The 72,089-nt window shown below is 48.7% G+C and overlaps 1 protein-coding gene across 1 annotated transcript; it reads right to left on the bottom strand.

Annotated features, from left to right (window-relative positions):
- Positions 1-16,704: 16,704 nt before the first annotated feature.
- Positions 16,705-44,857, bottom strand: LOC137427189 (sulfotransferase 2B1-like). Its single transcript, XM_068116445.2, has 6 exons — positions 44,600-44,857; positions 29,042-29,244; positions 28,437-28,563; positions 25,997-26,088; positions 17,400-17,574; positions 16,705-17,255 (listed from the first exon to the last, which is right to left on the bottom strand). The coding sequence occupies exons 1-6, from the start codon at positions 44,769-44,771 to the stop codon at positions 17,122-17,124; spliced, it is 903 nt and encodes a 300-aa protein (XP_067972546.2). The 5' UTR covers positions 44,772-44,857; the 3' UTR covers positions 16,705-17,121.
- Between the last annotated feature and the right edge of the window lie 27,232 nt (positions 44,858-72,089).

The following is a 72,089-nucleotide window of genomic DNA, read 5'->3' as shown; positions in this document are numbered from 1 at the left end:
ACGACCACAGAACCCCCCCCCCCTCTATTTACATGAATGGTTTGGTCCATTCGCAACGACCACAGAACCCCCCCCCCCCCCCCTCTATTTACATGCAATGGTTTGGTCCATTCGCAACGCCAAAGCGAACGGCGAACGGCTAAATCGCCATAGCTCGGTAAGTACTTGTCCGATTAATTTCAAACCTTGAAAAGGCACATCCTCGGGTCCCCAGCAATATACCTGGCAAGTTGCAAGTATATCGGACCCGTGGTTGTCGAGAAACAGCGGTCACAGACAAACAAACAAACGTACAAACAAACAAACACACAGAGATTACTGGAATTATAGATAGACTAGGGCATGCCCGTACTATATCTATATCTAAAATTATATCCCCCCCTCTATTTACATGAAATGGTTTGGTCCATGAAATGTTTTGGTCCATTCGCAACGCCAAAGCGAACGGCGAACGCTTTACATGAAATGGTTTGGTGCATGAAATGTTTTGGTCCATTCGCAACGCCAAAGCGAACGGCGAACGGCTTGCGAGTACAGTGACAATCCCCCCGGGTTTTTATTAGTTTTAAAACATAGTTTAACGCCAACATAGCGCCAACATAGTTTGCAAACGTGAAATAAATGAATACGCTCTCAAATGTGCCATCCGAGGCAGAGTGTGTTCGCCACGTTCGGCACACGCGATAGCTCGCTGCTCTCTGATTGGTTGAATCGTTTTTTGGACATAGCTCGGTAAGTAATTGTCCGATTAATATGAAACCTTGAAAAGGCACATCCTCGGGTCCCCAGCAATATACCTGGCAAGTTTCAAGTATATCGGACCCGTGGTTGTCGAGAAACAGCGGTCACAGACAAACAAACGTACAAACAAACAAACGTACAAACAAACAAACACACAGAGATTACTGGAATTATAGATAGATTATATCACCTTTATCTATCAATATTGTTGAAATGAAGATCAAATAGCTGTATGTTGAAATATGTTGAAAAGGTCAAAACTTTACATGGGGTGCACTTACTTTTTCACATGACTGTATATATACAGACTTGGCATTTAATATGGAATTTTTTTTTGTGGGGGTGAACTTACTTTTCAAGATGACTTAGAACCAAAAGTTCATTGGAATTATGTTGAAATTATTCTAGATTTTGTTAATGTGACCTTTAAAAGAAACAAAAACCACATTTGACATTTCGAAGCAAGTAAATTGATCCTTGAAAGTGATGTAAACTGATATGGAACTCAATTCACGGACAGTACTGTGTTAAACTTCTGTGTGTTTTCCAGAAGTATCTCTTTATTTTGCACAGTAGCCAAAAAATTTTTTTAACCAAAACAAAAGTAAAATTACGACTGGGATTACGGACAGTAAAATTACAGTTCAGTACTTCGTGTAACCCCCACGAGCATTCAGGAGAGCACGTACATGTTGAGGCATGCTGTTCATGAGATTTGCCAAGGTTTGGACAGGAATCGCTTGCCATGCAGTAACAATAGCCTGCTGCAATTCACGCACAGAGGTCGGCTGCTGGTCCAAGTGGTCAATTTGACGCGTTAATTCTGCCCACAAGTTCTCTACCGGATTCATATCCGGGGACATGGCAGGCCACTCCATATGCTCGACACCATGGTCAGCAAGAAAGTGTTGGATCATGCGAGCACGATGAGGCCGTGCATTGTCATCTTGGAAGACAAAGTTTCCTCGAAAGGCTGCACGAGCAAATGGAAGCAATGTTTCTTCCAGAATGGCCCTGTACTTGAACTGGTTCAGGTTTCCATTCAGAACAACCAGGTCAGTTTTGCCCCCTGCATAAAAAGCAGCCCAAACGGTCACCCCACCACCTCCAGCTTGGACTCTTGGCACTATACAATCTTTGTTGTAGGCTTCATGCACTTGTCTGCGCACTCGGACGTGGCCATCTTGACGATAGACCAGAAATCTAGACTCGTCACTGATGATCACGTGATTCCAGTGTCATGGCTGCCATTGACGGTGCTCTCTGGCCCACTGCAATCGGCGCTGGCGGTGTTGTCTGGTCAGGCGTGGCTTTCTCAGGGGACGCCTGGCACGATAGCCTGTTTGAACCAGTCGTTGGTTGACTAGCCTTCTGGATACAGGCACATTTGTCAGTGGCTGCCACTCAGCCCTCAGCCGATTAGCTGACTTGGTACGGCCATTGCGGACTAACCGGTGCAGCTGGCGATCATCCCTCCTTGTGGTTCTGCGGGGACGTCCTGGCCTCGGTATTGGAGTAGAGACACCCCTCTGAGCATTTCGTTTCAGGATCTTTGACACCTGACCTTGAGTGATGCCATACTGCCGAGCAATAGCACGCTGTTTCATGCCATAATTTCGTAAAGCCACCACTCCATGACAAACAGCATTGCCAAGTTGACGGATCATCTCCAGAGGAAGCGGCAATAACTTTTGGAGACGTGCAGCAGTTGTTTTCCACGAATACAGAACGCAACAACCCTTGTATACCTGACTGTGAAGCCAATCATCAAATGCACCTGTCCGTACATTTTGCCACGCCACCTGTGATATAATCCTGTTGTTGACTTCTTGCTGCGACAGACAATCAGTGACATGGTTCTTTTAACAAATAAATCACCAAAGTGTAAAAGAAACTCACCAGATTGATATACTGAGTTAAGAAAGTAAACCCAAGTCATGAAAAAAAATATATTCCATATTAAATGCCAAGTCTGTGTGTATATTTATATATATATATATATATATATATATATATGTATATATGTATATATGTATATATATATATATATATATATATATATATATATATATATATATATATATATATATATATATATGTATATATATATTTATATATATATGTATATATATATTTATATATATATGTATATATATATTTATATATATATGTATATATATATTTATATATATATATGTATATATATATGTATATATATATATGTATGTATGTATGTATGTATGTATGTATATATATATATATATATATATATATATATATATATATATATATATATATATATATATATATATATATATATTGTCGCGTAACCGTGATTAACACCACAGAGTACGGATGACCGATTTGCGAGACTTTAACTCCCGAGGCGAACACTCAATGGCGGACTCACGTTCAACACCAACGCGCGAAATGGCGGGACGCAGCGAAGGCTCCGCAGCCTTATCTATTAAAATGAAACACCCAGGAAACTGCGTTCAAATATGTACAGAAAATAATATAAGGATTTATTATTAAAAGTAAAGCCAGTGAAAAAGCACGCGCCGGTAATACTAATAACTAAATCGGGACGTCCCCACACGACTGATATCAAACACAAACGAGGGAGATTAATACGAAAATAACAAGTCACGTCGTGTACAGTGTACGCGGATTCGGGCTTATCTGTCTTTGTCGTCCTTGTGGCTGCCGTCCAACACCGCTCCTTTCGGCCCGATCGCACACCTCGCTCCAAGTTCCACGGCCCTCTGCCTCCGCCTCCAAGCGCCACCAGGCCTCGTCGGTCCAACGCAGGGCTGCACGAAGCAACCAAAAACCAAGTGCCAACTGCCAACTGCTGAGTGCCGAGTGCCAACTGCCAACTGCAACGAGCTGTGGTCACGAACTGTAGAAAATGGCACGAACCGTCAACTGCCACGAGCTCTCACTTCTCTCAACTGCCACTCCGGTACCGAACTGGGACGCTCTACTCAACTGTTCAACGAACTGGGACGACTCGAGATCAGATCGCAACTCAACTCAACTGGCGAACTCAGAGAGACTCAACTCAACTCAACTCAACTGGCGAACATGGCGTCCGACCGTCGCATATATCTCTCCCCGATGACGTCACATTCGCGCACTCCTCAGCCAATCATATGGTCCCAGCTCGCCGGTCACGCCCTCTACGGCATGCGACTCCTAACATCTCCCCCGTTACGCGACCCTGCGGTCCTGGCATAACACGTGCCGGCCCGGTTTGTAGGCCTTGGGAGGTGTACACGGTGGCGGCCAATTGTGGTGGTGTTTTTGGCCTGGTTTCCTGTCAAGTTAATACGAAGTCCTTGTCAGGGAAAGGGGATTATTTAATGTTGCGCTAAGGACCTAACTAATGTTTATGTGGTTTGCAGTGCCATAAAGGACAAAGGTTTGATTACTAGGTGATACTCACAGGGGCGTTACCTTTAACCCCTCACTATTTAACACTCGAATCTCCAGGTAGATCCACACTCATACATCTTACCCCGACAACCGCCTAAACATCAATAACTTATTACATGTAGAGTCCCTGTCACGACAGCCGAATACCTACCTATTCAGATCTACCTAGCTCTAGATGTTGCATTACCAAATTCATAACACAGCCCCCCCCCCTGGAACCGTAGCTCCTGCAAGGTTCACCGCAGGGCTACCATTCCAGCCTTAACACTTACTGTCACACACTTAATTAACCTACGAAATAAATCAGGAAGGGCTGTGGGAAGTGAGTCGGACTACCTACCTACACTTCCTTAACATGCTGAACCCCTTAACCATCATGCAAGTATGTACATCTTCTTCCTTGTTCCTGTGGAGGGGGGAACAAACAACACACCAAAACTCCTACCTTATCCACAAACTTAACCATCTTACCAAAAACTCAAAACTCTAACCTTTGTACATACCCCGGTCTACAGACCGCGTCCCCCGGTGGATGCCACAAGACTCAACCTTACCTGCGGGGCCATCCCCAATGCATCCCACTAAATTTCCACGGGCCCCGTCCAGATGTTACAGGTGAGTGACACGGCTCGGTGGATTTCGCCCACATTCATGCAACACAGACCCCTTAACCACTCATTCTCATTCCATAGGTCATCAAGGCATTGCAAAAATCAACAAAGCACTTATTCCCAGTACACCCCCTGCAGGACCATGGCATTGATGTCATTCACGTGTGTGTGCATTCCTCAACTAGGCAGCGGGGAGGTACCGCACAAAAGATGGTGGGGGCGCATCAGGCTGTGGTGCCCGCAGTCCCAAAAACAAGTCAACCGACTTACAAATTCATTGCCCCCCCCCCTTTACCTCTTGGCCCCATGACAGCCCAACAGCCCCTTTCCGCCGTTACCTCGCCGGTGAGGGTCTCCACACACACCAGGCTCCTTTGCCTCCTGCTTTCACGCAGCAACACGGGTCACCGGGGGACTTCCTCACCCCGCGGCGCCCAACCAGACCCTCCACCGACGAGCTCCAATTTCCAGTTACCACCGGCTGCCAGGGGTAATTGCCGCAGAGGGGGGCCCGCAGGCATCGCTCCTCAGAGCTTGCTCTGTACCTGCGGACACACACACCTTCCCCACCCACAAGACCCCAAAACACACTTCCTCCCCCACTGCCATTCAATTCTCCACACAACTCAGCACAATTCAGTACAATTCCATAGATGGTGTAAAAGGTGTTACAAGGCTTGCCATGGCCTGCTACATGTGAAATTCCCCCAGTTCACATTTAAACCATCACATCTTCCCAAAAGCACATTTCCACAAGCACAATTATCACCCCTCATTATCTCCAATAATCATCACACACTCTCCAGGTTCCACTCTCACGACCACATCAAAACACGTAACCACAATACAAAAACATACGCCACCCACAAGACACTGTGGCTCCCATTCCATCCCCTCACCGGCCATGTCATCACTCTCACCCGCCTCCCAACTCCAATTTACATGTCCCCAATTTCCAAAGCAAATCCTGAAGCCTGGGACAGTACTCCTCAAAGCACTCACCTTAAGTGCAGGTAGTTGCAGGTTGGTCAGGTTCAAGGGTGTCATCCACCATACAATTCCCAAAATTTCACATTGGGCCTACCAAATCCTTCCAAATTTCTCTTTTGTCCCCACTACACTGGCAGGTATGTGGATCCGCATCCAACGGTGATCATCACTACACAACTACCTGTGGCCACGACAGCTCTGCACCTCTACCGTGCAAGGGTCACCGGGACAAGGTGAGCAGTCAAAACGCCAACATGGCCCATGAGTGTCCATAAGGGTGCGACCCACCATCCTTCCTTCGGCCCCCCTGCGAGGAACACAGCTGCAGCAGCCCCAGCTGGCCAATGTGGTGAGCACTTGCTGCCACAACACACACTACCGCACACACAACCTCGGCCCTGGGGGGCACGGTCGCAGTGCGTGGCATCCCTACAGCCACGTCCCCTGCACCTCCCCATCATCCCCCAGTCCGACTACAGAACTGCAGCCCCCCAGTGCTCACCCACACTTGACCACACCAAGGTCCAGTCAACAGCCATGCTCCACCAGGAGACCCACCCAGAAGACATGGTCCACACACCTCGGACACGCACAGCACCACGTTGACCCTCAGGCTACACAACTACATCCCCATCATCCCGCGTCCCAAATATCAGCACAGTTGCCCCCGCAACCAGTTGAAAGCTGTGTCTTGCTACCCTATTAATTTTATCACAGCCTCCAACACTTTGGTCTACACACCTGGATCAATAATGGCGTCACTGTACAGTGTCCACCATGGCATTTCAAAATCCACCCTTAAATTTCCATCTAACCCACAGATTACCCATGCCAAACATTTGTCACATTTTACTAACCTCACCAAAGAAGGATGCTTTGCCATACACATGCCAGCCGAGCATGGCCCATATGCTCGGCTCGTTACACATCTCCCGATTCACATCCCCATGGCTCTCTTCCCAACCCGAGAGTCCATAAATCACAACGGAGCATCTGTGGAAGGTCACTCACACCATCACGTTCCACAGATGCCCCAATGGTTGTCCGGCAGGCTATCTCCATCCCTGTCCATTCGGTTTGACCCGCGTCCATAGACCAACCACCATGCCAGGTCACCACATGCTGGTTGTCCCAGAGTCCCTGGAGGAGAGTGCCAGGCCGCATGCCCGGGTGGTCACCACATCAGTCCCAAGTTGGCCGTCCGCAGTGCCACCACCAAAGCGCGACCCACAACACCTCCCCCTAGTGGTCCTCAATATTTGCCATCCCAGGCTTGAGAAACCACCTCGGACCCCTCTGGAGGTCTTAACCCCCACCAGGGTCCGGTGACCCTGCCGGCCCGAGCCACCAGCTCGGACGGCGCCCCGACGGACAAGGGACGCCACACTCCACCAGACCCCCCGTGGGACCCAGGTCGTACCTCGACACCCAAGGCTGGACCCCACGTCCAAATCTCGCCATCACAGCCCCCCAGCTGGCTGGCATACCCAAATTTTGAAAGGGGCAACTTTTGCCCGAGGCCATCACCCATGACCTCTCCATATCCAGATCCCGCAGCCCGGGGACCAATCCAAACCATGGCTGCTCCAAATCAATTTCCCATTGTAATTTTATTTTACAAATTTTCATTCCCACTGCCATTCCGCAGCTGCAGGGAACAACCTCTACCACCGGTTGTTCTGCCCCTCCCTGCAGTTGATCCAAATTCCCTACAGGGACCAAATCTCCAGAAGCTCTATCTCCCGATCCTCCAAGATCCAAATCCAGCCCGGAGCCAACACACTCCCCCAACTGGTTGTCCAATTTTGGAGCCTCTGTTTCCAAATAGCAGTGTACAGTGAGCGTCCCCTCGGTCATTCCAACCACCTCCTTGGACCAACTCACCTCTTCCCCCAGACTCCTTTGGGCCTGAACAAGCTCTACCTCCATGGGACTGTCACAGGTCTCCAGCCGCTGGATCAAATCATCCTCATCATTACAAATCATTCCTGGCCCCGCCAGGCTTTGATCAATATCCCCAATAAATACCTGGTCCGGCTCCATTGCACGGACCCCCAAAAACTCTACCCCCTCTTGCTCCGCACCACCGCCCTGGTGCTGCACAATTCCAAATTCATCCCCCGGTTGGGGTGTTGTGACATCCACACGGTCCCGATAGCCTTCCAGGTCCCCATTTGCTTTATCAATTCGAGCATTTGTGGCACCAATCTGACCCTCCAACTTTTCCCCCATTTGGACAGCCTGCGTCACGCCCTCCTCTATTTTTGACATTAATTCTTCCCGTTTCAATTCAATTTCCACCCCTATGGCTTTTTCCATCTCCCCCATTTGAGTTTCTACTTTACCCTCAAATTTCCCCAGTCTGTCCGTAATTTGGTTTTGCACTCTCCCTTCTATGCCATCAATTCGTTCCCCCAGCTGCTGTGCCATTTCCCCAATTTTTCCTTCCATACTGTTTTCTAACCCCTCTAACCCATTTTTCACTCCCTCTATCTGATTCTCCTGGGCAGCCATTCTATTTTCTACCCCCATTAACCCATTTTTCACCTCTTTTATCCCGTTGTCTAACCCCTCAAAATTTTTGTCTAACTTCCCAATTTTCTTGTCTAACTTCTCACCGGTACCCCTCGCTTCGTCCCTCATTACCCCCATTTGGTTCTCCAATCGCTCACTATCGGCCCTCTGAGCATTTATTAAATTTACTATGGTCTGGAGATCTATCGGGGCCGTCCCAGCGGCGGGGAAAGTTCCAACGCTATCCTCCTTATCCCCCATTTCCGGCTCACTCCCGACGCTGACGGAGGCCTCGCTGCGTACTTCCATCTCGTCAATTTCCGACATCCGCTTTCCGGAAGATTGTTTCCCGCGCGCGTATTTATTTTAATACCAAAAACACAATTTAAATTTGACGAAGACGCGATATCGCGCTCCGTATGCCCAATTGATTATTAAATTTCTCCGCCTCGCCTATACAAATTTTGCGTTCGAACGTCGGACGCAATGTACGCCCGACCGTGTCGATGTCTCGCCGCGGACAAAAAAATTTGTCCGACGGGTTCAAATCCTACACTCCTGACACCACTTGTCGCGTAACCGTGATTAACACCACAGAGTACGGATGACCGATTTGCGAGACTTTAACTCCCGAGGCGAACACTCAATGGCGGACTCACGTTCAACACCAACGCGCGAAATGGCGGGACGCAGCGAAGGCTCCGCAGCCTTATCTATTAAAATGAAACACCCAGGAAACTGCGTTCAAATATGTACAGAAAATAATATAAGGATTTATTATTAAAAGTAAAGCCAGTGAAAAAGCACGCGCCGGTAATACTAATAACTAAATCGGGACGTCCCCACACGACTGATATCAAACACAAACGAGGGAGATTAATACGAAAATAACAAGTCACGTCGTGTACAGTGTACGCGGATTCGGGCTTATCTGTCTTTGTCGTCCTTGTGGCTGCCGTCCAACACCGCTCCTTTCGGCCCGATCGCACACCTCGCTCCAAGTTCCACGGCCCTCTGCCTCCGCCTCCAAGCGCCACCAGGCCTCGTCGGTCCAACGCAGGGCTGCACGAAGCAACCAAAAACCAAGTGCCAACTGCCAACTGCTGAGTGCCGAGTGCCAACTGCCAACTGCAACGAGCTGTGGTCACGAACTGTAGAAAATGGCACGAACCGTCAACTGCCACGAGCTCTCACTTCTCTCAACTGCCACTCCGGTACCGAACTGGGACGCTCTACTCAACTGTTCAACGAACTGGGACGACTCGAGATCAGATCGCAACTCAACTCAACTGGCGAACTCAGAGAGACTCAACTCAACTCAACTCAACTGGCGAACATGGCGTCCGACCGTCGCATATATCTCTCCCCGATGACGTCACATTCGCGCACTCCTCAGCCAATCATATGGTCCCAGCTCGCCGGTCACGCCCTCTACGGCATGCGACTCCTAACATCTCCCCCGTTACGCGACCCTGCGGTCCTGGCATAACACGTGCCGGCCCGGTTTGTAGGCCTTGGGAGGTGTACACGGTGGCGGCCAATTGTGGTGGTGTTTTTGGCCTGGTTTCCTGTCAAGTTAATACGAAGTCCTTGTCAGGGAAAGGGGATTATTTAATGTTGCGCTAAGGACCTAACTAATGTTTATGTGGTTTGCAGTGCCATAAAGGACAAAGGTTTGATTACTAGGTGATACTCACAGGGGCGTTACCTTTAACCCCTCACTATTTAACACTCGAATCTCCAGGTAGATCCACACTCATACATCTTACCCCGACAACCGCCTAAACATCAATAACTTATTACATGTAGAGTCCCTGTCACGACAGCCGAATACCTACCTATTCAGATCTACCTAGCTCTAGATGTTGCATTACCAAATTCATAACAATATATATATATAATTTCAAATTATAATTTAAGTTCTCCAGCTTAATGAGCGCTCGGGCGACGAGGCTTGCTTCGAGCTCTCCACGGCATCGAAGTTTGAGTGTTTTCCCATTCGTGTCTTTGTCGGGTTTCCGCTGGTTGTTTTGTTGTGTGTGTGCGTGTTGTTGTGTGTTTCTGTTTAGTTTTGGTTTTGTGGTTGTTGCGGATTTGTGTGTGATTGGTCGTTTCTTATTCGCGCGTCGTGCGCGGCCTGGTCTTTCCGGGCTCCCTTCCCCCCGTCGGTGTTTTGTGAGTGTAAGTTCTTTCCTTCATAGTATTTGCTTGTTTCCTTGATTTTCTTTTCTCCCCCCTGCCTCTCGCAGGCATCTTACCCTTTGTCCGGCGTTTTTAAAAACAGGACAAACGGATAGACAAAGAATTCTATATTGATTCTTTCTCTCCTCCCGGACACGTGCTTGTTCGCTCTCCTCCTCGTCTCGACTTGTGCCCCGCCCCCTGTATCTCGTTTTTCTTCCGCCTCTGCTTCTTCTTTCTCAAATCCACGTTCTCGCTTGGAGACTTTTCCCAGATTGTTTTTCATGGTTTTCATGGTTCTGTTTGGATATTGTTGGAATATGTTGAAACCGCAGCCGTGATGCTTACGCCGCCCTCCCCCCCCCCCCCCCCCCCCGAGAATTTCCATGTTTTAAACGTTTCCCAGTGTGTACCCTGTCCAGAATAGGTACACCGTATCCCTGCGTGTCGTAAGAGACGACTAAGAGGGTTGGCGTCAGGAAGGGCATCCGGCCATAAAAACATTGCCTCAAAAAGAGAACCATGACAGTTACAACTACATATGGGCAGGGTGCAGCCTGAAGTGGAGATCGGTTTCTGAGGTTTGGGAGATGGAATGTAGGGACAATGACAGGGAGATCAGGAGAAGTGGTGGAAGTATTGGTCAGAAGAAGAGTGGACATATGTTGTGTGCAAGAGACGAGATGGAAGGGAAGTGGTGTGAGAATGGTGAAGGGTAGGCAGGGACAGAAATACAAGTTTGTGTGGCAAGGGTGCCCGGAGGGCATGAAGGTGTTGGTGTCCTGTTTTCTGAGGAGTTTGTAGACAGTGTGGTGAGTGTGACTAGAGTGAGTGATAGGTTGATGATGGTGAAAATGATGATTGGAAAGCTCTTGGTGAACGTCATCTCGGGATATGCTCCGCAGGTTGGTCGAAGCGATGAAGAGAAGGACAAGTTCTGGTGTGCGATAGAGAAGCTGATGGAAAACGTGAAAGATGAGGAAGTTGTTGTGGTGGGAGGAGACCTGAATGGACATGTGGGAAGGAGGATGGATGGTTTTGAGGGAGTTCATAGGGGTTACAGATATGGTGTGAGAAATGGAGAAGGTGAAAGGATTTTGGAGTTTGCTGATGGAGCTGATTTGTTGATTTGTAATACTCAGTTCCAGAAAGAGGATAATAAGCTTGTTACATACACGTCAGGTGGGTCGACGACAACCGTTGACTACCTGATGGTGCGTAGGCGAGATCGGGGGCACCTCCGGGACACAAAGGTGATCCCGGGGGAGGAGGCTGTTTCACAGCACCACTTGGTTGTCTGCGACGTAAGGGTGAAAGGTGCGAGGAGAGCTCGGCGGGTGAAGTACCAACCGAGAATGAAGGTGTGGAGGTTGAAAGAGGTGACAGTAAGGGAGGCATTAAAAGAGAGGCTGAGTAGGGTAGATGATGAAGTGGTTGAGCTTGAAAGTGGTTGGATGTCAATGAAAGCTCGTCTGTTGGGAGCCGTTGGTGAGGTATGTGGATGGACAAAAGGACCACCGAGGCACTCGGAAACATGGTGGAGGGATGACGAAGTTGGAAAGAGGATTGACGAGAAGAGGAAGAAGTTCAAGGAGTGGCAGAAGGCGAAGGGTACGGGAGCAGAAACAGCAGAGCATGAAAGTTATAAGGCAGCCAGGAAGGCTGCAAAGAAAGAGGTAGCAAAGGCGCAGGAGGCATGTAGGAAAACGTTCGGAGAACGCTTTGATTCGGCAGAGGGTCAGAAAGCAGTATTCAGGATTGCAAAGCACATAGCGAAAGAGAGGTGTGATGTGATGGGGGTGAGTTGCTTGAAGGATGAAGTGGGACAAATCGTTGTCGACCCAGATGGAATTAAAGGAAGATGGAAAAGATATATGGAAATGCTGTTGAATACAGAGAATGAATGGGATGGCAACATCGAGAGTAACCCAGTTTTAGGACCGGCAGAGAAGATAACTGAGAAGGAAGTTGAGGAAGCGATAAAAGCAATGAAGAGTGGAAAAGCGGGAGGGCTGACGGGAGTTGTGGGAGATATGTTGAAGGCAGCAGGATGTTGGGGTGTGAAGAGAATGACAGAGATCTGTAATCTGGTGGTGAAAGAAGGCCGCATTCCAGTGGATTGGGAACTGAGTACTATATAGGGGAAATAAATAGAAATCCCTCTATACAAGGGGAAAGGTGACCCTCTGGAGTGTGGCTCGTACCGAGCGATAAAGTTATTGGAGCATGGAATGAAGGTATTGGAAAGGGTGTTGGAGAGGAGGATAAGAAAGAAAGTGAAGATAGACAAAGTGCAGTTTGGATTTATGCCAGGAAGAGGAATGACAGACGTGCTTTTCATTGTGAGGCAGTTGCAGGAGAAGTACATGGAGAAGAGGAAGAAGTTGTTTTTTGGGTTTGTTGATCTGAAGAAAGCATTCGATCGGGTTCCACGCAAAGTATTGACATGGGCATTGAGGAAGTTAGGAGTGGAGGAATGGTTGATCAGAGTAGTGATGGCAATGTACAAAAGAGCGCGCACAGCTATCAGGACGAAGGACGGGAACAGTGGTGAGTTTGAGGTGAAGGTGGGAGTGCATCAGGGGTCGGTACTAAGTCCACTACTATTTGTAGCTGTGATGGAGGTGCTGGCTCAGAACGTAAAGGAGGGTTTACCGTGGGAGTTGTTGTATGCAGATGATCTGGTGTTGATTGTGGAAAGTATGGATGGACTGAAGGAAAAGATGAACAAGTGGAAGGAATGTATGGAGACAAAAAGGTCTGAAGGTGAATATCGGAAAGACGAAGGTGATGGCAAGTGGTAAAGCATGTGGTGAGGTGGAAAGAATTGGGAAGTGTCCGTGTGCTGTGTGCAGGAAGGGTGTCGGAGTGAACTCCATTCAATGTACAATGTGCGCTGAGTGGGTTCATCAAAAATGTAGTGGTCTGAGAGGGTCATTTACCAGTGTGGCAGCTACATTCAAATGTAAGGTGTGCACAGAGGGAGCTGCAGATGGAGGAAATGTTGAGTTGGATCTTGGAGACGGCGTGAAGCTGGAAGGTGTGAAAACATTTTGCTACCTCGGAGACATGCTGAATGGAGAAGGTGGATCAGACTCGGCAACGGTTGCTCGAGTGAGATGTGCATGGAAGAAGTTTCGGGAACTGAGTGGCGTGCTGATGAGGAGGAGAGTGTCGCTGAAGCTGAAGGGAAAGGTGTATGCTGCATGTGTGAGAAGTGTTATGATTTATGGGAGCGAGACATGGGTAATGAACGTAGAGCAGCAACGAATGCTGGAAAGGGTGGAAATGCGAATGGTTCGACGGATGTGCGGAGTATCGTTGAGAGAGAGGAAGACAAATGATGAATTGCGAAAGATGATGGGAATAGAGCCTGTGATTGATGCTGTGAAGAGGAACAGGTTGAGATGGTTTGGTCATGTGTTGAGGAAGGATGAAAGTGACTGGTTGAGAAGAGTGATGGAAATTAATGTAGAAGGAAGTAGAGGACGGGGAAGACCGAGAAAGACTTGGCTAAAGATGGTGGAAGAAGAAATGCGGGCAAGGGGGTTAATAAGGAGAGATGCAGAAAATAGGGCAAAATGGAGAAGATTGTCATGGGGACCGCAAGGCTAACCCCCGCTCTAGCAGGGAAAATGGCCTTAAAATGCATGTTGTTGTTGTTGTTGTTGTTGTTGTTGTTAATGAGCGCACACTGTGATGTCACCGTCATGTACGTGCGCTGTGCCCACCAAGCTCCGGAAGAGCCATCCGACTGCGTAATTTACATCTAAATTCAGACAAGTCAGGAGACGATGATGGTTCACGAGCGAGCGGTATTCAATGACAAAGGACGGACTATAACCGAAACAGGCCCGGACAGGCCAGGCCCGGAAATGTCGAAACGAAGGTTACTGACCTTGAAATGAGATAGAAAATAATGTATGATCAGTTATGAGGTTAGTCAGCTCCACAATACCGAAAATTCGGTGAAAAATGAAATGAAAAAAAAAAAATGAGCAATCGAGCTCTGTGGGGCTAGACACATGACATTCGCCTAACCAAATATCGAAACCCCTGTCAGATTCCACCAAACCCCTCGGAGAAGATGTAGCTTGAAATCGATTACCCCCTAAAAAGACATCTTTTTCAGGCATGGCTCTGCCCACAATGGGCGCAATACGCCCACTCTCGGCAGGATACAACTAGATCATCACATCAACCTCCCACCCAAGTTTCATCAAGATCGGATGACATCATCGGGCAGTTATGCTGCGGACAGACAGACACAGACAGCCACACACACATGACGAATATAGTGGTCACTTAAAAAAAAAAACACCTTTAGAGGCCATTTTTCCCCGCAAGCGGGGGTTGGCCTTTTTCGGGGACCGTGGTTGTTGTTTTTTGGTCCCTTGATAACTTGGTCACTTGATAACTCGTAAACCAATAATGTTATAAGTGCATACAAAACTCAGTTACCGACCTGGTTTCGCCCTTGTTGGGGCTTCATCAAGGCAACGCAGTGAGACCTGCATACACTTATGACACTTGCTATAAATTAAAAATGATAATTTGATTGGTTACTCTCGGCCGCATTCAGGCGACTCCATATAGTGAGTGGATACCAGAGATAATGTACAGTGTGGCAGGCGGTGCTTATCGCTCCCATTAAAGTACAGCATAGCTGGATGGGATACCTTAATGGTGGTTCACCACTCATGGTATGAAGTCACATAATGACATACATACATATATACATGCATATAGATGTGTCACTCACTCTCATTGAGGAAGACCAAGAAAAAGGCCTATTTCGCCGAATATTGTCTAAATAAAGATCCTGAAGCTGCATCCATAGATCATTGAATTTCGTCCAGTTATGTATTTTATACAAATGAGGCACCCTACCTGTAGTTTCTGCTTTTTCTCAGTTAAATATTTTATATCTAAGCCAGTGAGTTGTGAATGTAGCATGGTGGTCCAAATGGCCTTCTGTTTTTGAGGTTCATCTTACTATAATTCACCAAATGTCTGTCCGTCTGTTCCCAGGGCCCGCAAAAACTGCTGAACCGATCGCAACGATATTTTGGGTGGGTAATCCTGGGACCCCCTGGAGTAAAATAGGCTATATTGTTTTTCCAATTTCAGGTATGGTCTCAAGCATTTTCAGGTTTGGACTCCCGCATAACGTTATTGTCCCGGGTACCGCAACGAATCTGCCGCAATTGCGGAAGTGGACAGATTACGGCAATGAGCTGGTTTGAGTTGTTAATATCCCAATACAACCGTCATTTAAAACACTATTTTATTAAAGTATCAATTGATGATTGGAATTGAGTGAATACAATTACGATTTTTAATTCTTAATTGTATTCAACCAACCGTACGGAACTTCACATCAGGATTTAAATATTTGTTTATGTCACGAATGTTGTTAAAAGTTCATTTTTTATATTAATGTTATTTAATTTGTGATTGGAGTTATGCTTTTTGGAATGAAAAAAGAGATATCGAGTTCAGGTGAATGATGAAATGCCGCGAGGGTTTCTACTTTCTAAACGTGAAATTCGTGGATTGCCATATGCAGATTCGCCATTGACTGGGTATAGAACAAATGTACCCGTTTGTTAGCGAACGGGTATGTTTTTCATGCAAGTCCTTCACGAACTTGCTGTCCATGTATGACGTGCGACTGAAGGTGCCACAGGAATTTGGAATTTATTGGTTTCATGCTTTAGCATTCGCCGTTTCTGCATTGTCTGTTTGCTTCTGGCCTCCCAACCGTGCGTAGCACAGGCACCTCACTAGTTGTATTAACACACTCTCCATGTTCCAGCATGGAGAAGGACAGCCAGGAGGTGCACCAAGAGTTGAGCAGATTGAAGACTCGGATCGGGGAGGTCCGTACCACGGTGGCCTCCATGCCCGGCATCGACACAAATCCTGAGGAGCAGCGGAAGCTCTTGAAGCATCTTGAGGATCAGGTTCAAAGCAAACAGCAGTTGCTTCACAAGTACAAGATGCTCGGTGTCTTCGAGATCCCCAAGTGAGCGTGTGTGCACTTCACTCCTGGACACGTCCAACCGGAAATTGTCCGATTAACTCGGCACGTTGTTGAGGATCACGAGGTCCTTTTTGTTCCTGATCGTGATGCAAAAGGAAAAGCATTTCTGGTGTATTTAAAAAGATTGATGATGTCACGCATTTGTTACATTATGGTTCAGATAGTAAATGCAAACGAAGCAAGTTTTGTTTTGTGGATCTTTAATGGAGGGAACGTGTTGGTGGAACTGAGATCTCAACAGAACCAATGAACCCCCAGTGACCGCTGAGTGTGGCTGTTCAAGTGGATATTTGTTCAGTGATTTTAAAACATTTCAAATTTAAAGATATTGTATTAAAATACTTCCTAATTTTTTTTTCCCCTTTTAATCTGAATAAATCTATTATTGTGTAAAATGGTTGTTTCCAGATAATGTCACTTCCCACTGATGCATGTGAGCAAGTTCATCAGAAATGGAAACAAACTTTAAATTTTCACCCTCAAAAATCACGATTTAAGAAAAATCGAAGAAAATCTTCACGCACTGGATTGTGGCAAACAATTTTTTTAAATTAAGTTGTTTCTGATGAAAATGGTGATCATTAGTGTCGAGGTGATGACCTATGAGGATGGTTTTTCTGCGGGAAGGTCCCAGGTGAAGTCAAGACCGAGTCCCGCCATGCGCTCCTGATAAACAGCGTCAAACCACTCGCTTTGTGCCACAGTGAAGTGGTTCTTCCAGTCTCCCACTTTCCCTGCCGTGGTCACATTTGATGGTTAGCGGATTGTTATTTTTTTCCCCTTTTTAATGTAAAATGACCAACGGAAGTGAAAAGGTGATTGACACGATCTTTCACACACAAAATGTTAACTCGGTCATCAACGCAACGTGGCCTTACCCTTTCTGAAAAATTTAGTGGCCTCTTCAAAAAGCTTTTCTGCTTTGCTGTAGTTGGTCATTGGGTTTTTCTTCATGGCCGTGAAGGAGGAATGCTTCACCACAGATTCTATCTGAACCTCCGTCAAGGTCTTGCCGAGGAACGTGCATATTCGACGTACAACTGAACGCAGATCCTGGATACACAGACACAGCCGGCCTGTACATATGGCATGAAATGCATTTGCACGTTGAACCGTGTTTACTGCAGGGTGCTCCAAAAAGACCTGGACAACTTTGGTTATTAATATATTTACTACCACAAATGACACAACGATACACTTTGTTTTATATGATACAGAAACTCCATTTACCCTTTAACGTTTCAGAGTAATTTAACGTATCAACGATAACTAAAATGATTGAAATGCAATGGAATTATAACCAGGTTTTCTGTTTCAGTGTCATCACTCCCAACAAGATCAAGATAGAGAATAGCAAGATGATTGACTGCATATTTTGCCAAAAGTCATTGTCCAATGGAGAGCCTGCTGCTACATTGATGCAAAAGGGTTGTGACGGTATCCTGAAGGCCAGTGAAGTTAGACGCAGTAATGTAACTGTTGCTCTTGGCCAGGTTGTACTTGTGAAGTGCAGAAGTGAATTTACCAAATCTAGATCGATCCAGTTTCACATCAAACTCCAACTTTCTGATGAACAGGAACAACATCTGCAGCACACACCTAGATCCAAGGAATCCACCTTCAGCTCTAAAGATGACCATCTACTGTTGTCCAGATGTTTACAGAGGCAAAAAGCCAGAACATAAACTTATTCCAGTTAGAACGATGGATTGATTTCCAGAACCAAATATTGAAGGCTTGTGATGAGTTCAAAGGAGAATGAGAATGGGCTGATATTGTAAGAGGTAAAGTGTTTTTTTGTCCCAGATCTGCCAGCTGCAGATGACGTGTACCACGATATATTTGCAGCATCAACTTCAGAACAGGAAAACAAGTGCCACACATATTTCAGGAAACCACAGAGCAGAGAGCTGCAAAATGCAAGAAAATCCATGGAAGTGGCAGGCCCAAAGATTCACCAAAAACTGAAGCCTTCCAAAGCAGTCGCCGAACATCTTGAAAATAATGAGGATGAACAGGTGACCATCACTGACCTGATGAAGATGAAAAAATATCTCAAAGATTCTCACAAAAAACCATTCAGCTTTCCACACATGGAGAGTGAGCTAAGAAAGCATTTAAAGGACAGAGTAATCATCATAGCCATCAATGGAAAACAAAATGTAGTTACCTTCATTACCACCACTTCCAAAATATTACACACTTTTCGTCGGCAAATTATGCAAAAAGAAAGTGATAAGGTGAACCACATAATAGAAGCAGCAGCATCAACCATATAAAACGCAATTTGTTTTTCGAAAAAAACATTTTCCATGGAGTAATTATGTCTCTTGCATTGGAATTGTAGACGGTGGTTTGCATACCAGGCCTCAAGGGTGGTGTACAGAAGCGTTTTTTTAAATCGCAATAAATACAAGTGTCAGGGAGGTGAAATTCACTGCATGTGATGTGCAATTTGTGCAGAGTAAAACGAGTGTCCATTTACATCCGTATACAACAACAACAGGCATTTTAAGGCAATTTTCCCTGCCAGAGCGGGGGTTCGCCTTGCGGTCCCCCATGACAATCTTCTCCATTTTGCCCTATTTTCTGCATCTCCCCTTGTTAACCCCCTTGCCCGCATTTCTTCTTCCACCATCTTTAGCCAAGTCTTTCTCGGTCTTCCCCGTCCTCTACTTCCTTCTACATTCATTTCCATCATTCATTCTCAACCGCACAACATTCATTCTCAACTTCTTCCACCACACAACAACAATTCATTCTCAATTCAATTCAAAGGACTTCCGGTCCCTCGAGCGACGGGGCTTACTTCGATCTCTCCACGGCATCAAAGTTTGAGTGTTTTCCCGTTCGTTTCTTTGTCAAATTTCCGCTGCGTATTTTGTTGTGTATGTGTTATTGTGTGTTTCTATTTGGTTTTGGTTTTGTAGTTGTTGCAAATTTGTGTGTAATTAGTCGTTTCTTTGTTCGCGCCTCGTGCGCCTCGTGCGGCCTGGTGTCTCGTGCGGCCTCCTCGTCTCGACTTGTGCCCCGCCCCCTATATCTCGTTTTTCTTCCACCTCTGCTCCTGCTTTCTCAAATCCACGTTCTCACTTAGAGACTTTTCCCAGATTGTTTTTCATGGTTTTGTTTAAATATTTATTTAAATATGTTTAAACCGCAGCCGTGATGCTGACGCCGCCCCTCCCCCCACTCCCCACCCCCCAGAATTTCCATGTTTTAAACGTTTCCCAGTGTATACCCTGGATAAGAATAGGTACGCCGTATCCCTGCGTGTCGTAAGAGGCGACTAAGAGGGTTGGCGTCAGGAAGGGCATCCGGCCATAAAAACATTGCCTCAAAAAGAGAACCATGACAATTGCAACTACATGTGGGCAGGGTACAGCCCGAAGTGGAGATCAGTTTCTGAGGTTTGGGACATGGAATGTAGGGACAATGACAGGGAGATCAGGAGAAGTGGTGGAAGTATTGGTCAGAAGAAGAGTGGACATATGTTGTGTGCAAGAGACGAGATGGAAGGGAAGTGGTGTGAGAATGGTGAAGGGTAGGCAGGGACAGAAATACAAGTTTGTGTGGCAAGGGTGCCCGGAGGGCGTGAATGGTGTTGGTGTCCTGTTTTCTGAGGAGTTTGCAGACAGTGTGGTGAGTGTGACTAGAGTGAGTGATAGGTTGATGATGGTGAAAATGATGATTGGAAAGCTCTTGGTGAACGTCATCTCGGGATATGCACCGCAGGTTGGTCGAAGCGATGAAGAGAAGGACAAGTTCTGGTGTGCGATAGAGAAGCTGATGGAAAACGTGAAAGATGAGGAAGTTGTTGTGGTAGGAGGAGACCTAAATGGACATGTGGGAAGGAGTATGGATGGTTTTGACGGAGTTCATGGGGGTTACGGATATGTTGTGAGAAATGGAGAAGGTGAAAGGATTTTGGAGTTTGCTGATGGAGCTGATTTGTTGATTTGTAATACTCAGTTCCAGAAAGAGGATAATAAGCTTGCTACATACACGTCAGGTGGGTCGACGACAACCGTTGACTACCTGATGGTGCGTAGGCGAGATAGGGGGCACCTCCGGGACACAAAGGTGATCCCGGGGGAGGAGGCTGTTTCACAGCACCACTTGGTTGTCTGCGACGTAAGGGTGAAAGGTGCGAGGAGAGCTCGGCGGGTGAAGTACTAACCGAGAAAGAAGGTGTGGAGGTTGAAAGAGGTGACAGTAAGGGAGGCATTAAAAGAGAGGCTGAGTAGGGTCGAGGATGATGTGGTTGAGCTTGAAAGTGGTTGGATGTCAATGAAAGCTAGTCTGTTGGGAGCCGTTGGTGAGGTATGTGGATGGACAAAAGGACCACCGAGGCACTCGGAAACATGGTGGTGGGATGATGAAGTTGGAAAGAGGATTGACGAGAAGAGGAAGAAGTTCAAGGAGTGGCAGAAGGCGAAGGGTACGGGAGCAGAAACAGCAGAGCATGAAAGTTATAAGGCAGCCAGGAAGGCTGCAAAGAAAGAGGTAGCAAAGGCACAGGAGGCATGTAGGAAAATGTTCGGAGAACGCTTGGATTCGGAAGAGGGTCAGAAAGCAGTATTCAGGATTGCAAAGCAGATAGCGAAAGAGAGGTGTGATGTGATGGGGGTGAGTTGCTTGAAGGATGAAGTGGGACAAATCGTTGTGGACCCAGATGCAATTAAAGGAATATGGAAAAGATATATGGAAATGCTGTTGAATACAGAGAATGAATGGGATGGCAACATAGAGAGTAACCCAGTTTTAGGACCGGCAGAGAAGATAACTGAGAAGGAAGTTGAGGAAGCGATAAAAGCAATGAAGGTTAGAAAAGCGGGAGGGCCGACGGGAGTTGTGGGAGATATGTTGAGGGCAGCAGGAAGTTGGGGTGTGAAGAGAATGACAGAGATCTGTAATCTGGTGGTGAAAGAAGGCCGCATTCCAGTGGATTGGGAACTGAGTACCCTCCTCCCTCTATACAAGGGGAAAGGTGACCCTCTGGAGTGTGGCTCGTACCGAGCGATAAAGTTATTGGAGCATGGAATGAAGGTATTGGAAAGGGTGTTGGAGAGGAGGATAAGGAAGAAAGTGAAGATCGACGAAATGCAGTTTGGATTCATGCCAGGAAGAGGAACGACAGACGCACTTTTCATTGTGAGGCAGTTGCAGGAGAAGTACATGGAGAAGAGGAAGAAGTTGTTTCTTTGGTTTGTTGATCTGGAGAAAGCATTCGATCGGGTTCCACGCAAAGTATTAACATGGGCATTGAGGAAGTTAGGAGTGGAGGAATGGTTGATCAGAGTAGTTATGGCAATGTACAAAAGAGCGTGCACAGCTGTAAGGACGAAGGATGGGAACAGTGGTGAGTTTGAGGTGAAGGTGGGAGTGCATCAGGGGTCGGTACTAAGTCCACTACTATTTGTAGCTGTGATGGAGGTGCTGGCTCAGAACGTAAAGGAGGGTTTACCGTGGGAGTTGTTGTATGCAGATGATCTGGTGTTGATTGCGGAAAGTATGGATGGACTGAAGGAAAAGATGAACACGTGGAAGGAATGTATGGAGACAAAAGGTCTGAAGGTGAATATCGGAAAGACGAAGGTGATGGCAAGTGGTAAAGCATGTGGTGAGGTGGAAAGAACTGGGAAGTGGCCCTGTGCTGTGTGTAGGAAGGGTGTCGGAGTGAACTCCATTCAGTGTACAATGTGCGCTGAGTGGGTTCATCAAAAATGTAGTGGTCTGAGAGGGTCATTAACCAGTGTGGCAGCTACATTCAAATGTAAGGTGTGCACAGAGGGAGCTGCAGATGGAGGAAATGAGTTGGATCTTGGAGACGGCGTGAAGCTGGAAGGTGTGAAAACATTTTGCTACCTCGGAGACATGCTGTATGGAGAAGGTGGATCAGACTCGGCAACGGTTGCTCGAATGAGATGTGCATGGAAGAAGTTTCGGGAATTGAGTGGCGTGCTGATGATGAGGGGAGTGTCGTTGAAGCTGAAGGGAAAGGTGTATGCTGCATGTGTGAGAAGTGTTATGATTTATGGGAGCGAGACATGGGTAATGAACGTAGAGCAGCAACGAAGGTTGGAAAGGGTGGAAATGCGAATGGTTCGACGGATGTGCGGAGTATCGTTGAGAGAGAGGAAGACAAATGATGAATTGCGAAAGATGATGGGAATAGAGCCGGTGATTGATGCTGTGAAGAGGAACAGGTTGAGATGGTTTGGTCATGTGTTGAGGAAGGATGAAAGTGACTGGTTGAGAAGAGTCATGGAAATGAATGTAGAAGGAAGTGGAAGACGGGGAAGACCGAGAAAGACTTGGCTAAAGATGGTGGAAGAAGAAACGCGGCAAGGGGGTTAACAAGGAGAGATGCAGAAAATAGGGCAAAATGGAGAAGATTGTCATGGGGACCGCAAGGCTAACCTCCGCTCTAGCAGGGAAAATGGCCTTTAAAATGCATGTTGTTGTTGTTTGTATTCTCAACCAGTCACTTTCATCCTTCCTCAACACATGACCAAACCATCTCAACCTGATCCTCTTCACAGCATCAATCACAGGCTCTATTCCCATCATCTTTCGCAATTCATCATTTGTCTTCCTCTCTCTCAACCATACTCCACACATCCACCGAGCCATTCGCATTTCCACCCTTTCCAGCCTTCGTTGCTGCTTTACGTTCATTACCCATGTCTCGCTCCCATAAATCATAACACTTCTCACACATGCAGCATACACCTTTCCCTTCAGCTTCAACGACACCCCTCCTCGTCAGCATGCCACTCAGTTCCCGAAACTTCTTCCATGCACATCTCACTCCAGCAACCGTTGCCGAGTCTGATCCACCTTCTCCATTCAGCATGTCTCCTAGGTCGCAAAATGTTTTCACACCTTCCAGCTTCACGCCGTCTCCAAGATCCAACTCAACATTTCCTCCATCTGCAGCTCCCTCTGTGCACACCTTACACTTGAATGTAGCTGCCACACTGGTTAATGACCCTCTCAGACCGCTACATTTTTGATGAACCCACTCAGCGCACCTTGTACATTCAATGGAGTTCACTCCGACACCCTTCCTGCACACGGCCACTTCCCAGTTCTTTCCACCTCACCACATGATTTACCACTTGCCATCACCTTTGTTTTTCCGATATTCACCTTCAGACCTTTTGTCTCCGTACATTCCTGCCACTTGTTCATCTTGTCCTTCAGTCCATCCATACTTTCTGCAATCAACACCAGATCATCTGCACACAACAACTCCCACGGCAAACCCTCCTTTACGTTCCGAGCCAGCACGTCCATCACAGCTACAAATAGTCGTGCACTTGGTACCGACCCCATTTACATGCATATGATGTCTAATAAATAAAGATATAAGCACACCTGACACTAGGCCGATGCTTCAGACTTTGGCACAGTCACGAGGCTGCGCCGTCTAATAAACTGTCCCAACCCGTCATTTTTGACGGTCTTTTTACGAGTATTTCATAAAGCAGGACATCAGAGTAATTGATCAGACAAGGGACACCTATCCCACTGATGAGGATTTATCAACAGAAACAACACTGGAGTTCTTGCCGCCATTTTGCAGCAGTTGTTGACAATACTGTTCTGTGGAAAAAATGCAAGGAGCAAAATTGTTTCATTGGGCCAAACAAATGATGCAGGCAGCACGCCCTCATATCCTTCTGGCTCCACTGCAAATTGGTTTGGGTGTTCAGATGCATCATCTGCTCCAGTCCAAGTTTTTGGTGGATTCCTTACATCTCCATGGGTTTTCGTATCCTGGCTCCACTGCAAATTGGTTTGGGTGTTCAGATGCATCATCTGCTCCAGTCCAAGTTTTTGGTGGATTCCTTACATCTCCATGGGTTTTCGTATCCTGGCTCCACTGCAAATTGCTTTGGGTGTTCAGATGCATCATCTGCTCCAGTCCAAGTTTTTGGTGGATTCCTTACATCTCCATGGGTTTTCCTGCTCATATAGTGAAATGAAAAAGTTTGAAAGGAGCTCTTCAGTAGCATCGGGTACGGACACAGAAATACCAAACCTGGCCACCAGCAATTTTCTCTCCAATATTCTTGTGATAATGTTGACCACAATGTGAGAAGTATGGATGGAAAGGGTACATTCCACGGTATGGCCATTATTGCTATGTGACGGCCGGGACCAAATCATCCAGAACTATTCCGAGAATGGAAGTCACATCTGTGGATATTGCTTCTGTTGGACGAATAAAATCCATCACTTCTTGTCAGAAAGAGATAGCGTCCAGTCTCTCTGCTACCAGCCAATAACAAGATGCCACCTTGGGAGCTCATGCCGTACTTGGTTGCAACACCAGATCAAGAATGTTTGGTGTTGGGAAAAACAAGGCAGTGACCAAAGTGAAAAGTGACGTCATCTTTGCTCGGCAAGCTTCGGCGTTTATGAAATCCAGGTCAAAAATGGAGGATGTCATCAAGGCAGGGGAATCATGTCTCCTTGTATAATGGTGATGAGGATGAAAACCTTCATGACGTGAGGCTTTACAGGTTGTGTGAAAAGAGCACATGCAGCACCTGCAGTAGTTGAGCCATGCACTCTACCTCCAACAGCAGCTGCTGCTAAATACCAAAGCTTGACAGTGCATCAACAGGTTTAACTTTGGCTGGGCCATGATCAGGAATGGTACGTCCATATCAATCGGGCTGGAAGGTCAGTCAAGGGAAAATGGTGCCCTATTTGATGGGCAATCCTCCAGCAGCACAGGAACTATTAAAAGTGATAGTGTGTGGGTGCAAAACTGGTTGCTACAATTTGAGATGCACCTGCAGAACAAACGGATTGCACTGTTCCATGGCCTGCACTAAATGGTCGTGGAGGGTGTGCACACTCTTCACTGTCTGCAGTTGATGCTGATTCAGAGGAAGCACTAACCGAGGATCAGATCCTTGTAGAAACGCTAATGGTCGTTAAGTATGTTGGTGTTTGGACATTTCACAATACATTGAGATGAAACAATCCAATATTAGCGACAGTGGAGATTACAATGGCGATGCTTCATACTTGGTGTGTAAAGATGTAATTGATGTTTGTGGTGGTATAGGTTGATGGTCATGGTGGTGCTAGCCTTTGTCTTTGAATACCTGATACACCATGGCATATAGACTCATTTTAAATCATTTGGACAAACTTCTGGTATTTTTCACTTTCGCTGGATTAGAATTGTGAAATTTAAAGGGGTAGGGGTATACAGTCCCCTTACAAATGTTCCCCGAAATAGATGTTGGTAGATTTTGGAAATGATATCACCAGATGCCTCAGGAATCAGAAAAGCAGGTTTGCAAACTTATTATTTGTTTCGGATTATCTGACGATTCAGCACAGTCTGCCTGGACTGATACAATAATTTGGTAACAAAACCAGTAAATCCTCGAGGTACCTTGGCCATGGTTACCTGACCTTAGCTCGAGGTACCTTACAACATATGTACCTTGACCATGTCCTCGTATGTCACATACAGAAGATGCGGATGCTTGCAGTCCATCCAACCTTGAATGTGTTCAAACCACGATCCCATGAGCACTGCACCGCACACACGTTCATCATGTAATTGGACGATCACGGTCAGACTGTCCATCAATATTCCAGAGATCTGTAATGTACTTGAACGAATTAGAATCTACGAGCTATGGACAGTGGAAGCTGCGAAATAAATACTTTAAACAAAGATGAAGTAGCACAAGGCCATTTGGCCCATCATGCGTGGGTCACCATGTTTTACTATAAATCCATGTACATTTGTACTTGAAAACTTTTTAGACTGTTTCTCTCCCAATGCTTGAAGGATGAAGTGGGACAAATCGTTGTGGACCCAGATGGAATTAAAGGAAGATGGAAAAGATATATGGAAATGCTGTTGAATACAGAGAATGAATGGGATGGCAACATAGAGATTAACCCAGTGTTAGGACAGGCAGAGAAGATAACTGAGAAGGAAGTTGAGGAAGCGATAAAAGCAATGAAGAGTAGAAAAGCGGGAGGGCCGACAGGAGTTGTGGGAGATATGTTGAAGGCAGCGGGAAGTTGGGGTGTGAAGAGAATGACAGAGATCTGCAATCTGGTGGTGAAAGAAGGCCGCATTCCAGTGGATTGGGAACTGAGTACCCTCGTCCCTCTATACAAGGGGAAAGGTGACCCTCTGGAGTGTGGCTCGTACCGAGCGATAAAGTTATTGGAGAATGGAATGAAGGTATTGGAAAGGGTTTTGGAGAGGAGGATAAGGAAGGAGGTGAAGATCGACAAAATGCAGTTTGTATTGATGCCAGGAAGAGGAACGGCAGACGCGCTCTTTATTGTGAGGCAGTTGCAGGAGAAGTACATGGAGAAGAGGAAGAAGTTGTTTCTTGGGTTTGTTGATCTGGAGAAAGCATTCGATAGGGTTCCACGCAAAGTATTGACATGGGCATTGAGGAAGTTAGGAGTGGAGGAATGGTTGATCAGAGTAGTGATGGCAATGTTCAAAAGAGCGCGCACAGCTGTAAGGAAGAAGGACGGGAACAGTGGTGAGTTTGAGGTGAAGGTGGGAGTGCATCAGGGGTCGGTACTAAGTCAACTACTATTTGTAGCTGTGATGGAGGTGCTGGCTCAGAACGTAAAGGAGGGTTTACTGTGGGAGCTGTTGTATGCAGATGATCTGGTGTTGATTACGGAAAGTGTGGATGGACTGAAGGAAAAGATGAACAAGTGGAAGGAATGTATGGAGACAAAAGGTCTGTAGGTGAATATCGGAAAGACGAAGGTGATGGCAAGTGGTAAAGCATGTGGTGAGGTGGAAAGAACTGGGAAGTGGCCGTGTGCTGTGTGTAGGAAGGGTGTCGGAGTGAACTCCATTCAATGTACAATGTGCGCTGAGTGGGTTCATCAAAAATGCAGTGGTCTGAGAGGGTCATTAACCAGTGTGGCAGCTACATTCAAATGTAAGGTATGCACAGAGGGAGCTGCAGATGGAGGAAATGTTGAGTTGGATCTTGGAGACGGCGTGAAGCTGGAAGGTGTGAAAACATTTTGCTACCTCGGAGACATGCTGAATGGAGAAGGTGGATGACTGGTTGAGAAGAGTGATGGAAATGAATGTAGAAGGAAGTAGAGGACGGGGAAGACCGAGAAAGATTTGGCTAAAGATATTGGAAGAAGAAATGCGGGCAAAGGGGTTAACAAGGGGAGATGCAGAAAATAGGGCAAAATGGAGAAAATTGTCATGGGGACCGCAAGGCTAACCCCCGCTCAAGCAGGGAAAATGGCCTGAAAATGCCTGTTGTTGTTGTTGTTGTCTCTCCCAATGATGAAAAATGTCTGGAAATATCTCACAGATGGAAACTGTCCAATTTGGCTGTTTGTTTGTGTGTGTGTGTGTGTGGGGGGGGGGGGGGGTGTAGGTATTGTCGACATGATCGAGGCTCATGGAAGAGCTAGAGCAGAATGGAAAGGGGGAAACACCAACAGCAGCGGAGTGAACAAGCTGCACACAAGAGCGGAATGAAACACAGGGAAAGGGGAAAGTGAGGATGAAACAGAAGATGAACAAATCAACCATCAAATGAAAAGAGGTAAGGGAGAGGGATTAAGGAGTTGGTATTGCAGGGATGAAGGTTGTCCAGTTTGGTGAATCACTGATGTCTGTAAATCTGATTGTGAAGGGGGATCGGGTGGGATATCAGGAGCTGGAAAAGGAGGATTCGTGGAATAGTACAGGACTTTGTGCGATGTTTTCCATAGGATGGATTGGGGTTGATTTTACGAAGTGATTTGAAGAAGCATGAATGTCAGGAAGTCAGTCGTTATCAAGGATGACATGGTGGGGAAGGTTATGGGACCATAAACGAGGGAGGGGAATGGATTTTGGAGACTGCACAAAGTTTCAAAGTCGTTACCTTTTCCGTCAATAAACATTTGCAGAAAACTTTGGAAATCATTCGGGTTCTCCAGAAAACGGGAGTTCTTTTGGAAGTGATAGAAAGACACGATTACATCCTTTGGGTTTCGAGCAACGTAGATCACCTGGAGAAAGCACACAGGCAATCACGGTTCCATGTTTTGGTGGATAAGTAACAACGCTCTATGAAACATTCAAATTCTCAAGAATACACCAAGATGGCCGAGCATAAAATCTGATGTCCAGTCATGCGTTCGCAGTATCAACTGTTCCTGGAATTTCTTCCACACAGAGTAATTTCTCTTCTTCACAAGTTCATGCCATCCCGGTCTTTTCCACTTCAGTCTTTCATATTTGCCGCCCATCAATTCCTCATGTGCTCAATCATGCACATCCACAATCTCGATAAATGCCCATTTCACATTTCCCATTCCGCTATTCTCAGCCATTGTTGTTCATTTTTGTATTATTCCTTGTTTACTCCTCATGAATGTTCACCACTCCCTCCCCCATGCCCTTTATTAGTCAATAACGCTGCCGCCCTTTGGCTCCTGCGTGAGCCTAGATCTGTGTATAGGAAAAAAACGAAAAAGGACGAGTCACCTTGGCAGAACCCTCCTGCAGGCCACGGGGCATAAGTCGGTGGGGAAGGTGAGAAGTTATTATCCGAGGCCTGGGTAACTGCTCCACTTTGTCTTTATCTATATCAAGCCATGGAGTTGCTTCCCAACTGACAACATCCTCCAGACACTTATGGTCCCCGTCTGCGTACACCAGCCTCATCACCACCTGCATCCAGTTGGTACCTGCAGAGAAACACAGCCGGACAAAATAAACAATCACTAATATATAAAATAATACAATCACCAACCACGTCCAATATCCATCATCATTCATCACCTTCAATGTTTATGGATTTCCGAAAACGAAATCATGTTTAACAAAGTTATTGGAATTGTACAGAGTGGTTTCTGGTTCAAGTGCAGATGACAAATGTAGCGGATATAGTATATCGAGACCTTCAGAAGGCATTTGATAAGGTACCACATCGGAGGAAGGTGAGGGCTTGTGGAGTGACTGGTAGAGCGGCAAACTGGATTAGTGACAGGAAGGAAAGAGTGTGAGCTGTGAGTGTGAGGACATCCGATCGGGAGGATGTAAGTAGTGGGGTACCTCCCATTTCATTAGTCAGACCATTATCATCCTTACTATAATTCATGGACCGGTGTGTTTGTGTGTCGCGCTACTCCTCCTGCAGCTGTGGGCCGATTACATCCAGACTTGCTACATCGGATCAACATGACTCCAATTAGTGTATAAGGGTGTTTTTATCTTTGTTGGTGGTCTTGGGGGAGGGGAGGAGGTGGGGGACGGAAAGTCTCCATTTAAATGTGTTCTGTGTGGCGCCACCTCCAGGTGGGAGAGGGTATTACAAGTCTCACCTTTTGCAGTACAGTATTCATGTCCCCACGTTTTACACTGCAGTGAGGTGTTTTGAATTGTAAGCAATAGCCATGTTTTTGCTTTGTGCTTGTAACCCTGGTTTCTTTTTTTTGATTTTCGGGAGCGATTGATGGCAGGACGGGAGCGATTTTTGGGAGCTGCCTGAGAGAGGGTTCAGTGTGGGGTGATTAGATTGATTCTGGGCCTAGCTCAACTCAGCTATGAGGAGCCAGGACTTTATACATTAGAAAGGAGGGGATTATGAGGGAATATGATGGAGATGTTTAAGATAACGAAGGGTAGGGACAAAATAATCCCAAAAGGGGTTTTCAGCAGAATGGACAGTGAGTGATAGGATCAAGGGACATAGCCTGAAAATAAAGAAAAGAGTTGGGATGGTAATAAGGCAAGGGTCTTTCACTCAGTCGTTAATGTATGGTCATTTCCTTGGGAACCAAGGTAGTGATAGAAGAAGCAATTTGTTTTTTTCCCTCTACAAGAAAGAGGCTCATGGAAGAGCAAGGTGAGAAAGGTATGAACTGGCAGTAATCAGCTGGCTGGAATCGGACGGGTGTCTCCACAGGAGCAGGTCAGCATCTCTGCAGCTGTCTGATCCTGTCTGACCGACAGCTAAAACAGCCTGAGCTGGACCGGCAAAAGGAACAGCAGCCAGGAACCCGAACCAACGGAAAGTAGAACACCGGAATGACGGAGGATTGCCAGGTGTGGCACGAGAGTCCAGGGTTGTTGTTCTCGACCTCTCGAAGGCTTTTGACAAAGTGCGGCACAAGGGCCTCATCCATAAGCTAAAATCATGTGGCATTTCTGGAAAGTTGATTGATACAATCTGACTTCCTTGCAAATCGCAAATCTCTGTGGTAAATGAGGGACAGTCGTCACCTATTCATAATATGAATGCTGGTGTTTCTCAGGGGTCTGTGTTGGGTCCAATATTGTTCATGTTATATAATCAATGATCTGTCTGATTGGATTCTTTCTCAATTAAACATTTACGCAGATGAATCAACACTGTATACAACATACCCTGTAACCTTGTCTCCTCCTACCCGTGACCATGCCAGCACCACTCTCAATCAGGACCAAGAGAGTGTGATGAACTTGGGAAAAGACTGGCGAGTTACTTTCAACCAAAAAGAGACCACCTTGTTGTCTTTGTCTAGTTCAAGATCACCTTGTTTTCAAATCTTGTCTATCGATTCTTCACCTGTGCAGGAACTTCCTGTTATCCATCTGCTTTGTCTCGCTTTGTCGCGAGCAGATGCATTTTCACTCTCGCTTGGTCCGGGTTTTGTTGCGAGCAGACGCATTTTCACTCTCTGTTGGTCCAGGCTTTGTCGCGAGCAGACGCATTTTCACTCTCTCTTGGTCCGGGCTTTGTCATAAGCAGACACATTTTCACTCTCTCTTGGTCCGGGCTTTGTCGCGAACAGACGCATTTTCACTCTCTCTTGGTCCGGGCTTTGTCGCGAGCAGACACATTTTCACTCTCTCTTGGTCCGGGCTTTGTCACTAGCAGACACATTTTCACTCTCTCTTGGTCCGGGCTTTGTCGCGAACAGACGCATTTTCACTCTCTCTTGGTCCGGGCTTTGTCGCGAACAGACGCATTTTCACTCTCTCTTGGTCCGGGTTTTGTCACGAGCAAACGCATTTTCACTCTCTCTTGATCCGGGTTTTGTCACGAACAGACGCATTTTCACTCTCTCTTGGTCCGGGTTTTGTCATGAGCAGACTCATTTTCACTCTCTCTTGGTCCGGGCTTTGTTGGGAGCAAACGCATTTTCACTCTCTCTTGGTCCGGGTTTAGTCGCGAACAGACGCATTTTCACTCTCTCTTGGTCCGGGTTTTGTCGGGAACAGACGCATTTTCACTCTCTCTTGGTCCGGGCCTTGTCGCGAACAGATGCATTTTCACTCTCTCCTGGTCCGGGCTTTGTCGCGAACAGACGCATTTTCACTCTCTCTTGGTCCAGGCTTTGTCGCGAGCAGACGCATTTTCACTCTCTCTTGGTCTGGGCCTTGTCGCGAGCAGACGCATTTTCACTCTCTATTGGTCCGGGCATTGTCGCGAGCAGACGCATTTTCACTCTCTCTTGGTCCAGGCTTTGTCGCGAGCAGACGCATTTTCACTCTCTCTTGGTCTGGGCCTTGTCGTGAACAGACGCATTTTCATTCTCTCTTGGTCCGGGCTTTGTCGCGAGCAGACGCATTTTCACTCTCTCTTGGTCCGGGCTTTGTCGCGAACAGACGCATTTTGACTCTCTCTTGGTCTGGGCTTTGTCGCGAGCAGACGCATTTTCACTCTCTCTTGGTCCGGGCTTTGTCGCGAGCAGACGCATTTTCACTCTCTATTGGTCCGGGCTTTGTCGCGAGCAGACGCATTTTCACTCTCTCTTGGTCCAGGCTTTGTCGCGAGCAGACGCATTTTCACTCTCTCTTGGTCTGGGCCTTGTCGCGAACAGACGCATTTTCACTCTCTCTTGGTCTGGGCTTTGTCGCGAACAGACGCATTTTCACTCTCTCTTGGTCCGGGTTTTGTCGCGAACAGACGCATTTTCACTCTCTCTTGGTCTGGGTTTTGTCGTGAACAGACGCATTTTCACTCTCTCTTGGTCTGGGTTTTGTCGCGAACAGACGCATTTTCACTCTCTCTTAGTCCGGGTTTTGTCACGAACAGACGCATTTTCACTCTCTCTTGGTCTGGGCTTTGTCGCGAACAGACGCATTTTCACTCTCTCTTGGTCCGGGTTTTGTCGCGAACAGACGCATTTTCACTCTCTCTTGGTCTGGGTTTTGTCGTGAACAGACGCATTTTCACTCTCTCTTGGTCCATGCTTTGTCGCGAACAGACGCATTTTCACTCTCTCTTGGTCTGGGTTTTGTCGCGAACAGACGCATTTTCACTCTCTCTTGGTCTGGGCTTTGTCGCGAACAGACGCATTTTCACTCTCTCTTGGTCCGGGTTTTGTCACAAACAGACGCATTTTCACTCTCTCTTGGTCCGGGCTTTGTTGTGAGCAGACGCATTTTCACTCTCTCTTGGTCCGGGCTTTGTCGCGAGCAGACGCATTTTCACTCTTTCTTGGTCTGGGCTTTGTCGCGAACAGACGCATTTTCACTCTCTCTTGGTCCGGGTTTTGTCATGAGCAAACGCATTTTCACTCTCTCTTGGTCCGGGCTTTTCCGCGAACAGACGCATTTTCACTCTCTCTTGGTCCGGGCTTTGTCGCGAGCAGACGCATTTTCACTCTCTCTTGGTCCGGGCTTTGTCGCGAGCAGACGCATTTTCACTCTCTCTTGGTCCGGGCTTTGTCGCGAGCAGACACATTTTCACTCTCTATTGGTCCGGGCTTTGTCGCGAGCAGACGCATTTTCACTCTCTCTTGGTCCAGGCTTTGTCGCGAGCAGACGCATTTTCACTCTCTCTTGGTCCGGGCTTTGTCGCAAGCAGACGCATTTTCACTCTCTCTTGGTCCGGGCTTTGATGCGAGCAGACGCATTTTGACTCTCTCTTGGTCCGGGCTTTGTCGCGAACAGACATATTTTCACTCTCTCTTGGTCCGGGCTTTGTCGCGAGCAGACGCATTTTCACTCTCTCTTGGTCCGGGCTTTGTCGCAAGCAGACGCGTTTTCACTCTCTCTTGGTCCGGGCTTTGTCGCGAGCAGACGCATTTTCACTCTCTCTTGGTCCGGGCTTTGTCGCGAACAGACATATTTTCACTCTCTCTTGGTCCGGGCTTTGTCGCGAACAGACGCATTTTCACTCTCTCTTAGTCCGGGTTTTGTCGCGAACAGACGCATTTTCACTCTCTCTTAGTCCGGGTTTTGTCACGAACAGACGCATTTTCACTCTCTCTTGGTCTGGGCTTTGTCGCGAACAGACGCATTTTCACTCTCTCTTGGTCCGGGTTTTGTCGCGAACAGACGCATTTTCACTCTCTCTTGGTCTGGGTTTTGTCGTGAACAGACGCATTTTCACTCTCTCTTGGTCTATGCTTTGTCGTGAACAGACGCATTTTCACTCTCTCTTGGTCCGGGTTTTGTCGCGAACAGACGCATTTTCACTCTCTCTTGGTTCGGGCTTTGTCGCGAACAGACGCATTTTCACTCTCCCTTGGTCCGGGTTTTGTCACAAACAGACGCATTTTCACTCTCTCTTGGTCCGGGCTTTGTTGTGAGCAGACGCATTTTCACTCTCTCTTGGTCCGGGCTTTGTCGCGAGCAGACGCATTTTCACTCTCTCTTGGTCCGGGCTTTGTCGCGAACAGACGCATTTTCACTCTCTCTTGGTCCGGGTTTTGTCATGAGCAAACGCATTTTCACTCTCTCTTGGTCCGGGTTTTGTCGCGAGCAAACGCATTTTCACTCTCTCTTGGTCCGGGCTTTTCCGCGAACAGACGCATTTTCACTCTCTCTTGGTCCGGGCTTTGTCGCGAGCAGACGCATTTTCACTCTCTCTTGGTCCGGGCTTTGTCGCGAGCAGACGCATTTTCACTCTCTCTTGGTCCGGGCTTTGTCGCGAGCAGACACATTTTCACTCTCTATTGGTCCGGGCTTTGCCGCGAGCAGACGCATTTTCACTCTCTCTTGGTCCAGGCTTTGTCGCGAGCAGACGCATTTTCACTCTCTCTTGGTCCGGGCTTTGTCGCAAGCAGACGCATTTTCACTCTCTCTTGGTCCGGGCTTTGATGCGAGCAGACGCATTTTGACTCTCTCTTGGTCCGGGCTTTGTCGCGAACAGACATATTTTCACTCTCTCTTGGTCCGGGCTTTGTCGCGAGCAGACGCATTTTCACTCTCTCTTGGTCCGGGCTTTGTCGCAAGCAGACGCGTTTTCACTCTCTCTTGGTCCGGGCTTTGTCGCGAGCAGACGCATTTTCACTCTCTCTTGGTCCGGGCTTTGTCGCGAACAGACATATTTTCACTCTCTCTTGGTCCGGGCTTTGTCGCGAACAGACGCATTTTCACTCTCTCTTCGTCCGGGCTTTGTCGCAAGCAGACGCATTTTCACTCTCTCTTGGTCCGGGCTTTGTCGCGAACAGACGCATTTTCACTCTCTCTTGGTCCGGGCTTTGTCGCGAACAGACATATTTTCACTCTCTCTTGGTCCGGGCTTTGTCGCAAGCAGACGCATTTTCACTCTCTCTTGGTCCGGGCTTTGTCGCGAACAGACATATTTTCACTCTCTCTTGGTCCGGGCTTTGTCGCAAGCAGACGCATTTTCACTCTCTCTTGGTCCGGGCTTTGATGCGAGCAGACGCATTTTGACTCTCTCTTGGTCCGGGCTTTGATGCGAGCAGACGCATTTTCACTCTCTCTTGGTCCGGGCTTTGATGCGAGCAGACGCATTTTCACTCTCTCTTGGTCCGGGCTTTGTCGCAAGTAGACGCATTTTCACTCTCTCTTGGTCCGGGCTTTGTCGCTAGCAGACGCATTTTCACTCTCTCTTGGTCCGGGCTTTGTCGCGAGCAGACATATTTTCACTCTCACTTGGTCCGGGCTTTGTTGCGAACAGACATATTTTCACTCTCTCTTGGTCCGGGCTGTGTCGCGATCAGACGCATTTTCACTCTCTCTTGGTCCGGGCTTTGTTGCGAACAGACATATTTTCACTCTCTCTTGGTCCGGGCTTTGTCGCGAGCAGACGCATTTTCACTCTCTCTTGGTCCGGGCTTTGTCGCGAGCAGACGCATTTTCACTCTCTCTTGGTCCGGGCTTTGTCGCGAGCAGACGCATTTTCACTCTCTCTTGGTCCGGGCTTTGTCGCAAGCAGACGCATTTTCACTCTCTCTTGGTCCGGGCTTTGTCGCAAGCAGATGCATTTTCACTCTCTCTTGGTCCGGGCTTTGTCGCGAGCAGACGCATTTTCACTCTCTCTTGGTCCGGGCTTTGTCGCGAACAGACGCATTTTCACTCTCTCTTGGTCCGGGCTTTGTCGCAAGCAGACGCATTTTCACTCTCTCTTGGTCCGGGCTTTGTCGCGAGCAGACGCATTTTCACTCTCTCTTGGTCCGGGTTTTGTCGCAAGCAGACGCATTTTCACTCTCTCTTGGTCCGGGCTTTGTCGCCAGCAGACGCATTTTCACTCTCTCTTGGTCCGGGCTTTGTCGCGAGCAGACGCATTTTCACTCTCTCTTGGTCCGGGCTTTGTCGCAAGCAGACGCATTTTCACTCTCTCTTGGTCCGGGCTTTGTCGCGAGCAGACGCATTTTCACTCTCTCTTGGTCCGGGCTTTGTCGCGAGCAGACGCATTTTCACTCTCTCTTGGTCCGGGTTTTGTCGCGAACAGACGCATTTTCACTCTCTCTTGGTCCGGGCTTTGTTGCGAGCAGACGCATTTTCACTCTCTCTTGGTCCGGGCTTTGATGCGAGCAGACGCATTTTCACTCTCTCTTGGTCCGGGCTTTGTCGCGAGTAGACGCATTTTCACTCTCTCTTGGTCCGGGCTTTGTCGCTAGCAGACGCATTTTCACTCTCTCTTGGTCCGGGCTTTGTCGCGAGCAGACATATTTTCACTCTCACTTGGTCCGGGCTTTGTTGCGAACAGACATATTTTCACTCTCTCTTGGTCCGGGCTGTGTCGCGAGCAGACGCATTTTCACTCTCTCTTGGTCCGGGCTTTGTTGCGAACAGACATATTTTCACTCTCTCTTGGTCCGGGCTTTGTCGCGAGCAGACGCATTTTCACTCTCTCTTGGTCCGGGCTTTGTCGCGAGCAGACGCATTTTCACTCTCTCTTGGTCCGGGCTTTGTCGCGAGCAGACGCATTTTCACTCTCTCTTGGTCCGGGCTTTGTCGCAAGCAGACGCATTTTCACTCTCTCTTGGTCCGGGCTTTGTCGCAAGCAGATGCATTTTCACTCTCTCTTGGTCCGGGCTTTGTCGCGAGCAGACGCATTTTCACTCTCTCTTGGTCCGGGCTTTGTCGCGAACAGACGCATTTTCACTCTCTCTTGGTCCGGGCTTTGTCGCAAGCAGACGCATTTTCACTCTCTCTTGGTCCGGGCTTTGTCGCGAGCAGACGCATTTTCACTCTCTCTTGGTCCGGGCTTTGTCGCAAGCAAATGCATTTTCACTCTCTCTTGGTCCGGGCTTTGTCGCGAGCAGACGCATTTTCACTCTCTCTTGGTCCGGGCTTTGTCGCGAACAGACGCATTTTCACTCTCTCTTGGTCCGGGCTTTGTCGCAAGCAGACGCATTTTCACTCTCTCTTGGTCCGGGCTTTGTCACCAGCAGACGCGTTTTCACTCTCTCTTGGTCCGGGCTTTGTCGCGAGCAGACGCATTTTCACTCTCTCTTGGTCCGGGCTTTGTCGCAAGCAGACACCGTTTCACTCTCTCTTGGTCCGGGCTTTGTCGCAAGCAGACACCGTTTCACTCTCTCTTGGTCCGGGCTTTGTCACGAACAGACATATTTTCACTCTCTCTTGGTCCGGGCTTTGTCGCAAGCAGACACCGTTTCACTCTCTCTTGGTCCGGGCTTTGTCACGAACAGACATATTTTCACTCTCTCTTGGTCCGGGCTTTGTCGCAAGCAGACACCGTTTCACTCTCTCTTGGTCCGGGCTTTGTCACGAACAGACATATTTTCACTCTCTCTTGGTCCGGGCTTTGTCGCAAGCAGACGCATTTTCACTATGTTCCTGGCTGGTGGAAGTGGAGACATCTCTCAAAACTTTTAATGGTTGTCTTTCTATCATCGAGGGGAGGTGATCGTAGTGACTGGGGTGGCCAAATTTCGTAGGTGATTGGTGTTGGGAAGAGCGCAAGGCAGCGATTCGCTAAATTTAAATTTTCTGAGGTAAATTACGCGCGTGCAGGAAAGCCCATCAGCACGTTATAGCGGACGCGAATGAAATGGCGGAGCAGATGGAGGGCTCTGAGGGACACGGAAGCGAGTCGGTAGTCGAGGAATTTGAGATTAGGGTTGGATCTTTCCCCATCCCGAGCGTTCGTACTCCCTGCCACATAATGTCGGAATCCGGAATGCAGGGATCGGATCCGATGGATTTCCAGGCCATGGAAATTGTTGATGGGATTGGATAAAAAATGAATGCTCAAGCCAACAAAATTGATGGAATGGAGGGTAATATGAGGGGAATGAGTGATCGATTGAAAGGGGAAATGAGGGAAATAAAAGAGGAAATCAATGCCGAAGTGAACAATTTGATGCCGAAACTGAAGAAATAAAAGCCCAAAGAGAACAAAATAATGAAATTGGGGCACAGGAGGGGAAATGTTTGTTAAATGAGGACCTGGAATGCTGTCAGACCTGTGTGGATGCTAGAATGCATCAGCAGGGAGAGGAATTGGGACTTGTGCATCACCAGGGCGGTGGTTTGGAGCAAGAAGTGGAGGAAATATTGGAGGCCCATGTAACGGAACCAGAGCGGGTGGTGATAGATAAAGACCTGTTGGAGCCACAATTGGTTGGGGATGAGATTAATGATTTGGGACCGGAGCGGCCGAGCACTTTGGACAATATCGTCAAGGAGATTGCTCGGGTCCAACAGAGTCTGGGAGATGAGGTGAGTTGGTCCGTCGAATATCCCCAGGACGAGATTAAAGTGACCAAGGCGACCCTCACCACGAACCACGATTGGGCACAAGGGGTCCGAAATTGAATACCAAGTTGGGGGGAGGGGGGAAGGGGTGTTTTGGCCCCGAGCTGGATTTGGACATGGAGTAGTTGGGAGATAGAGCCTCAGAAAAACTGGTCCACAATACAATATGGACACAGTTGTAATGCACAATACAATATGGACAGTTATAGTGCACAATACAATATGGACACAGTTATAGTGCACAATACAATATGGACACAGTTATAGGGTACAATACAATATGGACATAGTTATAGGGCACAATACAATATGGACAGTTATAGGGTACAATACAATATGGACACAGTTATTGTGCACAACATAATATGGACAAAGTTATAGGGCACAATACAATATGGACACAGTTATAGTGCACAATACAATATGGACACAGTTATAATGCACAATACAATATGGACATAGTTATAGGGCACAATACAATATGGACACAGTTATAGTGCACAATACAATATGGACACAGTTATAATGCACAATACAATATGGACACAGTTATAGTGCACAATACAATATGGACACAGTTATAGTGCACAATACAATATGGACACAGTTATAGGGTACAATACAATATGGACACAGTTATAGGGTACAATACAATATGGACACAGTTATAGGGCACAATACAATATGGACACAGTTATAGGGCACAATACAGTATGGACAGTTATAGGGCACAATACAACATGGACACAGTTAAAGGGCACAATACAATATGGACACATTTATAGGGCACAATACAATATGGACACAGTTATAGGGCACAATACAATATGGACACAATTATAGGGCACAATACAATATGGACACAATTATAGGGCACAATACAATATGGACACAGTTATAGGGCACAATACAATATGGACACAGTTATAGGGCACAATACAATATGGACACAATTATAGGGCACAATACAATATGGACACAGTTATAGGGCACAATACAATATGGACAGTTATAGGGCACAATACAACATGGACACAGTTAAAGGACACAATACAATATGGACACAGTTATAGGGCACAATACAATATGGACACAGTTATCGGGCACAATACAATATGGACACAGTTATAGGGCACAATACAATATGGACACAGTTATAGGGCACAATACAATATGGACACAGTTATCGGGCACAATACAATATGGACACTATTATAGGGTACAATACAATATGGACACAGTTATAGGGCACAATACAATATGGACACAGTTATAGGGCACAATACAATATGGACACAATTATAGGGTACAATACAATATGGACACAGTTATAGGGCACAATACAATATGGACACAGTTATAGGGCACAATACAATATGGACACAATTATAGGGTACAATACAATATGGACACAGTTTAAGGGGCATACAATTTTAAAACGAGTCCATGAGAAGTAAATCGTGCCATACCACGTTATCCAAACGTCGATAAAGAGGTATCCAAAGTACAGGTTCCCAAAGAAAATCCCATTTCATTCCAGTTAAGCAAAGATCGGTGTCATCCAGACAATTAACACCAAAGATCTCCAGATGGTCTGACGGTCTGAAAGATTATTTTCGCACATTTAACTCAATTTGGCCCTCGATGTCTGCCTTGGGGAACACTGCCTGCCTTGGGGAACTCCAGCCTGAACAGGAAGAGGAGATGAGAGAAACCCATTCAGGGCCACACGTTGACGACGACTAGAGAGGAAGTCCGCCAGCCATGCGTGGAGATTTCCATGGATACCAAAGGAGGAGAGTTTGGTGAGCAGAGCGGGGTGCCAGACCGTGTCGAAGGCACGTGATATGTCGAGGGAGACGGCTCTAATTTCCTGTTTGGCATTGAGGACCTCTATCCATTGTTGAGACAGCAGAAGCAGCATGTCCAGAGTAGAGTGACCTGGTCTGAAACCAAATTGATGATCAGAGATCAAGCCATTGGAGAAGAGGAAAGATTTCATATCCGAAGCAATGATGGATTCCATGACTTTGCTGATAATTGGGAGAAGGCTGATTGGTCTGTAGTTGCTAGGATCTGTTTTTGCACCTTTTTTGTGCAAAGCGGTGATGTTGGCTGATTTCCAAGCAGATGGCAGATGACTTTGAGCAAAAGAGAGGGTGCAGAGAACAGAGAGAGGGTGAGATAGAGCAGCAGAGCACGATTTTAGGACCCGTGGGCTGATGCCGTCGGGTCCAGTTGCAGAATCAGAGTCGAGGGTTGACAGAAACTTTTCCACCTTGTCAGGAGGAAAGGACACGGAGTCCAGGAGCAGCAGGGTACGACTGGGTATGGTGGGTACAGAGAGGGATGGCTTTGGGACACAAGATTTAGAGGCAAACACAGAGTTGAGGCATTCAGCTTTTTCACGTGCGGAGTCAGCTGTGTAGCCGTTTGAGGTAAGGGAGGGGATGGAGGGGGAACAAACACCAGAAACGGATTTGACCAGACGCCACCAGGATTTGGAAGAGGGAGACAGATAAGAGAGTTCGGTCTTGAGAACGGAGAGATATTGTTTCCTGGCTCTCCTGAGGGTGGACACACACTTGTTTCGGGCTTTGTGAAAGGAAATGAGATTTCCTTCTGTTGGATTTGCTTTCCAGGAGACGAAGGCAAGTTGTTTCTGGGCAACAGCCTCACCACAAGATTCCGTGTACCATGGACGGGAGGAAGGGTATGACAACTGAAGACGAGATGGGATAAATCTGTGCATGAGAGAGAGCAATTTACTTTGGAAGAATTCCCAGGATGAGTTGATATCAGAGGTGGTAGACATGGGAGACCAGTCCAGATGATTGATGGCTGCTTGAAGACCGTGCCAGTTGGCCTGAGTGAAATGCCAGACTCGTCGACGCTGAGCAGGCTCCCTGAGGATGGTCAGAGAGATGTCCACTTTAACAAGGACATGATCAGATGATCCGATTGGAGCAGAAGAAGAGCAGCAGGCATTTTCAGGGAAGTTAGTCATAACCAAGTCCAGAAGAGAAGATGTTCCGTTGACTGAGATCCGGGTCGGGAAATTGACAGATTGTGTCAGTCCCAGTGAGTCGCAGAAGTCCTTTGCTGAGGAGCCATGGCTGGTGAGAGAGGTACCCACACCCAGCCAACTGGCATGATGACAGTTGAAATCACCACATATGAGGAAGAGAAAGTTGGGATGAGTAGATAGAAGTTGGTCCATATTATCAGACAGCGAGATGTAGATGGAGTCATCACTGTTTGGTGGACGGTACAACACACATATGAACAAGAGGTGGGAGCGAAGGGGAAGCCGTAGCCAGAGGTATTCCTGGGGGTGAGGTGGAGAGAGTGCAGTGCAGGGCGAGTGAGGAAGAGAGTTTTTGATAAAGATAGCAACCCCGCCGCCAGGACGAGGCTCAGGTCTATCATACCGGAGGAGGGAGTAGCCCGGGAGAGATACTATGGAATCAGAGACATCATAAAGGAGGAAAGTTTCTGTTAAGCAGATCACGTCTGGTTTGACAGAAGCAACCTGTATGGAGAGATCAGTTAAGTTTGAACGAAGGCCCCGGATGTTTGAGGTCCATACCGTTAATGAAGAGGAAGGGGGAGCATCAGATACAGAACAGGGGGGAGGAGGGGTAGGGTAAGATGTGGAAGAGGTGGAAGAGGTAGGGAGAGCTGTTGAAGGTGTGTCAGAGATTTCAGAATAGCTCGGAGAAAGGGAAGGATGGGGCGGACAAAAGGTTTGATGGTGATTGGGTGAGGCACAATGAGGTGTTATTTGAGGAGGGGGAAGAGCGAGGCAGAAGGTTGGGGGAGATGGAGGTGAGAGTTGGAAGGGGGAAGAAGCGGGGAGGACGCTTTGAGGAGGGGGAGTGAGAGGGGGGAAATTGAGAAGCAATGAGGGTGGGGAGATTTGAAGGGGAGGGGTGAGGGGGGAGTTTGGGAGGGAAGGGACAAGGGGAGGGATTTGAAAGGGATGGGATATGGGGGAGATTTGGAGGGGAGGGGTGAGGCAGGAGTCTAGGAGGGGAGGGACGAGGGGGCGTCTTGGCGGGGAGGGGTGAGGGGGTAGTTTAGGAGGGAGGGGGCAAGGGGGGAGATTTGAAAGGGATGGGTGATGGGGAAGATTTGGAGGGGAGGGGTGATGGGGAAGATTTGGAGGGGAGGGGTTATGGGGAAGATTTGGAGGGGAGGGGTTATGGGGAAGATTTGGAGGGGAGGGGTGAGATTGGATTTTAGAAAGTGTACGATTTATGGGAAACGAACATTTATTGCAAAATGAGTTTCTTGTGACCTTCGAGTTAAAAATACGTTTAAGGACGCTGGATGGAGGATGGAGTGCAGGAGAGTTTAGGGAATGTAGAAAAAATGCACTATAGGAGATGGATATTTTTTTGGGGATGAATTGATTTGGTGAGCAAGTCGAAAGCAGCCTTTTAAAGAAGAAGAAGAAAAAGGTGTTATAAAATATGACGGAATACATAACTTGAGGGGAAAGTGTAAACATTGAAGGTTAATAACAGTGAAAACTATCTGGGGAAATGGGGGAGAAACACGTGGTCGAAGAACGAACGAACGAATAAGAATGAATAAACGAATGAGAACAGAGAAGGAAATGGTTTTTTTTTTTGGTTTTTTTTTTTTGAGTTGAGATTTACACAAGGAAGTAGGCTATGGGTGAAAAGACTGGGAATACAGAGAACGAAAGTTATTGGATCATAAACGACGGACCGCTGAGAGAAAAACAAAGCCTCAAGGTTGTACAGTGTACACTGTACAAGGCCTCAAGACACGACACGAATTAACACGATTTTCAATACAGGTATGAAAGATTTGCACTGAAAAATCTTCGTCGGGACACAATATACGTACAACACCATAAATAAATACAGTTTTAACGAAAATACAAATGGGAACAATCACTTAACTTCGATTTCAAATCGTTCGCGACGCGGCAAAGGCCTTGCTCGCGACACGGCAAACAGACGATCAATTTATCAATATCCCGGTTTACGATGTGGGATATCCCGGTTTACTTCTCAGTGGATGAAATGGAATTTCCTCATTTTCATTATTTTTAGGTTTTCAGAAACTGAAAATGCTGCAACTCCCGGTAGGTCTGTACTTGACACTCACCTCGCACTTCACGCTCACCTCGTTCCTCTTGCTCACCTCGCCGCTCACCTCACCCCTCACGCTCACCTCGCCCCACACGCTCACCTCGCCGCTCACGCTCACCTCGCCCCTCACGCTCACCTCACCCTTCACGCTCACCTCACCCCTCACGCTCACCTCGCCCCTCACGCTCACCTCGCCCCTCACGCTCACCTCGCCCCTCACGCTCACCTCACCCTTCACACTCACCTCGCCCCACACGCTCACCTCGCCCCTCACGCTCACCTCACCCCTCATGCTCACCTCACCCCTCACGCTCACCTCGCCGCACACGCTCACCTCGCCCCTCACGCTCACCTCGCCCATCACGCTCACCTCGCCCCTCACGCTCACCTCACCCCTCACGCTCACCTCGCCGCACACGCTCACCTCGCCCCTCACGCTCACCTCGCCCATCACGCTCACCTCGCCCCTCACGCTCACCTCACCCCTCACGCTCACCTCGCCGCACACGCTCACCTCGCCCCTCACGCTCACCTCGCCCATCACGCTCACCTCGCCCCTCACGCTCACCTCGCTCCTCACGCTCACCTCACCCTTCACACTCACCTCGCCCTCACGCTCACCTCGCCCCTCACGCTCACCTCGCTCCTCACGCTCACCTCGCTCCTCACGCTCACCTCACCCTTCACGCTCACCTCGCCCCTCACGCTCACCTCGCCCCTCATGCTCACCTCGTCCCTCACCTCGCTCCTCACGCTCACCTCGTCCCTCACGCTCACCTCGTCCCTCACGCTCACCTTGCCCCTCTCTCCTCTTCTTCAACTCAAGGCTTAGATCATAGCTTTCTTGTAACAGTGTCTCCTTCCAGCCAATAATGGTGTGCTGATGTCACAAAACGAACTTTTGTTTTTAAAAGTTATTCAGGCAAATGGTTTAAAAAAGAGCACTCGAACTTCCACACGAAATGGACATGACAAGCGTGCGAAAAGCACCAACTGCACCTGTGCTTACCAGACTTGGGATAGGTGATGATGAACAAATCATCGTCCAGAACGTCAAAGTGCTCAAGGTCCTTGAGAGTTTCCTCATTGTATAACCCAGGTATCAGGTAAATTCCACGGAAAGGTGAGAGAGAAGGAAGATTATCACCGACATAGAGATTGAACCTGTCCAACACCGACATGATGGAGGGTGTGCCCAGGGCGTGAGGGCAAAGGTTGACTTGCCGCACTGACAGAATGTACCTCTTTCTAGTGTTTTTCCATACACACCTTCAAGAAAGGTAAATAAAAAGACTCCATCTCGTGGTTGGTTTATAGTGTAGCAGCATAGCAAACCTGTTGTGCATTTTGTGATACGAGCACCAAATTTGGCACAAATGTACATTAATATGTTGCGAACATTTTCAGATATTGGGCCACTTGAAATTCCGTAATTTTGTTTTTCAAATTTTTTCAAATTTCGTAATTTCAAATTTTTCGGGTGACACCGTCACAATTTCGGTCTTCGAGGCCGGCCGATATAGTGGGGCGGCTTAGCCCAAATATTCAAAAGAATTGTGCATTTTGTGATACAAGCACCAAATTTGGCACAAATGTACATTAATATGTTGCGAACATTGTGTGGTCAGCAATGAAGACGAGAGTCTGAATTACATGTATGCAAAAGACCTTGTGAACCAGTGAAGCAAATACACGGGTAAGCATGAATTAAATCTAGGGCATGATATAATTTCCATGATGTTTACCTCTACACTCAATGGTGGAAGGAGGTAATGTTTTGATCCCAGCTTGTCTGTATGTCTGTTTGTCTGTTAGTCCACAAAATTCCAGACAAAGCTTGTAGTAGTGGTAGTTGTAGTGGTAGTGGTGATAACAGAAATTGTTATATAGAACTGAACTTATATTATTATTATATGCAGAAAATAACTTCATTTCTATATGCCCTGCAGTGGACAGGTTAATTGGTTTATGCACTGAAGGGGTCACCCTGGTGTGCACTGCTGTGTTCTGCCTCACTGAGTTGTTCAGGTATGATGTACTCAGCACAAGCTTCCGGTCCGCCCGTAGGTGGGGGTGCGGGGCCTGTCACGGAACGTCAAAACAAACGGCCTGCCGGGGCCGCCCAAAAGTCGGGCGTGAGGGGCGCGTCCACTAATGGAACGCCTCTCGCTTCCCAGATCGAGGGCCACGTGGTCAGGAGAACCTCGTCCCTTCCGGTCACACTTTGCCTATCGGCCGGCCTCGAAGACCGAAATTGTGACGGTGTCACCCGAAAAATTTGAAATTACGAAATTTGAAAAAATTTGAAAAAAAAAATTACGGAATTTCAAGTGGCCCAATATCTGAAAATGTTCGCAACATATTAATGTACATTTGTGCCAAATTTGGTGCTTGTATCACAAAATGCACAATTCTTTTGAATATTTGGGCTAAGCCGCCCCACTATTACTTTGCTCATGTCGAACAAGATCTTTATTTTGCACCTTTATCCAGTTCTCATTCCTTTAATGCTCCATCTTTACCTGCTCAATGCAGTTACACAAGGAACTTCATGATTGTCACAAGACCCGTGGCTCATTTAATCCACAGATGTCCAACTCACACGCACATGAAGTCCAAACTTGCAACTATTTAAATCTGGGGTCGTTAACCTGGGGTCCATGGAAAATTTACCTTGATCCAGGGGGTTTGTGGAGCGTCCATGGAAAATGAAATATATAATATTATAATTGAAAGTCTCTTCCGAAAAACATCATTTATCGTGACACACATTCGTCACACAAACACATTGGTAGCTGTGGTGCATTTAACTCGTTACTTTGTTGTGGTCAAGGCAATGTAAGCTTGTCTTCCCGGCTCCCCACGAGATGGCAACACCGACAATGACATGGCCGCATCATGGGTCAGTTTCGGTTACCGCTTCCATGCGGACCAGAGATCATTGTGTTCGGCCTGCTCCGGGTATGGCATTCTTGTTAATTCAAGTCACGAACACCGATAACCTGTACGTTTGAGTCATTGAGCATTGAAGTCATTGAGCGTGGTGCACGGACAGCCAGATAGATTTCAGCCCTTGGCAGCTCTCAGCTTGTGGGCAACTGGCAGTTTTAGCTAGCGGGCAACCGGCAGTTTCAGCTAATGGGCAACTGTCAGTTTCAGCTAGCGGGCAACCGGCAGTTTCAGCTCTTGGGCAACCGGCAGTTTCAGCTCGTGAGCAACCGGCAGTTTCAGCTAGTGGGTAACCGGCAGTTTCAGCTTGTGGGCAACTGGCAGTTTTAGCTAGCGGGCAACCGGCAGTTTCAGCTAATGGGCAACTGGCAGTTTCAGCTAGCGGGCAACCGGCAGTTTTAGCTAGCGGGCAACCGCCAGTTTCAGCTTGTGGGCAACTGGCAGTTTTAGCTAGCGGGCAACCGGCAGTTTCAGCTAATGGGCAACTGGCAGTTTCAGCTAGCGGGCAACCGGCAGTTTCAGCTCTTGGGCAACCGGCAGTTTCAGCTCGTGAGCAACCGGCAGTTTCAGCTAGTGGGTAACCGGCAGTTTCAGCAAGCGGGCAACCGGCAGTTTCAGCTCGTGAGCAACCGGCAATTTCAGCTTGCAGGCAACCGGCAGTTTCAGCTAGTGGGTAACCGGCAATATCAGCAAGCGGGCAACCGACAGTTTCAGCTAGCGGGCAACCAAACCAGCAATTTCAGCCAGCGCGCAACCGGCAGTTTCAGCTTGTGGGTAACCCGCAGTTTCAGCTGGTGGGCAACCGCCAATTTCAGCTCGTGGTGAACCGGCAGTTTCAGCTGGTGGGAAACAGGCTGCAGGCAACCAGCAGTTTCAGCTAGTGGGCAACTGGCATTTCAGCTTGCAGGCAACCGGCATTTTCAGCTGGTGGGCAACCGGCAATTTCAGCTTGCAGGCAACCGGCAGTTCAGCTAGTGGCCAACCAAACTGGCAGTTTCAGCTAGCGGGCAAACGGCAGTTTTAGCTAGCAGGCAACCAGCAGTTTCAGCTAGCAGGCAACCAGCAGTTTCATCTAATGGGCAAATGGCACTTTCAGCGAGCGGGCAAACGGCAGTTTCAGCTAGCAGGCAACCAGCAGTTTCAGCTAATGGGCAAATGGCACTTTCAGCGAGCGGGCAACCGGCAGTTTCAGCTAATGAGCAAACGGCAGTTTCAGCGAGCGGGCAACCGGCAGTTTCAGCTAATGGGCAAACGGCAGTTTCAGCGAGCGGGCAAACGGCAGTTTCGGCTAATGGGCAAACGGGAGTTTCAGCTAGCAGGCACCTGGCAGTTTCAGCTAATGGGAAAACGGCAGTTTCAGCTGGCAGGCAACCGGCAGTTTCAGCTTGTGTGCAACCTTAATTCGCAATTTCAGCTAGCGGGCAACTGGCAGTTTCAGCTAGCGGGCAACCAGCAGTTTCAGCTTGTGGGTAACCCGCAATTTCAGCTCGTGGACAACTGGCAATTTCAGCCAGTGGGCAACCGGCATTTCCAGTTGTAGGGCAACTGGCAGTTTCAGCGAGCAGGCAAACGGCAATTTCAGCTAGCAGTTTAGCCGGCAGTTTCCGCTAATGGGCAAACAGCAGTTTCAGCTAATGGGCAAATGGCAGTTTCAGCTAATGGGCAACCGGGAGTTTCAGCTGGCATGCAAACGGCAGTTTCAGTGAGTGGGCAAATGGCAGTTTCAGCGAGCGGGCAAACGGGAGTTTCAGCGAGTGGGCAAACGGGAGTTTCAGCTAGCAGGCAACCGGCAGTTTCAGCTTATGGGAAAACGGCAGTTTCAGCTCATGGGCAACTGGCAGTTTCAGCTATAGGGCAAACGGCAGTTTCAGCTGGCAGGCAACCGGCAGTTTCAGCTAGCGGGCAACCTAACTGGAAATTTCAGCTAGCGGGCAACTGGCAGTTTCAGTTCGCGGGCAACCAGCAGTTCAGCTTGTGGGTAACCTACAATTTCAGCTAGTGGGCATCCGGCAATTTCAGCTAGTGGGCAACCGGCATTTCCAGCTATAGGGCAACTGGCAGCTTCAGCGAGCAGGCAAACGGCAGTTTCAGCTGGCAGGAAACCGGCAGTTTCAGTTAATGGGCAAATGGCAGTCTCAGCTCGTGGGCAACTGGCATTTCCAGCTATTTAAATTTTCTTGCTCGTTCTTCAGCGTTCATTTTATTTATACAAAAAAATTATTGGTTATTATATCATCTTTTTTAACAACAATATATTTCTATTTTTCAACCATATGCTTCATATGCCCCTCAAATTTCTTTTTACTACATAATGTAGAACAATTATCTCTCCAAATTTTTTTTATATCTATTGAATTTAGTTTGAATAAAAAGAAAGTATTAGCATTATTTCTCATTGAGCGACGAGGGAGTTGAAAGTATGATTGACTGAGATAAATACAATTACAAAAATAATGTCGCCCCCTTGTATAGCAGCTGTCCATAACCATTTGATTTCTCTCACCAACACAATCGTCAAAGGTAACGAGGTTCTTCTTTGTTTCATCTAAATCTTGGGGTAAAGAGGTATATCATCCGTATTATCACTGAGAATACAAGTTATGGTTGTAGGTGATGTGGGTTTTGATTTCTTTTTAACTTTTTGTCGATTATCACAAAATAGTTGTATGATATCTTTAATCTTGTACTCATTTAGTTTGTGTTGAAGTTTAAATAAACCGATTATATTGTTATGTCGGGGGGTAAAGGAATATCTCGAGCCAGGTAGATCTGTATAGGTAACATGCTTCGACTGTCGTGATAGGGAATGTACCCTGTAATAAGTTCTGTGTTTTTTAGGCAGTTTGTTGGGGGTAAGTGTGTACCTGTGAACATACAAGCATGTTTGTGTGTTAAACAGTTGTAGGGATTAAGATGAGACCCCTGTGTGTCAGACCTGGTAATCATTCCTTTGTCCCTCCTGGCAATGCATACCCATATAAACACTTAGATAGGCCCTTTAGTGCAACATTAAATAATTGCCCTTCCCTTACAATGCCCTTGGAAGAAGACCGGCAGGAAGCCAGATTGGGGCACCGCCGGATGTCCGCCGCCAGCCGCACCACCAGCTGGCCTCGCAACATCGCGTGAGATGAGCTGTAACCATGCCACAGGGAACGTGTGATTGGTTGGCGCGGAAGGCGCGAACCTCCAGCCAATCAGCGCTGAAGGCGCAAAACCACGACTGAGAAGGAGGTTTTTCATTGGAGGGAAGGCGCGAGAAGGTTCGGCAGACGGCGAGAAGCTATGAGGCTCTGGTTGGTAGCGCGCCAGGACTGACGTCATATGCCAGGCTACAAAAGGGCACGCTGACGGTGCTGCACTTTAGTCTCTTGTCTCTGCACTTCTCTTCTTCGTGCTGACGTTTCGCTCTTGATGTTGAGTCGTGCTGATCCTTCGCTTGTCGTTGTTCATCCTTGGCTCTTGGCTCTTCGTCTTGAGAGGTCCTGGTGGTCGTTGGTTCACCATCTGCATGGTGCTTGGAGCAGTCCTTCTCGGTGCTTTCAGAGTTTGGAGTGGTGCTGGGGCCTCGTGTGCGATCGACACGGAGCTTGGAGCGGTGCGGGCCGCGCGGGGCCTGGCGAAGCGTGTGAGCGAGGCGGACGGAGGGTTCCCTCGCACCGGAGCTTGGAGCCAGATGGGGCCGCGTTGGACGACGGACAGATAAGCTCGCACCACATTACACAAACCCACGACGAACGTGTTCTTTTGTTAATTCATTTTCTCCTGTCTCGTATTTGGAAGTCGGTGTGTGGGATCCCAATTTAGGATCATTATTTATTCATCGTCGCATTTCATTGTTTTGGGTTCCGTCAAATAAATCTTTATTTTTGTACATTTTAACCTGGATGTTCGGTTGAGTTCATTACAGATACGCATTTCCGCCTCTTCCTCTTCACTTCTTCCGCCCGCGGTTGACAGCAAAATCCGTATTTGGTCGTCACCTCCATTAAAGCCGTTCGGTCTTCCGCGGTCCCTGGTGTTAACCTTGAGGGATTCGCACGACAATATCTTCTTTTTGAAGGCCCGCATTAAGCCCTTGTGATAGTAGTTGATACTCTGGCTGAAAACTTGACTTTGTGAAAATTATTAAATTTTCATAATCTAAAAAGTTTGGAGTGAGGAGCATCTTTAAAAGCAAACAGGTTTTCCCACATCCGCTTGAACCAACTATTAGACATCTTAATGAATCAGGGAGATTCTTGCTTATGAAATTTTATATTAATTTCCCAAACGGGTAAAAAATCATCCATTTTATATAGGTTTGAAAAGATTTAGCGTTTAATCATTCAGTCTGTGTGTTATCTCTATTATAATTACTAGGACGTGCCCGTACGTGGGTGCCCGATCCTTGGTGCGGCCCAGCATCTAGTCGAGACCCAGTCACCCAGGCCGATCACCCATTCCGACCCCAAATTCCTCATCGACGATAACTAAACAATATATTATATGAATCGCACCGTACATACCTCCTTCTAGATCTTGTTCTTGTCTTGATATACTCACTCAGGCTCACTCTATCACGCTGAGTCCTCCCAGCTCCTCCAAATGGCGCCCGCTACGCCTCGAATTACTATCCGTAACGGCGCACGCGCTCTCACATCGGCCACGCCTACGCAACAACGTGTTCTGTGATTGGCTGGCGTACCCCGCTACCTGTTCTGTGATTAGTTTGGTAAATAAATCGCCATAGCTCGGTAACTACTTCTCCGATTAATATGAAACCTTGAAAAGGCACATCCTCAGGTCCCCAGCAATATATCTGGCAAGTTTCAATTAGATCGGACCCGTGGTTGTCGAGAAACAGCGGTCACAGACACACAGACACACACACACACATACACACACACATACACACAGAGATTACTGGAATTATAGATAGATGTATACATATTAGAATTTTCTCAACCAAACGTTTAATTGCGTTAAATATATATTGAAATATTCTGTCTTGTTGTTCATTCATTTTATATACTCCAACAAAAAAAATTAGTTTTTTTATTTTTTATTTTAAAAACCTTTATATTGTTATGGTTTTTAGAACCTTCACATGTAAATTTAGTAGTAAATTCCCTTATAAATGACCCCTGTGTACATTTCCCCTTAATTGGCTGTTAATTAAAGAGTGCACCTTAGTTAGTCCATGTACAACACGTAGGACACTTTAGGACCTCTCTATAGTTATATCATTATTCTGTGTTCCAGGTAAGGCTGTGTTTCCAATAGTTGACTCTACGTTGCATCAATAAAATAAGATAGTTTCCCTTTCAGATCCCCAATCGCCTCTGCCAAGTGGCAGTGACAGTTGGGCTGTTTCGTTGGCATTACACCGCCAAAACTCCAATGCCCACGAGGCCAGGATCAGAGAAGAAGAGGGAGGAGCGGCCAGAGCATGGGCGTGGCGCCACCTCATCATCAAAGGTGGAGCCAGAGAGCCTTTAACGACCAACCAGGGCTCGGTGGGCATGGCTTGATAGGGCGTGGCAAGAAACATCTAGAGAGTTCGAGAGGGTTCCAAGGGTGTGGCAAGAAACGTCTGGTAGGTTCGAGAGGGTTCCAAGGCATGGATATAAAACCCTTGGCGCGAGGCCCACACGGGGGATGAGTGAGAAGGGAGAAGACGCGGGAGGAGGTTCATGAGAGAGGAACACAGAGCAGCTTTGTGAACACGAGCATCGTTGGGGTGCAAGAGTCGGTGCGCTAGGATCGCCAAGACAGCGGCAACATAAACCGCGCAGCCGACCGGGTTTTCGCCACTGAACCTGGAGCGGACCTCTCTGCTACGCATTTTTGCCCGGACCTTCCTGCCCTATCGTCTGCCTGAACCTCATCCCTCCCGCCATTTCCTGCCGGCAATTCCCATTTGTGTACGTGAGTTTGTGCTGTCTGTGTTGTCTGGGGTTCCATAATGAAGCTTGTTTAAGGATTTGCACTGTGTCTACTTCTTTTGTAAATTACTTTAGTTTCTACTCTTCCCCTTTGGTTTGTATAGTTAGTTAATAAATACCTGTTCCTCCTTATTCTTTGGTTTTCATTCTCGTCCGATCGTCTTCGTGTTTTCCCTATTGAATATCTGTGGCACGATTTTTGCAGAAACGCTTATAATCGGGTTTAGTCTTCCGTTAACGGCCCGCGTCATGGCTCGCTTCGCTCGGCGCAAACCATCAATTACGCTGCGGCTCGGGCGGGAGTATTTCCTTGCGTACCGGCAGGCGCTGGTACTTAGGTCATAGGACGAATCGGCCTACTACCCTATTCAGCGCTGACCGGGCGTGACGTCATACCCCCAGGACCGGTCGGACAGCCAGCTTAAAAAGACGAGAGGATTAAACCCCCCTCGGTAAGGGGAGTGTCGTCCCCCGGAGTGGGATTTGGACCCGAACCAAATTTTTGAAACATCTTTAAAAATTTGGTCAAAATTTGGAGCGGCCGAAATTTTATTATAATATTCCAAATTAAATCGTGCCATGGATGATCAAGGCGGTCGGATGCCGGTGGGGGTAGAAGAAGAGGAGTTGGAGGTAACCCAGGACCCCAGGGAGGAATTGGAGGAGGAGAGCAATACGAATGCGGTAGAGGGGATTTCAGGCGCACAAGATGGCGGCCTCACGCACGAGGTTAGAGTGGCGCAAAATGGCGGCGCCGCAGAGGCCGAGGCCACGGTGGCAGCTGGGGCCGCTGTGCCAATCGGGTTTGACTTCAGATTATTCCTGACCCGACGATGCAAAAATGGAGAAAATGAGTGAGAAAATGGGAAACCAAATTGGAGGATTAGAAAACAGAATGGGGGAGCGATTGGGAAATCAAATTGGGGGGCTCGAAGCCAAATTTGAGGGTTTAGGCAACAAATTTGAGGGGTTAGACAATAAGTTTGAGGGGTTAGACAATAAGTTTGAGGGGTTAGACAATAAATTTGAGGGGTTAGACAACAGGTTGGAAGGGCTAGAAGGTAAATTGGGGGGCCAACTGGAGGACGTGGGTAACCAAATCGGGGAAATGAAGGATGGGTTAACGGGGTTGGAAAATAGGATGGCCACCCAGGAGAACCAAATGGAAAGGGTGAAGAATGGGTTAGAGGGGTTAGAAAACAATATGGAAAGCAAATAGAGGGAAATAGGGGAGCAATCCGCCCGGGAAATTAAACAGATGGGGAATCAGATAGATGAGGTAAAAATCGGGTTAGAAACCAAATTGGACACCCACAAGGGGGATTTGGAGCAGATGAGGGTGGCATCTACAAAGGAAATAGGAGAGATGGGGGAGGATATAAGGCGCGGGGTGAGCGAAGAGGTCGCGGGGGTACGCGAGGAGGTAAAGCGGGGTGAGGAGCGCATGGAGAAAGAGGTGAGGAGCGCATGGAGAAAGAGATGAGGAACAGTACGGCTAGGTTACAGGGGGGCATAGAAGACCTGACGCGGGGAGTAGAGCAGCTGACAGTGGGACAAAAGGAGTTAGGGGAGCAGGTGGAAAAGAACACGGCGGTAATAGGGGGGTTGAAGGCGACGCAGAAGGAAATAAAGAAGGAGTTAATAGCGACGAAGAAGGAATGTCAGACGGTACATGAGGGACTGACGAAGAGGTTCGAAGAGGTGGTAGAGACAATGGAGACAAAAGAACGGGAAGGCAGGACGCACATAGAAACGACCAAGGTGGCCTTAGAGGGAGAAATTGAAGGGGCGCACCGGGAAATAAAGAAGGTGAGACAAAAATTAGAGGAAGTGGAAGAGGGGGTAAGTGAAATTAAGAAGAGACGGAGGGAGACTAAGAAGGAGATAAAGGAGGAGGTGATGGAATTGGTGCAAGGTCTGTGCTCACAGCGTGATGATGTGCTTACTGACCAAATAAAGAGTTTGCAGGTGGCAGAGGAGGAGCGAAAGAGAAGAGGTGCCGAGGTGAGTGGCGATATGCTCGGGAATGTATATGGTGTGAGGGGAGATTCAGTGAGCTTGCCACTGGTGAGGTGTGCGACTAGTGCAGAGTGTGTGGAAAGAGGATGTGTGCGAGGATGTCCGACCATGGGGAGTGCGGAAGGTATTTGTGAGCAAGGGTGCGCAGTGATGGTTGGGTGTGCAGAGGAGTGCACACCTGTGGTGAGTGTTACAGAGGACGTAATGGGGGAAGAAAGGTGTGGAACGGAGGTGTGTGTGAGGAAAAAGTGTGTGCCGAGGAGTGAGTGCGCTGCCAAGAGTGAGAGTGAATGCGCGGCAGTGTGGTGGTGAGAGTGACACAGAGAGTGAGTTGGTGGTGGCGCGGGTGCGGGCGGGCACATTGAAGCGTGTGATTGGGTGTGCAAAAGAGTGCACACCCATGGTTGTCACAGAGGATGTGACCGAGGAGTGGGCGCAAGGAGGTGTGTTGATGAAGTGTGCGAATGACGAGTGTGTGCCAAGGTGTGCGGTGGTCACGTGTGTAACGAAGTCTGAGAGCGGAACGAGTGTACCTGGGTGGTGTGTAAGAGAAAGTGCAATAACAAAGTGTATGGAGACACCTGGATGTGTGAATAAGGAACAGAACGTGTTGTGTGAGCATGCAAGTGAAGCATCGACGTTAAACGGAGTAGCGGTTAGACCGACGTTTAGCCGATGCGAGCCCTCGGTCCGTGCCGGGCTGTGGGTATTGCGAGAGCCGGCGGGGATCGGTGGAGCGTCGCTTCTCTTGGGAGCGTCGTGCACGATCCGGGCCGGGCCTCGCCCTGCACGGTCGCGTCCGCGCTCTGCTAAGCGGGGCGGGCAGCCCGGTGCTAGGGAAGGTAGGAAGGGTCGGGACTGCGCCCCCTTGTGGTTGCGGCGTTCCGGCCGGGCGAGATTGGGCCATCGGGCGGGAGACCGAAAGGCTCTGCGCCGAGGTGGGCCTTGGAATCTCGGGCCGAGTAAACCTCCTACCCTGAACCGAGTGCCGGACGGATCCAACCGCGGTAGATGAACCACCCGAATTCATTGCTCGGCTTTGCAAAGCCGAGCTGTGTAAATGATGTAACGACGCACCGAGAGGCTCAAGTTTAATGGACTGTGATGATAATAGTGTTTTGATTCGAAATTGGGAATAGTGGATAGGATTGGCAGTAATGATTGGCAAATTTGATGGGTAAAAATGATTGGCAGTAATGATTGGCAAATTTGGCAGAAAAATTGGATGGGCAAGATTGATAATGGGAGATGCCCGATGTTGAGGGATGGTAAATCCACCATCCCTCTCATCCACCCGGGCACATGAGCTATAGATTATGGGGTTTGGCAGTGTAAGTTCGCCGAGGGAGGGTTTGGATAATGGATTAGGGATCTAGAGAAATGACAATAGGTAACTGTAGGGTTAAGTAGCAACATGTACCTGTAGTAGGGGACGTAGGTAGATTAGTTGGATGATAACGACGACGGAGCGCAATAATATAAGGGGCGACTGGGAAGCGCGAGTTTTAGAAGGGAGTAGTTAGATCAGATGATGCTGTGTGTGTGCGTAGGAAGAGTATTGAGCAGAGTATTGTGAGTGTGGGTGAATGGCATTGTAGTGAATGAAGAAGCCTGGGAGGAAAGGAGGGTGCAAGAGCCACCAGGTGTGTGTGAGCACAGGTGTGCAGGTGAACAGGTGTATGGAGAATGGTTGTGTGACATAGCTAGTATGGAATGGAGTATGGAATAGATGGTGTGGAGTGAGTAGTGTGGAAAACGTGGAGTGGAGTGGTTGGTGCGAAGGGAGTGGATGGGGAAGATGGACCCCTACCACGAATACCCGGGGAGGGTAGTTTAAGAGTTAGGTAGAGGGTATAGGTAAATTGTGGTGGATATTGGCATCTGTGGTGCGTGTGGTAGAATGGTGTTTGGATGGGTGCATTAGTGACGTGGAAATGGGTGGGCGTGTGGCCTGTTAGTGCGTGTGGTTAAATGGGCACTCTGCCACTGTGAGGATGTCGGCCAGGTGAGGCCACAGGTGGGCTCTGTGAGCCGGTAGAGTTGTGAGTGGGGCCCGAGGATCCAGAGGACGGACCCGGGTAGCCCAGTGCCAGAGAGGGCACCGAGGGGGTAAGTGCCAGGGAGGGCCTTCCCCAGTTAGATATGTTAGGGTAAAGGAGCAGGTAAGCTCGGAGGCAACTGCAGTGGCGGAGGTGTGCAGGTGAGTAGACCTGCTAGGGGAGCCACACGACCCAGTCCTGAAATTGTGCAAAGGCACAGGGAGTTGAATCGGGGGAGTGAGACCCCAAATTGATGAGCACCACAGTTTGGTCAATGGGAGTTTGGTTTTTAGAACCGCATAGAGTAAGATGGCCAATGGTTTTGCAGGGAAAGACCCCGGGTAGAGTAAAAGTGTTAAAGTCATTTAGAGGATAGTTGGGATTGAAATCTCCTCGCACCATCTACATCCACTCACCTGAGGTGATAACGGAACTCCACACCATGGTTTGTTTATTTTTGTGCAAAGGTTTTTGGGAATGTGAGACGCATCATGACGTGGGTGAGACATTGTGCTGGTTGTTCCATCTCTTCCTCCTTAAGAGGGATTGATGATGAATTGGGTGATGGCAAATTTGGTTTCATTGGGATTGGTACGAATTTGGATTAGGGAGATATGGGGAAGACGAGAATATAGAGTAGGTGACGGGACGGGGGGGGGGGGGGGGGGGGGGGGGTTGGGGACGGAGGTGACGTACGATAGGGACGAGCTTTCTCCGCTCGATCTCCAGGCGCACCTCACCCCTGCATTGCCTTGTGTTGATGTGTACCCTCGCGCCCTTGCCCTCGCTGACTCTGCTTTGTCTTCCTCCCCACCCATGGACCGTGCTCTCTGGGCACTGAGGGAGAGCATGCGGGAGCCGCATCTGTGCGCCCGCATTCCCGCTGCCAGTTGCCTGGATCGATGCACCACTTTATGGACCGCATGTCTTGCGGCCAAGCACCACACTTATGGACCGCATGTCTTGCGGCCAAGCACCGCACTTATGGACCACGGTACTGTGGCCGAGCACCACTGATGGACCCCACATTTTGGGGCATGACCCCTCTGCTGGGACCGGCCATTGCGGCCAGAAATCTTCGCTTGCGGACCTCAGTGAGGTGGCACCAAGCCATGCAGGTGGACCACCATCGTTGGCCCCTGCGGGCCATCATAAAAAAAAAACGGACGCGTTGTGTGCCTTTTTTCTTTATTATGTGCAAATAGGCAGCAAGCCAGAAGAAAGAACAACATCTCAAGGAAACATCGGCCAGCAGAGCAGGAGCTGACAAGAAACAAGACCATCAGTTTGTTTTATTGATTGTGTGCAATGTAGCACTGGATGGTGCTTGATGGTGCTTATTGGTGCTTTGGTGCTTGCATGCTCGGGGATGCATTGTAATATCAATTCTGCATCCCCAGGCATGTAGAGGTGGTGTATCGATGCAGTGCATGTTTTTCCTCCCTCCCACAGGGTTCGTTTTGTTTCCCAAAACAGATGACAGGTCCTGGGTTGCAATGTAAATACAAATAGTGTCTTGTAAATAATGCTCCCCACCGTCAATGTATAGTTTGCGAATTAATTCTGCAATTCGGTTAATTGTGGGTGCGAATCTGTTAGGCAGGATGCAACGTAGGAGGTGGGACATACTTAATTGTGTTTTTAAACTGTTGCACTCAAGGGCAAGGTTAATAGTAGAGGGGTATTACACCTGCGTGTCACATTAAGTTAAAGTTTTTTCGGCCCGAGACGTGCCGTGAGGAATGAGGGTGCTGTGTTACGGTTTTTAGAACCGTCACATGTAAATTTAGTAGTAAGTTCCCTTATAAATGACCCCTGTGTACATTTCCCCTTAATTGGCTGTTAATTAAAGATTGCACCTTAGTTAGTCCATGTACAACACGTAGGACACTTTAGGACCTCTCTATAGTTATATCATTATTCTGTGTTCCAGGTAAGGCTGTGTTTCCAATAGTTGACTCTACGTTGCATCAATCAAATAAGATAGTTCCCCTTTCAGATCCCCAATCACCTCTGCCAAGTGCCAGTGACAGTTGGGCTGTTTCGTTGGCATTACACCGCCAAAACTCCAATACCCACGAGGCCAGGATCGGAGAAGAAGAGGGAGGAGCCGCCAGAGCACGGGCGTGGCGCCACCTCGTCATCAAAGGTGGAGCCAGAGAGCCCTAAACGACCAACCAGGGCTCGGTGGGCATGGCTTGATAGGGCGTGGCAAGAAACATCTAGAGAGTTCGAGAGGGTTCCAAGGGCGTGGCAAGAAACGTCTGGTAGGTTCGAGAGGGTTCCAAGGCGTGGATATAAAACCCTTGGCGCGAGGCCCCCACGGGGGCTGAGTGAGAAGGGAGAAGACACGGGAGGAGGTTCATGAGAGAGGAGCACCGAGCAGCTTTGTGAACACGAGCATCGTTGGGGTGCAAGAGTCGGTGCGCTAGGATCGCCAAGAGAGCGGCAACATAAACCGCGCAGCCGACCGGGTTTTCGCCATTGAACCTGGAGCGGACCTCTCTGCAACGCATTTTTGCCCGGACCTTCCTTCCCTATCGTCTGCCTGGACCTCATCCCTCCCGCCATTTCCTGCCGGCAATTCCCATTTGTGTACGTGAGTTTGTGCTGTCTGTGTTGTCTGGGATTCCGTAATTAAGCTTGTTTAATGATTTGCACTGTGTCTACTTCTTCTGTAAATTACTTTCGTTTCTTCTCTTCCCCTTTGGTTTGTATAGTTAGTTAATAAATACCTGTTCCTCCATATTCTTTGGTTTTCATTCTCGTCCGATCGTCTTCGTGTTTTCCCTATTGAATATCTGTGGCACGATTTTTGGCAGAACCGCTTATAATCAGGTTTAGTCTTCCATTAACGGCCCGCGTCACGGCTCGCTTCGCTCGGCGCAAACCAGCAATTACGCTGCGGCTCGGGCGGGAGTATTTCCTTGCGTACCGGCAGGCACTGGTACTTAGGTCATAGGACGAATCGGCCTACTACCCTATTCAGTGCTGACCCGGCGTGACGTCATACCCCCAGGACCGGTCGGACGGCCAGCTTAAAAAGACGAGGGGATTAAACCCCCCTCGGTAAGGGGAGTGCCATCCCCCAGATCTGTAACAATATAAATATATATATATTTATATATGTATATATATATATATATATACATATATATATATATATATATATATATATATATATATATAATATATATATATATATATATATATATATATATATATATACATACAGACTTGGCATTTAATATGGAATATTTTTTTGTGGGGGTGAACTTACTTTTCAAGATGTCTTAGAACCAAAAGTTCATTGGAATTATGTTGAAATTATTCTAGATTTTGTTAATGTGACCTTTAAAAGAAACAAAAACCACATTTGACATTTCGAAACAAATAAATTGATCCTTGAAAGTGATGTAAACTGATATCGAATTCAATTCATGGACAGTACTGTGTTAAACTTCTGTACGTTTTACAGAAGTATCTCTTTATTTTGCACATTAGCCAAATATTTTTTTAACAAAAACAAAAGTTAAATTACGACAGGGATTACGGACAGTAAAATTACAGTTCAGTACTTCGTGTAACCCCCATTACCACGGTAACCATACCACGAGCATTCAGGAGAGCACGTATACGTTGAGGCATGCTCTTCACGAGATTTTCCAAGGTTTGGACAGGAATCGCTTGCCATGCAGTGACAATAGCCTGCTGCAATTCACGCACAGAGGTCGGCTGCTGGTCCAAGTGGTCGATTTGATGCGTTAATTCTGCCCACAAGTTCTCTTTCGGATTCATATCCGGGGAAATGGCAGGCCAATCCATATGCTCTACACGACGGTCAGCAAGAAAGTGTTGGATCATGTGAGCACGATGAGGCCGTGCATTGTCATCTTGGAAGACAAAGTTTCCTCGAAAGGCTGCACGAGCAAATGGAAGCAATGTTTCTTCCAGAATGGCCCTGTACCTGAACTGGTTCAGGATTCCATTCAGAACAACCAGGTCAGTTTTGCCCCCTGCATGAAAAGCAGCCCAAACGGTCACCCCACCGCCTCCAGCTTGGACTCTTGGCACTATACAATCTTTGTTGTAGGCTTCATGCACTTGTCTGCGCACTCGGACGCGGCCATCTTGACGATAGACCAGAAATCTAGACTCGTCACTGAAGATCACGTGATTCCAGTGTCCTGGCTGCCATTGACGGTGCTCTCTGGCCCACTGCAATCGGCGCTGGCGGTGTTGTCTGGTCAGGCGTGGCTTTCTCAGGGGACGCCTGGCACGATAGCCTGCTTGAACCAGTCGTTGGTTGACTAGCCTTCTGGATACAGGCACATTTGTCAATTGCTGCCACTCAGCCCTAAGCCGATTAGCTGACTTGGTACGGCCATTGTGGACTAACCGGTGCAGCTGGCGATCATCCCTCCTTGTGGTTCTGCGGGGACGTCCTGGCCTCGGTATTGGAGAAGGGACACCCCTCTGAGCATTTCGTTTCAGGATCTTTGACACCTGACCTTGAGTGATGCCATACTGCCGAGCAATAGCACGCTGTTTCATGCCGTAATTTCGTAAAGCCACCACTCCATGACAAACAGCATTGTCGAGTTGACGGACCATCTCCAGAGGAAGCGGCAATAACTTTTGGAGACGTGCAGCAGTTGTTTTCCACTAATAGAGAACGCAACAACCCTAATATACCCGATTGTGAAGCCAATCGTCAAATGTACCTGTCCTTACATTTTGTCACGCCACCTGTGATATTATCCTGTTATTGACTTCTTGCTGTGAAAGACAATCAGTGACATGGTTCTTTTAACAAATAAATCACCAAAGTGTAAAAGAAACTCACCAGATTGATATACTGAGTTAAGAAAGTAAGCCCAAGTCAAGGAAAAAATTTTTTCCATATTAAATGCCAAGTCTGTATATATATATATATATATATATATATATATACGTATATATATATGTATATATATATATGTATGTATATATATATATATATATATATATATATATATATATATATATATATATATATATATATATATATGTTTGTTTATTAATATATTGTTGCGGAGATGAGGACTGTATATTTTTTGATTGTGTGCTGTACTATTATTATTATTGTTTATTCTGCCCCCCCTACCTCCGGAGCTGTGTAAAGGTGAAAGGGCATCCCATAATTAGTCCACAAGCATACACATCAGCCAAATAATAGAATACCCCTGTTGATAGTTATCTCTTATTCTGTGTTTTAGGGTAAGGCTGTGTCTCCCATTAATTGAAGTACTCCATTGCACCAGTGAAAGAGAATAGATCCCCTTTCATTCCCATCCCCAAAATCCCCATTTCCTTCACATCCCCCTTCGTCATTGCCGAGCCTCGATTGCCCATATTACATCCCCTCCAAAACCACCATTGACCATGGGCTCGAGTCGGGGAAGAAAGGCGTGTCTCCACCTCGTCATAGAGGGGAAGAGGGGCGTGCCCGCCCGTCGTCATCAAGGGCGGAGCCCGAGGGTCGCGCGACCAACCAGGGCCGAGGTGAGCACCCCGATGGGCGTGTCCAAAAGGCCGGCGGCTTAATCGCCGGAGGCGTTATAAAGGCGCGCACGCAGGAAGCAAGTGAGTTGGTCACAAAGAGTTGGTCGTCAAGAGAGAGTCGTGAAGAGTCAGTCAGTGGAGTCGGTGGTCAGTTGGTTGTGGTGAGGAGTCGGTGGTGGCGGTCAGTGGTTGCGTTGGTTGCGGTGAGGAGTCGAGGAGGGAGGAGATCAGAAGACAGGAAGGCCTTGAGTTGGACTAAGCAAGAGAGGAAGTTGTTGGACTGGGTGGGACTAAGAAAGAGAGAGAAAGAGTCCTGAAGCTTGTGAGGGAAGGAGAGAGAACCCGTCACACCAACCCCCCAAGCTCCGCGTTGGCTCCACCAAGCGTTCACCTCCACCAAGGCTCCACCAAGCTCCGCGTTGGCTCCACCAAGCGTTCACCTCCACCAAAGCTCCACCAAGCTCCGCGTTGGCTCCACCAAGCGTTCACCTCCACCAAAGCTCCACCAAGCTCCGCGTTGGCTCCACCAAGCGTTCACCTCCAGCCATCCACCTCCTGCCATTCCTGTCATTCCCCGCGTGAGTCTGTCTTTTGTTTGTTCTGTCCTGGGTTAATTAAGACTGTAGGTAAGCTAGTATTTTCACTGTGTCACCTGCGTCTTATGTGCTTGTAAATAAACGTGACTGCTTTCTTTTTGCTTATGTGTGTAAATAGTAAATAAATTTAGTAGTATTTCCAACCTTTTTGTCTTCTTCTTCTTCTTCACATCCGTGTCGCCTTTGTCTTTTCCCTATTGACTAGCTGCGGTGCGATCCGGCCAACGTTTGGGTGGAATCGGGTGAGTCGGGGATCCTGTTAGGTCGCGGTAATACACCACCGCTCGGTCATCATAACATCTAAACCGCGATCTGTAACAATTGGTGTCTGGGAGTGGGATTCGGGGCCCGAACCAAATATTTAAAACATCTAAAAAAAATAAAAAAAAATTTGGTCAAAATTTGGAGCGGCCGAAATTTGTTTTGTTTTACAAAACCTGAACTTTGAAATCGCGCCATGGCTGGTCAAGGCGACGGGATGCCGGTGGGAGAGATAGAGGGTTTAGGAGTAACCCAGGATCAGATGGAGGGGAGCAATGAGGAGGCGGTTGAGGGAGTATCAGACGCACAAGATGGCGTCCTCGCGCACGTGGGTGTAGCGGCACCAAATTGCGCTGCGCCCGTGGTCGCGGCAGCCGAGCCAGAGATGCCAGAGTACATGCGAGTCTTTATGATTCAAATGATGGCAAAAATGGATGCCCAAAATGATAAGTCCACCCGAGAGCGAAGAGAAATGGGTGAGCGGTTGGGAAACCAAATTGTGGGAATGAGGGCTGATAGTGAGCGATTAGAGGGCCAAATGGGGGCAATGAGGGACGAAGCGAGGGGTACCGGTGAGAAGTTAGACAATAATTTTGAGGGGTTAGACAACGGGATAAAAGAGGTAAAGAATGGGTTAACGGGGGTGGAAAATAGAATGGCTGCCCAGGAGAATCAGTTAGAGGGGGTAAAAAATGGGTTAATGGGGTTAGAAAATAGGATGGAGGACAAATTGCGGGAGATAGGGGAGCAATCCGCCCGAGAAATTAAACAGATGGGAGAGCAGATAGAGGAGGTAAAAATCGGGGTAGAAACCAAATTGGATGCTGAGAGGGATGAATTGGGACAGATGAGGGTGGCATCTACAAAAGAAAGGGAGGAGATGAAGGAGGAGATACGACGAGGTGTGGGTGAGGAGGTTTCGGGGCTACGCGAGGAGGTAAAGCGAGGTGAGAAGCGTATGGAGAAAGAAGTGAGGAATAATACGGCTAGGTTACAGGGAGGCATAGAGGATCTGACGAAGGGAGTAGAACAGCTGACAGTCGGACAAAGGGAACTAGCGGACCAAGTGGAAAAGAACACTGCAATAATCGGGGGGTTAAAAGCGACACAAAAGGACATAAAAAATGAATTAATAGCGACACAGAAGGAATGTCAGATGGTGCATGAGGGGTTGACGAAGAAGTTGGAAGAGGTGACAGAAGTAATAGAGACGAAGGACCGAGAGGTGAGGACGCACATAGAAACGGTTAAAGTGGCGTTAGAGGAAGAGATAGAGGGGGCGCACAGGGAGATGAAGGAGGTAAAGGAAAAATTAGAGGAGGTGGAAGAGGGGGTGAGTGAAATTAAGAAGAGACGGAGGGAAACGAAGAGGGAGATAAAGGAGGAAGTCATGGAATATGTACAAAGTCTGTGTTCAAATCATGATGAGGTGCTCACTAACCAAATAAAAAGTTTGCAGGTGGCAGAGGAGGTGCGACGACGAGGTACGGAGGTGAGTGGCAATGTATATGATGTGAGGGGAGAGTCAGTCGGCTTGGGGGGTGGTGTAGACCCGGGTGTTCGTGAGGGACCAATGGTAAGATGTATGACTGGTCCGGAGTGGATTGACAGGGGAGGTGTGCAAGGAGGTTTGGCTATGGGGAGTGAGGGGGGTGCTGGTGAGCAAGGATGTGGGGGTATGGCGTGGGTAGCGGGTTGCGGAGGGGCGACCCAGGCATCGACACCAGGAGGGGTAGTGTTTGGAGGGACGGGGGACGCGCGGGAGCCCCCCGGGAATAACGTACTGTGGGAGCCCGAACGGGTTGGTCCCGCGTTGATCCCGCAAGGAGTGACGCGCGGGGTCCGACCTTCGGGCGCCCACAAGGTCCCACTCGCGCCGTATGACGGCAAGAGTGATTTGAGGGCGTACCTGGCGCAGTTTGAGTACGTGTGTAAAGGCAACGGTTGGAATCCGGACGAAGGTGGAGTACACCTGGTGGGGGCACTGCGCGGTGCGGCGGCGGAGGTGCTGACGGCTTTACCACCGGGTGCTCTCACCCTGCCAGCTCTCCGTGCGGCATTAATTAATCGGTTCGGCATTGAACAGCAAAGTGAGCTTGTTAAAGCCCAACTTGCGCAGCGAAAACGCAAGCCCCAGGAGACCATCGGGGAACTTGCTCACGATATTCGCCGCGCGGTCGGGATTGCACACGCGGACATGGCAGCGAGTTCCCAGGAAAGCCTGGCGCTGGATCACTTTATTCAGGCCCTTCCGGATCTGGAGCTCCGGCAACAGCTCGCCATGTGGCGCCCGCAAACCATGAGTCAGGCGGCCGACGCTGCAGCCCGTTGGGAAGCAGCGAGGCCCCTGGCCCGGGGAGGCGAGCGCCACGCAGTGGCGGTGCGTCAGATGGGGCCCGTGATGGGGGGCGGGCCCCCAAGGGGGCCCGCCCCCGACGAGGGCCCTGACCTGGAGAGCATGGTCCGGAGGTTAGTGGATCGGCGCCTGGCGGGACCTGGACCATGGCAGACGGCCCCAGCGGTGGCACCCGGTAGTCCCCGACAGAGTACCCCAATTCGGACATACAGGGGGGGGAATTTGGAATACCGGAGGCAAGCACCTTACCAGGTGAGGTGCTATAATTGTGCTCGGATGGGTCACTGTGCATGGGAGTGTCGAGCTCCGCGCCGGGACGTTTCCCGCCAACCGATGCCCTCAACTCCGCCCCGTATCGATCGGCCTAGCCGACCTCAGACACCCCCCCGCCAGGGCCCGGGAAACTAGAACGTGCCGGGCATGCAGGGCGGTGTTCGGCAGTAGGGGATGGGGAGAAGCCCTCGTTGACGCGACAGGTCATTCATTGTGGCCGAATTGGGACGGGTAGTTTGACAATTCGGTGCAAAATTGCCGGCGTGGGGGTAGACGCCGTGGTGGACACGGGAGCCAGCGCCACGATCATCAGCCCCGTGGTCCTTAATTCGAGTGCAGACGGCTGGGGTAAAATCCAGCGTCTGGAAAATCATAGTTTGCAGTTGGCTACCGGGGCAGCGGCTCCGATCATAGGGCGTGGTTTTGTGACCCTCAAGTTGGGATCGGTAAAGCAAGAGATAGAGGTTTGGGTGGCGGAGGTGTGCGACCCATGCTTAATAGGGTTGGATTTGTTGACTGCCAGCGGTTGTAAAATCGACTTGAGTCGGGGGATCCTGCGATGGGGAGTGGAAGAGCTACCATTGGAGGGGGTGAGCACGGCCGAGAGGGTGGAGCTGGAGGCTCCTGAGGCCGTGACCATCCCTCCGGGGGCCGAGGCCATAGTGCCGGCCCGATGGTCAGCTCGCCCGACATGGCAGGAATCCTGCGGCCTGGTCGAACCGGTGGCAGCGCTATCCATACCTGGTTTAATCGTGGGCCGTACCCTTGTAAAAACGGACGGGCCGGTGGTGGCCGTCCGAGTAATTAACATTAGTACAGAACCACGCACGATAGTAAGGGGCACGAAGGTAGCTGGCTGCACCCCAGTTAGAGAAGTCGCGTCAGTGAGGGGCGAGAACGTCCAGCCGAGCCGGCCCCAGGGGGAGCCTTCAATAAGTTCTAGGAATTGGCCCGATCCCATTTGCGAGATGGTAAATCGTAGTAGTGTAGAGTTGGGAGGTACCCAGAGGGAGGCCTTACACAAACTGGTTGGGTCCCATTTGGACCTCTTCTCCTTGTCCACCGAGGATATTGGACGTACGGGCCTGGTGAAACATCAGATCCACACCGGTGAGGTCCAGCCTATTCGTCAGGCCGCCCGACGGCTCCCTTGGAGCAAGAGGGCGGAAGCTGACGAGCAGGTTGAAAAAATGCTCGACGCAGGTGTGATCGAGCCCTCGGGAAGTCCTTGGATGTCACCTGTTGTGCTGGTCAAAAAGAAGGATGGGACCACGCGGTTCTGCGTGGACTATCGCCAGCTAAACAACGTGACACTCAAGGACTCATATCCCCTGCCAAGGATTGATGACACCCTCGATGCCGTTGCGGGCTCAAATTGGTTCTCAACTTTGGACCTCAAGAGTGGGTATTGGCAGGTGGAGATGGATAGGGCAGGGAAGGAGAAAACGGCATTTTCCACAGGTAAGGGACTGTATCAGTTTACTGTGATGCCGTTTGGTTTGTGTAACGCCCCCGCCACCTTTGAAAGATTGATGGAACATGTACTAGGCGGCATGCCATGGCAATCATGCCTGGTGTACCTGGATGACGTCCTAGTACATGCCAAAACGTTCCCCCAGGCAGTAGCTAATTTGGACCAGGTGTTCGGGTGCCTCAGACAGGCAGGGTTGAAGCTGAACCCGAGTAAGTGCACTTTGTTTGCAAGAGAGGTGGCCTATCTAGGTCACGTGATCGGCCGCGAGGGGGTAAAAACGGACCCAGACAAAATTAAAGCGGTAGAAGAGTGGCCCGCACCACGTACCATCAAGGAGGTGCGGGGATTTTTGGGACTCTGCTCCTACTACCGGCGCTTTGTGGCGAAATTTGCGGAGTTGGCCCGTCCCCTCCACCGGCTTACGGAGAAGGGGACGCGATTTAATTGGACACGGGAGTGCCACGAGGCCTTCCAAAAATTGAAGGGGTGTCTAACATCCGCACCCCTTCTAGCTTACCCCACTAGTAACGGGGCATTTACCCTGGACACGGATGCGAGCCAGGAAGGATTGGGCGCAGTTTTGTCTCAGACACAGGAGGGCGTGGAGAGAGTGATTGGTTACTATAGTCGGGCCTTAAGTAGGCCCGAGCGAAATTATTGCGTCACTCGCAAAGAGTTATTGGCTATGCTGGCTGCCATGAACCATTTCCACCCGTACCTGTACGGGCGGAAATTTTTGGTTAGAACTGACCATTCCTCCTTGCAATGGCTCCTTCGGTTCAAGGAACCGGAGGGCCAAATTGCAAGGTGGTTGGAAAAGTTGCAGCAGTACGATTTTGATGTGGCCCATAGGGCCGGGAAGGCCCATGGTAATGCGGACGCACTCTCTCGGCGTCCTTGTCTGGGGGAAAACTGTAAATTTTGTGCGAGACACGAGGAGAGGGAGCAATTGGGCGATTCTGCCCCGATTCTCGTCGTCCGGGCAACCCGGGTGAGAGGGCCAATTTTGCCACTAACCGCGGACGAGGAATTTGGAGATTTGGCATGGAGCACGGCCCAGCAGGAGGATCCTGTCCTGGGGCCAGTGTTCAATTGGGTCAAATTGGGGCAAAGACCAAAGGGGGAAGAGGCCACCCCCCTCGGGGCGCAAACAAAGGCGTATTGGGCTCAGTGGCAGACCCTGGAATTGAAAGGCAACATCTTGTATCGCAAGTGGGTGGAGGTTCCCTCTGATAGAACTTCCTGGCTGGTGATAGTCCCTGACAAATTCAAGAACGTCATATTGCAACAGGTGCATGGTACCCGCTCCGGCGGCCATTTGGGGAGGACAAAGACAATATCTCGGGTCCGCCGGAGGTTCTATTGGGTGAATATGGGGCGCGACATACAGGACTGGTGTCGGAGATGCGACGCCTGTTCTGCCAAAAAGGGACCAGCACGGAGGATGAGGGCCCCCCTTCAATTACATCAGGTGGGGGCCCCCCTTGAGCGGGTGGCTATGGATATTCTAGGACCGCTGCCCCGCACCCGCCAAGGTAATAAGTATATCCTCGTTGTAATGGACTATTTCACCAAGTGGCCGGAGGCCTATGCCCTCCCCAACCAAGAAGCAGAGGTGGTAGCACAGGCCTTCGTAGAAGGATTTGTATGTCGGCACGGGATTCCACAGGAGCTGCACACCGATCAGGGTCGAAATTTTGAAAGTCAATTGCTAAAAGACGTGTGCAGACTCCTGTCAATTCGGAAAACCAGGACCACGCCCTTGCGGCCACAATCTGACGGGATGGTGGAAAGGTTCAATCGAACATTGATCCAACAACTGGCATTGTTCACCACCACCCGTCAGGATGACTGGGACGAACATCTCCCGTACCTGTTGATGGCCTACCGAACTAGCCAGCACGGGGCCACCGCATGCAGTCCAGCGTTGCTTATGTATGGGCGGGAGTTACGGGCTCCCGCCGACTTGCTATGCGGTCCCGTGCCAGACACCACGGACACACCGCCGAGGGAGGGTTACGCACGTCACCTGGAGGAAGGCATGGAGCGGGTCCATGCCTTCGCCCGCCGCCAGCTCCATCTGGCGGGGGCCAAGATGAAGCGCAGGTACGACGACCGGAGCCAGGGGAGTCAATACGCTCCGGGGATGAAGATTTGGTTCTTTAATCCCCGGAGGCGGAAGGGGAGGTGCCCAAAACTCACCTCCCCCTGGCAAGGCCCAGGAGTCGTCCTGTCGCAAATCTGTGACGTGGTCATTAAGATCAAAATGGGGCCGCGGACCCCCCTCGGATCGTCCATGCCGACCGGATAAGACCTTATGCCGGCGAGCAGGCGCCCTCATGGATCGCCTCGGCTCTAGATGCCGAGGCAGGACCCAGTACCTCTTGCGACGGGGGCTCGTAGCGTCAGAGGACTGGGGGGATGGTAGTGAGAGATGCCCCGCTGTGGTGGGATGGCAACGCTGTCATCCCTCACAGAGGTGGGGGCAAATGCGCAATAGTTTATGGGGTGGCTATGACAACCGAGCCAGGGAGGGCTTGGTTATATTGATAGGGATCTAGCGAAGATGACAGTAGGTAACGTTAAGGTTAGTTAGTGACTGATACCTGTAGTGGGGACGCAGGTAGTTTAGTGTGGATGATAATGACGTGGGAGCGCAATAGTTTAAAGGGACGCCTGGGAAGCGCAAGTTTCAGAGGGGAGTAGTTAGCTGAGATGATGCCGTGTGTTTGAGAATTGAACAGGTGTGATTGCACAGGTGTGCAACTGAACAGGTGTGTGGAGCAGTGTATGAGTGAGTAATGGTGATGTGTGTTGTGTTGACCAACTGGTCCAGGAAGAGGAGGAGGGTGCAGGTGGCACCAGGTGATTGCACAGGTGTGCAACAACAGGTGTATGTGGCTGTGTGGAATAAATGGAGTATTGGAATGGATGGTCGTGGAGTGAGTATGGTGGAAATTGTGGAGTGGAGTGGATGGTGCGAAGGTGTGAATGGGGGAAGAGTGGACCCCCATCACGGATACCCGGGGCGGGTAGTGTAAGTGTTAGGTAGAGGGTACAGGTAAATTGTGGTTGGATATTGGCATCTGTGGTGCGGGTGAAAGAATGGTCTTTGGATGGGTGCATTAGTGTTGTGGAAATGGCTGGGCGTGTAGCCTGTTAGTGTGTGTAGTTGGTTTGGGCACTCCACCACTGTGAGGATGTCGGCCAGGTGAGGCCGCAGGTGGGCTCTGGGAGCCGGTAGTTGTGGATGGGGCCCGAGGATCCGGAGGACGGACCCGGGTAGCCCAGTGCCAGAGGGCACCAAGGGGTGACAGAGCCAGGAGAGGGCCTTCCCCAGTTAGATAGGTTAGGGTGAGGAGCAGGTAAGCTCGGGTGGCAACTACAGTGGTGGAGGTGTGCAGGTGGGTAGACCTGCTGGGAGAGCTACACGTCGCAGCCCAGAAATTGTGCGAGAGCACCGGGAGATGAATCGGGGGAGTGAGACCCCAAATTGAGAAGCACCACAGTTGGGTCAATGGGAATTGGTTTTTAGAACCCATAGTGTAAGTTGGCCAATGGATTGGCAGGGAGAGACCCCGGGTAGTGTAAAGTGTGTTAATGTCATTTAGAAAGTAGTTAGGATGAAGTCTCCTCGCACCATCTGCATCCACTCACCTGAGGTGACAGGTACTCCGCACCATGCCATGTTTAATTATTTTTACTGTGCAAATGTTTGGATTGTGAGACGCATCATGACGTGGGTGTGACATTGTGCTTTGATGTTCCATCTCTGCCTCCTTATGAGGATTGATGATGAATTTGGTGATGGCAAATTTTGAAGTAGAGGGATTGTGGAGACGAATTTGGTATAGGGGAAATATGGGGAAGACGTGACAGTAGTGACGAATTTGTAAATGTGTAGATTTTTGTACATATGGGGTAAGGGCAAGGGTAGGGTAGGTGACAGGGGGGTGATGTACGGTAGGGACAAGCTTTCTCACTTCGCCCTCCGTACGCATTTCGCCTTGCATTGCCTTATTGATGTGTACCCTTGTGACCTTACCCCTCGCTCAATTGTCTTTCCCCTTTTGTCTCCCACATGACCTGTGCGCCATTGGGTGCCGAGGGGAGCGTGCGTGGGTCGGCCATTGTGCGCCCGAAATTCCCAGAACCAGCTGTCTGCATCGATGCACCACATTATGGACCACATGCCTGTGGCCGAGCACCACTTATGGACCCCATGGGTTGGGGCATGGCCCCTCTGCTGGAACCGGCCATGAGGGCCCGAAATCTTGCTGGCGGACCTTGGCCACAGGGCACCGATGCCCCACAGGTGAACCACACTAGTCGGCCCTGTGGGCCATAAATAAAATAAATAAAAAGGACACATTGGGTGCAAGTTTTAATACAAATAGGCCACCAGTAAGCAAAGCAAAAGAATGACAACATCTGGAAGACCAAATAATAATAACCAGCAGAGGGAGCCGAAGAGCAAGAGATCACCTGCAGGGTTAGGGGTTGTTTGGTTATTTTTATTCATGAACAGTGATGACTGTGCACCGATTGGTGCTTGGGTGCGTTTTTGGGTGCTTTCATGGTGCGTCGATGCAGAGCAGACTGTCTCCCCCCCAGAAAGAACAATTACAGGTCCTGGGTTAGTCTTGTAAATAAAAGTAGCGTCAAGTGTAAATAATGCTTCCCACCGTCAGTGTGTAGTTTGAAGACCATTCCGCAATTCGGTTAACTGTGGGCGTAAGTCTGTTAGGCAGGGTGCAATGGAGCAGCGGGACACATTTATTTATGTTTTAAAACTGTCGCACTCAGGGTCAGGTTAAAAGTAGAGGGAACTACACCTACGTGTCACACTAAAAGTAAAAGTTGTAGGCCCGGGACGTGCCTAAGAGGAGGAGGGTGCAGTGTTGCGGAGATGAGGACTGTATATTTTTTGATTGTGTGCTGTACTATTATTATTATTGTTTATTCTGCGCCCCCCTACCTCCGGAGCTGTGTAAAGGTGAAAGGGCATCCCATAATTAGTCCACAAGCATACACATCAGCCAAATAATAGAATACCCCTGT

This window comes from Myxine glutinosa, unplaced genomic scaffold (genome assembly GCF_964187855.1).
Source record: "Myxine glutinosa unplaced genomic scaffold, kmMyxGlut1.1 SCAFFOLD_2012, whole genome shotgun sequence".
In the NCBI taxonomy this organism is placed as follows: domain Eukaryota; kingdom Metazoa; phylum Chordata; class Myxini; order Myxiniformes; family Myxinidae; genus Myxine; species Myxine glutinosa.
Note: the sequence above shows the minus strand (reverse complement) of the source record. Positions and strands in the feature narration are given on the sequence as shown.

Bases quoted from the DNA above. Each gene is read 5' to 3' on its own strand.
- LOC137427189 (XM_068116445.2), bottom strand. From the start codon at position 44,771: ATGTCGGTGTTGGACAGGTTCAATCTCTATGTCGGTGATAATCTTCCT. The intron at 26,089-28,436 runs GTAACGACTTTG...TGTGCGGTGCAG, and splicing joins AATGTTTATTGACGGAAAAG to TGCTCATGGGATCGTGGTTT. The intron at 17,256-17,399 runs GTAAGGCCACGT...TGACCACGGCAG, and splicing joins CACTAAATTTTTCAGAAAGG to GGAAAGTGGGAGACTGGAAG.